The sequence below is a fragment of the Bufo bufo genome, chromosome 1 (genome assembly GCF_905171765.1).
Source record: "Bufo bufo chromosome 1, aBufBuf1.1, whole genome shotgun sequence".
NCBI lineage: Eukaryota > Metazoa > Chordata > Amphibia > Anura > Bufonidae > Bufo > Bufo bufo.
The window spans coordinates 703,241,192-703,313,280 of record NC_053389.1 but is presented as its reverse complement, the minus strand read 5'-3'; positions in this window follow the sequence as shown (position 1 = coordinate 703,313,280).

Below are 72,089 nucleotides of genomic sequence, written 5' to 3'. Positions count from 1 at the left end.
TCAGTGCCTGGCCTTTCAGTCTTAGTAGTGGGAGTGCTGCATAGGAGACAGGGAGAGGAGCCTCTAAATGCAACGGCACCACCCTCATTGCACCCTGGAGCTCATTTACATACCACAAACATTTCTACAGATTGAGGCCACCTAGAAAAATGGGAAATGGGACTGGGGCATTACATTCAGCTGACAAGTGCACATCTCGCATGTCATCTGCATTAATGCTCATAAATCTGGGTTTGATGCCTTTCAAAGTCTCTAGACACTTATGGGGGAATATTTTTTTACTGTTGCAGTCTACTTATTTGGGGCTAAAATTATTATTATTTTTAAATGGCCTTTATTAAAAATTTTCAACAGCTTTTCCTGTACAGCATTTAGTTTCTGTGCATTTGCAGACGGATGAGCTCTTCTTTCACAGTAAATCCCAGCAGCTATGATGAATCATTCATGCCTTTATCTCTGAACTCCCGACAGCTCATTTAAACTTTGTTCTTATCTGATGATAATATGGTTTATGTGACTGTTTATGAGCAGTCAGGTGTTTAAAGATAAGTGCTGCAGACTGAGGCATCAGAGCTGCTGTCTGACAAGATTCACTGTAAAGGGAGAGTCTGCCAGTCTGCAAATGCACAGAAACTGAAAGCTGTACAGGGAAAAGTGTTGAAAGTTTTTAATAAAGGCAAATAAAAAAAATATTTTTTTAGCCCAAAATGAGTAGAATGCAATAATAAAACAAAATTGTGTCCATAGCCTTTAAAGGTGTACATAGCCTTTAACCCCTTCGTGACCTTAAAGTTTGCAGTTTAAAGATTGTGCTCACTTGCATGCAGAGGATGCCATACCCACTTGGTTTTTGCTATTTCAAATACACATTTAACACCTCAGATGCCGTGGTAAAATGTGACCATGGCATCTGAGTGGTCCGATAACAGCGTTCCCCGGTTGAGATTGGGGAACCTGTTACATTAGTGTAATAGCTGGAAGCCTCAAGTAGGCTTTGGTAACTATTACTAAAATATACCAATACAGGATAGCAGGTGGCATCACTGTATTGTTAAATTGGAAATGAAGTGTTCAATAATGGCTATATAGCCATCACAGTATACAAAGTTAAAAAAAAAAAAAAAGTGTTTATATATATATATATATATATATATATATATATATATACACGGTATATATATATGTATATCTCCCGCCCAAATAAAAATACATAACCAATAAAAAAAATACACATCATGGGCATCACTGCATGCAAAAACATGCGTACTATTAAAATATATCAAAATGAATCCTATATGATGAATGGTGTAACCGGAAAAAAATTTGCCATTTATTTGTAACTTCAACTCCTAAAAGTGTCTTTATAAAAAATGATCAAAAAGTCACACAGACTTCAAAATTGTATCACTGAAAAAAAAACACAGATCACTCAGCAAAAAATTAGCCCTCACACAGCTTGCGTAACTACAAAAGAGTTATAGGTGTCAGAATATGGTCATGAAAAAAATATTTTTTTTAAAGTTTTTTTTTCAGTATTAAAATGCAATGTGTTATTGTTGTAATCATACTGACCTGGAGAATTAAGGTAACATGTCAATTTTACTGTATAGTGAAAATTTTTTTTTCCTGCTTCCCACTACATTGCATGCAACTGTAAATGATGCAATTAGAAAGTACAACTTGTCCGGCAAAAATAATCCCTCATAAGGCTACGTGATCATAAAAATTAAAAAGTTATGGCTTTGGGAAGGTGGGGAATAAACGATGAAAATGCAAAAACGAAAAATCACAAGGATTATAATACAAATCAGAGATGCGTAGTGAGGTCCACTTTCTAGAACATTAGGTGCAGAAATATACCTTGAATATGAGATGTTTTAGTTGTGAGAAGATTACAATTTTATTGGACATATCATATATAGTAATGAGCAAAGTATTCCAAAATGTAATTCGGCTGCTTTGCTGACACTTACAAAAAAATTTGCTTTGTAATAAATTGCAGTCACGAAGTGCATTTCTTTGTAAGGAGTGGGTGCAGTGACAGGGAGCGGCGACTGCATAGAATAAAACACTGTAAAAAAAAAAAAATCATACTTACCTCCTCTGTTTCACGGCGAAGAGCCGGCCAGCGCCAGCTTGATTTAAGATGTAGCGTGAAATCTTGCGCAGTCTATGATGACATCATCAATTAAAATGGCGGTGGCCAGCTCTTCGCCATCAGACGTGGGAGGTAAGTATGATTTTTTTTAATTTTTTACCACCATTCAGAAAATCAGTTCACTGCCACGAAGCATGAGGAAATTCGGCTTCACACCAAATGGAACTTTCCCTGAAATTCGGATCTAAGTCCATTTCGTGGACTTTGATTCGGTCAACACTAATTATATACAATAGAGCTGCAATATATGCAATATTTAACTTGGAGAAGAATGTGTATTTATAATACAGGGTTAGAATTATAACTTCTTGGCTCTCTCCATTGCAGGTCTTAAAAGCTGAAGCTACATGGATATCATGGCCATGACATTCAATTCAAGCCTATGACAAGATGAAGGATGAATGGCCCACTTGGGTCCCATCTTTGTTGTAAGCATTGTTATATAAACCTGCAATTAATTTAACAATAAATTTGCAATTGGGGCTCATTAGAAGACAAATCTTCTTCCTGGGCCATAGTGCATAATCTAAGCCGGGACCAACCTACCATCTGAAATGTATAATAATAATAGTGTGTTCCTATGTGCCCCGTGCCTTTGGCTACCTTATGGCACCAGGTCCTGGGTGCACAACTATATTAAAGCATTATGACTTTAGTTTGACATTCATCTCCAAATTAAATAGGAAAAATGGATCAAAGTTATGGCCTCCATAGTTATGCATCATTTTCTGTGTGTTTCTATGATATTTGACCCCATATATATATATATATATATATATATATATATATATATATATATGTATATATATATATATATATATATATATATGTATATATATATATATATATATATATATATATATAACACATCTATGCAGATCTTTTTAGATAAATGCATGCAAGTAATGCTGAGTTTGTAATATGTTATTCATGGAAGCAGTGCAGTCTGCAGGAGCCACATTTTAATTAAACAAATAATCAAATTCAGAATGTTATTTGAATAATCTTAGTTCTTAAATTAAGCATGCATTTTTGCAAGCAGGCTACAGTATAAATTACATTTTCCGCCACATTGACAGTGAACGCGTAATTAATATCTCAACTTTTCCTTTCTGATCCTCACTGCTAACGCACAAACAAGTTTTACTCAGTTAATATAGCTGCATAATTCTGAAAAATCTATTTCTTGCTCTAGCCTTACATTGCCCTTAAATCATTCTTTTGTTGTGCTACATTTGTAAAAATGGAGAAGGGCTAGGCCTGTCCCACCAGCAGGATATTTGGACAGTGTACAGTCGTGGCCAAAAGTTTTGAGAATTACATAAATATTGGAAATTGGAAAAGTTGCAGCTTAAGTTTTTAGAATAGCAATTTGCATATACTCCAGAATGTTATGAAGAGTCATCAGATGAATTGCATAGTCCTTCTTTGCCATGAAAATTAACTTAATCCCCAAAAAACCTTTCCACTGCATTTCATTGCTGTCATTAAAGGACCTGCTGAGATCATTTCAGTAATCGTCTTGTTAACTCAGGTGAGAATGTTGACGAGCACAAGGCTGGAGATCATTATGTGAGGCTGATTGGGTTAAAATGGCAGACTTGACATGTTAAAAGGAGGGTGATGCTTGAAATCATTGTTCTTCCATTGTTAACCATGGTGACCTGCAAATAAAAAAGGCGTGCAGCCATCATTGCGTTGTAGAAAAATGGCTTCACAGGCAAGGATATTGTGGCTACTAAGATTGCACCTCAATGAACAATTTATAGGATCATCAAGAACTTCAAGGAAAGAGGTTCAATTCTTGTTAAGAAGGCTTCAGGGCATCCAAGAAAGTCCAGCAAGCGCCAGGATCGTCTCCTAAAGAGGATTCAGCTGCGGGATCGGAGTGCCACCAGTGCAGAGCTTGCTCAGGAATGGCAGCAGGCAGGTGTGAGCGCATCTGCACGCACAGTGAGGCGAAGACTTTTGGAAGATGGCCTGGTGTCAAGAAGGGCAGCAAAGAAGCCACTTCTCTCCAAAAAAAACATCAGGGACAGATTGATCTTCTGCAGAAAGTATGGTGAATGGACTGCTGAGGACTGGGGCAAAGTCATATTCTCCGATTTTCCGATTGTTTGTGGCATCTGGAAAAAGGCTTTTCCGGAGAAGAAAAGGTGAGCGCTACCATCAGTCCTGTGTCATGCCAACAGTAAAGCATCCTGAGACCATTCATGTGTGGGGTTGCTTCTCATCCAAGGGAGTGGACTCACTCACAATTTTGCCCAAAAACACAGCCATGAATAAAGAATGGTACCAAAACACCCTCCAACAGCAACTTCTTCCAACAATCCAACAACAGTTTGGTGAAGAACAATGCATTTTCCAGCACGATGTAGCACCGTGCCATAAGGCAAAAGTGATAACTAAGTGGCTCGGGGACCAAAACGTTGACATTTTGGGTCCATGGCCTGGAAACTCCTCAGATCTTAATCCCATTGAGAACTTGTGGTCAATCCTCAAGAGGCGGGTGGATTTTGAGCAGAAGTTGATTGAGAGCATGCCCAGTTGAATTGCAGAGGTCCTGAAAAGAAGGGCCAACACTGCAAATACTGACGTTTTGCATAAATGTCATGTAATTGTCGATAAAAGCCTTTGAAACATATGAAGTGCGTGTAATTATATTTCACTACATCACAGAAACAACTGAAACAAAGATCTAAAAACAGTTTAGCAGCAAACTTTGTGAAAACTAATATTTGTGTCATTCTCAAAACTTTTGGCCACGACTGTAGAAATTATGGCATGATTGGGCAAATTTTGGGGCAGCAAACTCACAACTCTTACTGTATATATTTACACATTAATCTGAACAGGCGGCACATGTTGTATCCAAACATACTAACAGGCACACATGCTTAACGGTTGCATCAGTAGACATAAGGGTACGCAACTTGCATTCTTTAATGCACTACAACGATTTACAGTCCATACGTCCCAAGGCGGGACCACCCTAATCCAGGGTTATGTAACAGTCTTCCATACCCAAGGTCACACTCTACTTTGCAGCTTACTCCACTGTATATTCCTCTGATCCTTTTGCGGGGAGTTGCTATCCTCTCCTCTGAGTTAAGTTTTCTTAGAGGTCAATGCACCAGCCAGGTGTACGGGGCTCTTCATCCCAGCAGCACTGACCTTACTCTACCCAGTTTCCTCTTTTCCTAAACAGACCCAGTTTCTAACCTGTCACTCCAGATATCTCTTCTGCAGCTGTCTTCTGTCACCACCTCATATGCAGGTCATCTCATCTTCTACAGTAGGGAAAATCCCTCTACGGCACATGCAGTACTCTAGCAGCCTTCCTTGTCATGATTTGCAAAACAGCTTCAGCCCACCTCATCACAGGTTTGCACCGAGCATGGCTCCTTCTCCTTTCATACTCTGTGGGCCACTATTGCCTTATGCAACCGTATTCTGAACAGAGGACCTTGGTGACCACCATTCTATGCCCAAAATCCAGAGATTCTGGCCTTTACACTTAGGCCTCAAGGTCCCTTTAACTGTTCAGTCCTCTTCGTCATGCAACCCCCTGCCAGGAAATGCACTCTGCTTTGATGCACTGCATCCTTTTTGCTATACATGTGTTGGAGAGAAACTGCCTCATCCTGCTCTTTGTCTTTGTTGCTCTGGATGCAGCAGGTATAATCTGTGTTGTTTTGAAGGCTTCGTTTCTATAAATTTATTTTCTAGTTTTTGTGATTTTTTTTGGGGTGGGGGTTATTTTTTTATTACTTTTACTTAATATAATTTTTTTCAAAACCTAGTAATTAAAAGCTACAAAGTTTGTTGCTAAATGCCTTGGAATACTTAGAATTTTAATGCATTTTTTGTCTGCCAGTGTAAAAATTATCAGGATAGGCCAGGACTCTAGCTCTGCCTAAGGCCTCTTTCACACGACCATATGGCTTTTTCAGTATTTTGCGGTCTGTTTTTCACAAATCCGTTGTTCCGTTTTTTTTTTCGTTGTGTTTTGTTTCTGTTCAGTTTTTCCATTCCGTTTTTCCGAATGGCATATACAGTATACACTAATTACATAGAAAAATTTAGCTGGGCATAGCATTTTCAATTGATGGTTCCGCAAAAACGAAACATATACGGAAGACATACGGATGCATTTCCGTATGTGTTCTGTTTTTTTTGCGGACCCATTGACTTGAATGGAGCCACGGAACGTGATTTGCAGGTAATAATAGGACATGTTCAATCTTTCAACTGAATGAAAAAACGGAAATACGGAAACGGAATGCATACGAAGTACATTCCGTTTTTTTTTTTGCGGAACCATTGAAATGAATGAAAAAAGGTCCGTAAACGGACAAAAAATGGTCGTTTGAAAGAGGCCTAAGGTAGATGCCCAAGGCACATGATCATACCACAGGGTACCAATGAGTGACAGAGGCAGCCCCCTCCCTCTGTCAAACTAGTAAGATGTCTGATCAATAGGTTACTATTGATGATAATTTTCTCTACTATTAATTAATTACAATTGTTTACTGGTAGCCTTCAGGTTTGTTCCAGCTAGAGTGGTACTTTGATGGCAAGGACACAAGTCAAGGTTTCCACATGTGGCCCAAAATCTTGCTCACTTGCGGTGGAAACTGTTTTCAAATTAATAGTAAATCACGTAAAATTTTTCCAGTAATATGCCTGTTTAGCCTGCAAAGCCACACAGCCATTAGCAATCAGTAAAAAAAAACATGGCTACACAATTTGAGCATGGTTTTCATCTCCATTTTCCCACCACTATATGTGTCCCTACACTATTCAGATTAACTAATACCCTCCCTGACAAAATTGATACGGTTAAAATAGAAATCTAGTTGGTCAGCACTCTGGAGGATAGTGGTAAGGCAGCACTCCCTTCAATATCTAATTGAAAACCATGGCACTCAAAGATAATTCAATTAATGAAGATTTTTTTTATTAATCCAAGAAGAAGAAATATTTAACATAGTAATTAGAGATGAGCGAATTTCTCAAAAATTCGATTTGGCCAGTTCGCCGAATTTTCATAAAAAATTTGGTTCGATCCAAATTTATTTGTGGCGAATCGCGTTAAAAAAAATGGCTATTTCCGGGCTGCAGAGAGCCTTTATAGTGGTGCAGAACACTGTGCCTTGCAGTAACATGCATAGGGAGTCTGCTGTGGCAGTGAAATAATACTGTGAGTCAGTATGACATGCAGATGGCAGGCGTCGCTCTTAGAATCACTGCACACTTCACTTATCAAAACTGATCAAATAACACAAGTGTGAACTCAGCCTTACAGGTCAATGTTAGCACCAGGTATAAAGAACCGTGCAAAGACCCAAGATCCTACAATAGTGTGAAAGAGCGCACTTCTTTTACACTAATTCACTGATTCCACATATATTTCTACAGAACCTGTTCTATTAAATGCTCTATTAAATGCTTATACAAGTAGAGCCTAGACGTCACTGATGTTTTTGCCCTTCCTCTGATCCGTCAGAACAATAACCCCCAAAAAACGGATCCTGTCTGTAGAGCATCTGCCTTCACTCGGTCAGCATTTGGTCAGTAATTAGTGTTGATCGAGCATGCTCGGCCAAACACCAGTTCAACTCCAGCATCTCGATGCTCGGCACATGGCGGTATTCGGCCGAATACCACATGTGCTCGAGTGCAATGCTCGAGTCTCCTCCCCACACGTTTGTTGGCTGCTACGCAGCCAATAAACATGCAGGTAAGTGCTGCCCTTCACTGTAATGCTGTAGCCATGTTGGTTACTGGCAGTACAGTGATTGGCTGGCCGGAACGCATTATCAGGTGCTGTATAGCACCCGATGACACGTGTTCGGCTCAGTGTTAGTCAGGGAGAGCTGTGCTGAAGAAGGGAAAGATAGTGTAGGGAGTAAATTATTTTTTTTTCAGTAGAAAAACTTGTCAGAGACCCAAAAGTCCTTTTAAGGACTATTGTTGTGTGCGGCAGCAGCAATATATATTTTTAGCGCAACCTGTGCTAAATTGCTAAAACTTTACAGACCCAAAAGTCCTTTTAAGGACTATTTTGTGTGGCAGCGATATCTATTTTTAGCGCATCCTATGCTAAATAGCATGCAATAGTTAGGCCGCTGTAGACAGCGACATTATCTGCGCTACATCTCCTGTGTAACGTGTTCGCATCCCAAAAATATCAGTGACACCCAGTGTACTTTTTCCGTAGAGGGTGTCCGCTGCAGACAGTGACATTACCTGGGAAACATCTCCTATGTAACGTTTCCACATCCAAAATACCTGTGACATTCCCTGTAATTTTATATTAGTCGCTGCTGACATCAGTGACATTATCTGCGGTATCTCTCCTGTGTAACATGTGCGCATCCCAAATACCTTTTTAATTTTTTGCCACATAAACTTACAAATCCTATGCTACTGTACGTGTGACATACTTTCAAGCATATATAACATTTAATAGGAAGAAGGCGAGCAGCAAGGGACAGGGAAGTGGCCGTGATGCTGATGGTGCACACAGAGGCTGTTGCACTGGGCGCGTTGAAACTGTGCCTGCTGCCAGATCACAAGAAAAACAATCATCCACGATACCTAGCTTCATGTCCCAGTTTGTAGGGCGGCGCAGGACAACACTCTCGAAGTCAAACCAGTGCGACCATGTGGTCTGTTAGATTGCAGCAGATAATGCTTCCAGTTGGTTAAGCACCACCTGGTCTTTCACCAAGTCCAGTCTCTAAGAGTCTGGCCAACACAATCCTTACCCTGATCTTCCTTCCTCCTACCATGGAGAGTCTTGCCAAGCAAGTGATCCCACACTTGGATATTCCGAGGAGCTCTTTTCAGCGCCATTCCTTAATTTGGGCCTCTCGACTAGCCCGCTTGAAGAGGGACATGAGATCTTGTGCCCTGATTCCCAAACTCTTGAGGATCAACAGTCACAAGAAGATGACGGTGGGGAACAGCAATTAGTGTTTCACGAGGTGGATGATGATGATGATGAGACAAAGTTGCTAATAAGTCAACGGCAATTAATGTCTTAAGAGGTTTATGATGAGGATGAGGCACAGTTGTCAATAACTGAGGTTGTTGTTAGGTCAACAAGTCAGAAGGGTGAGCAGAGTGAGGAAGTGGAAAAGGAGGTGGTGGACGAAGAAGTCACTGACCCAACCTGGGAAGGTGGCAAGCCAAGCGAGGACAGCAGTACAGAAGGGGAGGGATCCGCAGCACCGCAACAGGCTGGAAGAGGCAGAGGGGTGTCAAAAGGGAGAAGGCGGGCCACACCAAACAGGCCCACAACTGTTCACCGGACCACACCCTTGTGGAAATCTCCCTTGCCAAGGGGTAGGTGTTCCGCAGTCTTTTTTGAGGAAAGTGCGGACGACAAAAGAATTGTAATTTGCAACCTGTTCCATACCAAAATGAGCAGGGACGTGAACACTAGCAACCTCACCACCACCAGCATGATCCACCACATGGCATAAAAGAACCGTAATAGGTGGGCCGAACACCTGGGTTCACAATTTGTGTCTACGGGTCACACCACTGCCTCCTTTTCCCCAGTGTTACGTACTGCTGGCCAATCCCCTGTCGAAGGCGCAGGCCCGGATGCCTCTCGCCCTGCACCTGGACCTTCGCATGAACCCTCAGCAACAACATCCACTTCCCTGTCCCAGAGCAGCGTCCAAATGTCCATAACACAGTCATTTGAACGCAAGCGCAAATACCCAACCACCCACCCAAAGGCCATAACACTAAATGCTCAACTTTCAAAATTACTGGCCCTTGAAATGTTGCAATTTAGGCTTGTGGACACTGAGGCCTTTCTGCAGCCTGATGTCGGCGGACGTCCCTCGGTACGCAGTCCCCAGCCGCCACTATTTTTCACGGTGTGCCGTGCCCGTCTTACACCAGCATGTGTCCCGTAAATCGACCGTGCCCTGACCAACACTGTTACTGGGAAGGTTGACTAAACCACTGAAAAATGGTTGTGGCCAGGGACGCTACATTTCCCTGATGGCACACTGGGTGAACATTGTGGAGGCCGGGAGCGAGTCGTACCCTGGGATGGCACAGGTGCTGCCGACGTCAAGGATTGTGGGCCCTAATTTCATCAGGGTTTCCGCCACCACCTACGTTAGTGGCACCAACCCCCACTTCTCCTCCTCCGCCTCCTCCTCCACTTCCACCTCAGAATTAACCTCTTGTAGCACCAGTCAGCCATCAGTTGGTAGCTGGAAGTAATGTAGCACTACAGTGGGGAAGCGTAAACAGGCCATGCTTAAGTAGTGATAAGCGGCAGGGGAAATATTCGAATTTGCGATATTTTGCGAATATTTTGTAAAATATTCATTGAATATTCGTGAATTCGAATATTCGTTATATTCTACATTCTTTTTTTTTACAAAAAAATCGGCAAGGTAATGATCGCGTAATATGCGAATATTACGCGATCGATACAGGCGTGGGTCAAAAACTAATATATAGCACTATAGAATATAGTGGTATATATTCGTTTTTAAAATATTCGTCTTTTTTTCCATCTGAACACATGATTGGCCCAAAAGCAATTTAAGCAGGGAGGAATCATGACTTCAGATGGAAATAAATGACGAATATTCTAAAAAACAAATATATAGCACTATATTCTAAATATTTGCGATTTCTCGAAGTTGCAATTTTTGAGATTAAAATTTGCTATCGTATATTCGCACTCAACACTATGCTTAAGCTGATCTGCTTAGGTGACAAACAGCACACTGCCGCAGAGCTGTGGCAGGGGATAAGTGACAAGACTGAGCTGTGGCTCTCGCCACTCAACCTAAAACCATGCATGGTTGTGTCTGATAATGGCCGTAACTTGGTGGTGGCTTTGGAGCTCGGGAAGCTCACACACATCCCATGCCTAGCCCATGTCTTCAACTAGTGGTTAATCGGTTTCTCAAAACCTACCCTAATTTTCCTGAGCTACTGGTGAAGGTGAGCTGCGTGTGTGCCCATTTACGCAAGTCATTGACAGCTTCCACTGGTCTGTCAACTATGCAGCAGCGCTTACAATTGCCAGCTCACCGACTGTTGTGCGACGTGAGCACGTGCTGGAGCTCAACGTTCCACATGTTGGCCAGGCTTTGAGAGCAGTAGTGGAATACCAGCTGCAACATGGTCGTCGCCATTCCAGTCAGCTTCCGCTCTTCACAAGCGAGGAGTGGGCATGGATGTCTGAGCTCTGTGAGGTTTAAAGAAAATTTAAGTAATCAACACAGATGGTGAGCGGCGATAACACTATTATCAGCATCACCATCCTACTTCTGTATCTACCCAAACACTCGCTGCTCACAATTAAAGCCGTAAAAAGTAAAAATTTCGGTCCCTCCCAGACCTTGATCATGGCCTGCAATAGCTATCATAACAATATACCATATGAGATAAAATACACAAATGTGCATTAAAGTTAGTTTGAAATATAGTGCAAAAGTAATACCTAATAAATATGCAATCAACAATATGTCAGTCTAGCATATTTATAAACCAGCAAATAATCCTAAAAGTGATGCAAAATAAGCATTGGATAAATTGCCCTACACAAACAAACAAACATTGTCTATGTTGTGGAGGCCAACAGTGTAAATGTATTTATAGCTAAATAAGCAGAACATGGGAATGGACTGATACAGAAGATGAAGGCTCTTAAAAAAACACAGTCATGTTGGAACTGCAGAGAGAGAAATATAACGAAACAGAAAAAAAAAAAAAAAAACTACTGAGTAATGAAAGAATGCATCAGAGTTAGTGGATTGTTAAAATGGAGATATAGTAGATGGCATCCTTAAATCCCTATTATGCATGTCCTACATGCATGTACAGGAGAGTACACATGTCCAGGGCCGGTACAAGGCAGGGGCCGAAGGAGCGGGTGCCCTGGGCGCTACCATTTGCGGACAGGAGGGGGGCGCAGGTGAAGTGCCAGCAGTGTACAGCTTCACTGTACCACATTAGCCAAGCGCCACTTGCTGTGCTTGCTGTGCTGAGTGCGCTCCTGCACCCGCCTACACCGTCCACACCAGCCATGTCAGCGCTGCTCCTTCTCTCCCCCTATGAATTTTGTGCCGACTGCGCTCCTGGCTCGGGCTCCCTTTCCTCCTCTGCGTTTCCTCGCCCCCCCCCCCATGGAGGATGATTCATTTGGTTGATACCACCGGCGTGCGCCGTGTGACGTCACGCGGCTCACGCCGGAGGCGAGGTGTGAGGTGAGAGAGGGAGGACTCGCGCAGCCTACAGGGAGCTGTGTCGGCGCGTGAAGAACAAGCCACGAGGAGCCTGCCTTAACTAGCTGCTACTCACACACAGACTGTAAAAAGTAAGAAAATAATGTAATACAAATAACAAACTAATTTTTTTATTAAAAAAATTATGGTCATCTCAGTCCAATCCCCCCCCCCGGGGGGGGGGGGGGATTGGACTGAGATGATCATAATTTTTTTAATAAAAAAAAGCAGTTTAAAGAAATGATTTTGTGTTATTTTAAGCTTGCCTTTTCTGTAAAAAAAAAAAACATTAATTGCAGCTTCACTGTGCCATCACATGCAGCCACTCTGTGCCCACCAACCGTAGCCACTGTGCCATCAATTGTCGCCACTATGCCCATCATGCAGCCACTGTGCCACCTAACGCAGCCACTGTGCCATCACATGCAGCCACTGTGCCAACACACTCAGCCACTGTGCCATCAATTGTCGCCACTGTGCCATCACATGCAGCCCCTGTGCCATCACATGCAGCCCCTGTGCCATCACATGCAGCCACTGTGCCATCACACACAGCCACTGTGCCAACACACGCAGCCACTGTGCCACTCGTCAATTTTCGCCACTTTGCCCATCAAACGCAGCCACTGTGCCGATCAAACGCAGCCACTCTGCTCATCAAACGCAGCCACTGTACCCATCAAACGCAGCCACTGTACCCATTAAACGCAGCCACTGTACCCATTAAACGCAGCCACTCTGCCCCTCAAACACAGCCACTGTGCCCATCAAACACAGCCACTGTGCCCATCAATTGTTGCCAGTTTGCCCCACTGTGCCCATCAATTGCCGCCAGCGTGCTGCCAGTTTGCCTGATCAATTGCCACCAGTATGCTGGTGGAGGAGGCTGACTGAGGTGACCAGCACTTTGTTAATAAAAAATGGCAAATAAAAAAAAAGTGTTTGTGTTATTTTGAGCCATGCTTGCAGCCTCACAGCCTCACTATGCCACCAAACCCAGCCACTGTGCCATCACATGCAGCCACTGTGCCATCAATTGTCGCCAATGTGCCCATCAAACGCAGCCACTGTGCCCATCACACGCAGCCACTGTGCCCAGGGGGGGGGGGGGGGCGCAGTTTGCCATCTTCGCCCTGGGCACCAAATGGCCTTGTCCCAGCCCTGCACATGTCTCAAAAGAAGGAACAAGAGAGGTGTTACTATGGTAGTGGCAGCTTGCACCACATGCAATGCATGCGTACAGAGATAATAACTATGGCAGTGGGAAGCCATGGTAAGCAGCACATGAGCTAAACCATATAGTTGCTATGGCGGTAAAACACCAATGTAATCCTGCTGCTATATAGAAATTTTTATGGTTGTGCTTTCACTAACCAATTCAAAATCAGGTCATTTATACACACACACCCCTTCAACCACATGCATTTTCTGTTTTGTTTTGTTTGTTTTTTTGTTGTTGTTTTTTAGTACCTTCATCTTTTTACAGATACAAGGGCCTTTATTTTTATGTCATTTTTTATTTTAGACTTGTCTCACACTTGAGTTGACAGATCCGGCAGGCTGTTGCGGAATGCCTTCTGGTCCCATTAAATATAGATCCGGCGAATATGCGCATAACATTTTTTGTCTGACCAATTCCTTACATTCAATGCTGGGACAGCCTGCCGGAATGCTGTACCGGTAGTGTGAAACAGGCCTTAGTAATAATTTTTTTTTTATACATGGGAAAATGCAAAAAAAGTTTTTTTTTTTCACATTTAAAAAAATATATAATATAGTTCTTTAAATTTAATTCCATTTCCATAATAGTCATTTTGATATAAGAAACATATGGTTTATGATCTCCATGTTCTGGGTTAGAAGCTGCAGTATGGTTTGTGGAAGCATTTTTTTTTATTATTATTTTTTTATTTTGCCTTTATTTTTGTAATTTTTATTGTACATTTTCTGCATTTTTCCCATACAAGACCTTTGGTAAGCATTTAACATTATTTTTTTTTGCTGATTTCTCCTGTAATTGGGTCTGAGATATTAGCCCCAGTCAGGGCCGGCGCTTCCATATAGGCAAGGGGGGCAATTTCCCCCAGGCCCCCAAGTCCTTAGGGGCCCCCAAGCCTGCCGGTCCCGAGCCTGGTGGGGGCCTTGCTCTGGCTCCGGGAAGGGGGCCCGCGGCAGGTCACAGGGAGATGAACGCTTCCATTGTGGAAGCGTTCAACTCCATATTCATCTGTATCGCCGTCCTCAGGACAGCGATACAGATGCCTGAGCTGTGGGGCAGGGGAGGGAGAGGCGTCTCCCTTCCCTGTTCCTCTGATAGGCTGCCGGCACAAGGCCCACAGCCTATCAGAGGCCGATGCAGGCGGCGCAATGACGTCATTGCGCTGCCTGAGTTGTACAGCGCGGGACACAGGCCAGAAGAGGCCTGCATCGCATCGCTGTGTGATGGAGGTAAGTATAAGTGTTTTTTTGTTTTTTTTAATACCAGACTTTTACTGCCACATGGGGGGAGCGGGAGGCACTTGATACTGGCACATGGGGGTGGGGGGGGTTTGGCACTTGATACTGGCACGAGGGGGGAGCGGGAGGCACTTGATACTGGCACATGGGGGGGTTGGCACTTGATACTGGCACATGGGGGGAGTGGGAGGCACTTGATACTGGCACATGGGGGTGGGGGGGTTTGGCACTTGATACTGACACATGGAGGGGTTTGGCACTTTATACGGGCACATGGGGGGTTGGCACTTGATACTGGCACATGGGGTGCTTAGGCACTTGATACTGGCACATGGAGGGTTGGCACTTGATACTGGCACATGGGGGGGTTGGCACTTGATACTGGCACATGGGGGGGGTTGGCACTTGATACTAGCACATGGGGGGGTTTGGCACTTGATACTGGCACATGGGGGGTTGGCACTTGATACTGGCACATGGGGGGGTTGGCACTTGATACTGTTACATGGGGGGTTGGCACTTGATACTGTCACATGGGGGAAGAGAGGCACTTGTTACTGGCACATGGGGGGGTTTGACACTTGTTACTGGCACATAGGGGGGCATGGAGAGGCACTTGTTACTGGCACATGGGGGGTGGAAGAGAGGCACTTGATACTGGCACATTATTATGGGGCACTCTGGGGGCTTCTACTGAGGCCACAAAGAAGGGGTATTTTTTGGGGGGGCTCTGTGTGGTACTAGTATTATCAGGGGTATTTTCTGTTTCTGCAGTATAGTATTGGGGATAGTAGGATGATTTGTCCAGAAGATGGGAGGAGGATGGAAAAGTAGTAAACTAAGATTTTGTTTTTGTTGTCAAACTGCAGGAGACGGAAAATGGTGACAAAATGGTGGTCTGGTCTGAAGATCTGAAAGGAGAAGATGAGGACAGAGAACATCTACATCAAAGGAGACGTCACTGGATGTAAGAGGTATGGGGCGCTGTATTTCTGTAGTGATGGGGGGGACGTTAAAGTCAGCAAGTGTTGTGTGGGGAGGGGGGAGCCCTTATTGTTTTTCGCCCCAGGGCCCCATTTCACCTAGAACCGGCCCTGGCCCAAGTTATAGGTGGAATACAGTCCCTGTTGAACCTTACTGCAGAGCTGATCTGAGTCTTCTAAACCTTCAGCTCATGCAGACATCCAGCGACCCAGAAATCACATGATCACTAGGACTGGAGCAGGAAGCGTCGCTTAGAAGGCAGGGATGTTTAAAAAACTGTCACTGCCTTCTCTATGGAGAACCCAAACGTCCCTGATAGTGGGGTTTCCTTTCTCGCAGTTGCTAACCCTGAAAGGACGTTTAAGAATGTCCTTGCAGGGTTATATGCTAGCCTCCCAGATGTTTGGACAGTCGGCAAGTGGTTAACTACCTTAACAAGTAGCTCCAATATTTTGCTGTAATAAACTCAGCATCCAGACAAATATCAGCTGATATCAGATGATCTTCACAGGAGTAAATTAAAATTGAACAATGCCAAGAAATGTGTATCCCACAAGTTCAGATGTAGTCTCTTCAAGGAAAGAGGTACATTATATCTTCAACATTTTCTTGTCTCCCATCCCCCTGGCTGATAACAGTATCTGCTTTAAAAGCTACTCACCTTTGACGGTTATCTTTCATACAATATCACAACTAAAGCGTTTTGTTACTCAGCCCGTAGACATTGTGCTATTTTGCGATTGGACAAAAGATAGAAAGAAAAAGTCTTCTGATAATGGTATCCTTCTATGAGTTTCCATTATCATTTCATAAAGCAAAACAGAAGGTGACATATGCCCACTGCCATTCCTTAGTTTTTGACGGAACATATTCATCAAAAAGCATGCAGTCCCCTGAGTTTCCAACCATATGCTACAGGAAAATGTCACCAGTTAAAGATGTATTCATTTGCTGTTTTGAAAACTCTGTTTGATATTCATGCATTCCAAGTGTTTTGACCTAGATTTTTGTAGCGGTATTAGATCCAGCTCTGAAGAGGAAGCTAGGCAGCTGTTGCTTATGTAGTCAAAGGAAGAATTTAAAGTAAGGCTAAAAAAAGGAATAAAAAATGAAAACATTTATTAATAGGTGCCAACATTTTGCTCAGGCAATATGTTTAATACTAGATTAGCTAATATAAGCATATGGGATTGTGTTTGTTGTTGAGCTTTAAAGAAAAGAACAAGGACTGAGTTGAAAGTGTCTGAGGTTCACAAAGAATCACATTTAGAACTTCCTCTAAGAAATTAAAGGTAGCACAGCAGTAACAGCTGAGTTATGGAACTGAGTTGAGCAAAATCACTGAATAGCAAATGAGTTTTTTTTAGTATTGGATGAGGTCATGGAAATGAAGGGGACCTTCACTCAAAAACTGGATTTTGGATTCCTAGAATGCACTCAGATGCAAGGAAACTATTCACAAGAAATTCACTGAAGGTTACTGCTCTGCATATTTCTAGTAGTCCATGTGAAAACAATACACAAATTAGTATGCGTCATTGCTTGCTTATACTGACAGTGGTGGTGATAAGACTATGGCTCAGGCTTTAATTATCAAACTGTGTGAACTGCATGTTGCTGATAGTGTTGCTGGTCTTTATTGCAACAAGTAGAGAAGCTCAACCTGTCATGGTGGAGTGTAGAGGTGTCACAAGGGATCAGAGGCGGCTCTAGACTTTGTGAGGCCTTAGGCAAAACTCGAACATGAGGCCCCCACGAAGATCGTTGGGATGCTCGTGATCTCCTGTCGGGCCCCCGCTCAGTCCTCAAGAAATAAGCTGTGTCAATCACAGCACGAAGCGGTGGTGTGGTCAACACTCCCCCTCCATTTATCTCTACGGAAGACTCGGAGATACACAAGTGCTGTATCTGCGACTCTCCCATAGATACATGGAGGGGGAGTGTTGACCACCGCTCCGGGCACAAAGAGATCCGGAGTACCATACAGGAGATCGTGGGTGATCCCAACGGCCAGACTCCCCCAATCAGACACTTATCTCCTATCCTTTGGATAGGGGATTTTTTTTCCTATCCAGGAGTACCCCTTTAATATGCAGTGACATCACAGTAAAGGGTTAATATGCACAGTGACAACACAGTACAGGGCTTATATTCACAGTGCATATTGCATATGACTCTCACCCACAGTGGAATCCTTCAAAAGAAACCTGAAAACCCACCTCTTCAGACAAGCCTACAACCAGTGACCCTGCTGCCTCCATACCGCCATGACCAACTTCACCAGCACCTACTGTGTCCTTCTCCCATACCATGTAGATTGTAAGCCCTCACGGACAGGGCCCTCTCTCCTTCTGTACCAGTTTGTAACTCATCTTGTTTATGATTAGTGCAATTGTCTGTATTATGTATGTATATGCCTTATCATATGTACAGCGCTATGGAATGAATGGCGCTACAATAATAAATAATAATAATAACACTTTGCATTAACCCTGGCCTAGTTCTCTAAATCGACCCTCCCACCGCACACCGCATTTTGCTGTATTTGCCATACAGCAGCACATACCTCTCACATCTAGGGCCTCCAGGTGACGTCTCCTCCGATGTAGATCTTCTCTGTCATCGTCTTCTCCATTCGGTCCGTACACTTCTCTCAGCCGCCTCATCTCTGCAGAGTGTGACACACAGACATCTTAGCTTCCTCACTTTTCTATCATCATCCCCCAAACTAGAGTCCCCACAGTGTTATCCTGCTGCTCGCTGTGCTCCCCAATACCCCCAAATACTAGCCTGAATAAATAATAGAGCCCCAATAGTAATAGTGCTCCTCATAGTCCCACCAATAGTAATTCCCTTCTAGAATGCTCTCAGTAATTGTAATGACCGACGTCACGCACAGGGAGGAAAACAGGGAAAGCCCTGCCCAAGGTAGAGGGAAAGGTGGTGACCCCTAACTCACCTTGCGGCTGGCACCTGACTGCCCTGACGTCCCTAGACGGGTTCCTCACCCGTGCCGCGATCACGTGCCTAAACCCTGGCTTTCCCTAATATGAGCCCTAGATAGTGAACAGGCCGGTGGGATCGCTAGTCCACACCACTATCACTAAGAGGGAAACACCAGGGAGAGGACAGACAAAACAGACAAACACATACACCCAGGTGGGCGACCACGATAAACCAAAAATGTCCAACAGGGATCCGGAGGGTAGCGTTCTGGACCAACTACCAGCGAACGCAGCAACACAGCTCCAGAAGGTCAGAATAGATGTCCAGGCAGGAAGCTCTATCTCTGGCAACCAGAGAAGTGTGAGAGAGGAATATAAGGAGGATTGGGAGTGCTGGACAAGGAACAGCTGAGGAGAAGGAGCTACGGATCCCTGAGTGAGCCAAAAGGGTTTGCAAAGAAAACCCAGAAAGCTACCATAAGGAAAACAGCCCTATCTTAAATAGAGCATGCAGCCAACCGCTGCGACTTCCTGACCCCGGGTATAACGGAGTCAGGCGTGGTTCTCGATACCCTCGTGACAGTACCCCCCTCTCTACGAGGGGCCTCCGGACACTCAGGACCAGGTCTCTCAGGATGAGAGGCATGAAAAACCCGAACTAACCTGTCGGCGTTTACCTCAGACGCAGGAACCCACATTCTTTCCTCGGGACCGTAACCTCTCCAATGCACCAGATATTGAAGAGAGCGGCGGACCCGACGAGAATTAACAATTTTGGATATCTGAAATTCTAGATTACCATCCACGACAACAGGAGGGGGTGGCAGCGGTGATGGTTCTAGAGGTGGAACATATTTTTTGAGTAACGACTTATGAAAAACATTATGAATTTTAAAAGTCTGAAGTAACTCCAGGCGAAAAGCCACGGGGTTGATGATGGCTACAATTTTGTAAGGGCCAATAAACCTAGGACCCAGTTTCCAAGAGGGAACCTTCAATTTAATATTCCTAGTAGACAACCACACATAGTCATTCACTCCTAGGTCCGGACCTGGCGACCGTCTCTTATCAGCCATGCATTTGTATTTACCTCCCATATTTTTCAAGTTAGCTTGCACCTTCTGCCATACCGATGAAAGAGATGACGAAAACCGTTCCTCTTTGGGAACCCCAGAAGACCCCCCCTCTTTGAAAGTACAGAATTGGGGATGAAAACCATATGCACCAAGAAATGGTGACTTGCCAGTGGATTCCTGAAAACTCAGCTAACGGTAAATATGATGACCACAACTCTTGGTTTTCAGACACAAAACATCTTAGATATGTCTCAAGGTTTTGGTTGGTACGCTCAGTCTGTCCATTCGACTGAGGATGGAAAGCTGAGGAAAAGGACAAGTGTACCCCCAAACGGGAACAAAAAGCTTTCCAAAATTTAGAAATAAACTGGGTACCCCGATCCGAAACAACATCGGAGGGGACCCCGTGAAGCTTCACGATTTCACTGACGAATACCTGAGCAAGAGTCTTAGCATTAGGTAGTGCGGGTAACGCAATGAAGTGTACCATTTTGCTAAACCTGTCCACTACTACCAAAATAACTGTTTTACCCGCAGACAAAGGTAAGTCAGTGATAAAATCCATTGACAGATGTGTCCACGGTCTATTGGGAATGACGAGTGGTAATAGAGACCCTGCAGGACGTGTATGTGAAACTTTTGCGCGCGCACAGGTAGAACAAGAAGACACAAAATCCAATACATCCTGACGCAACCTTGGCCACCAAAAACGACGAGACAATAGTTCCAAGGTTGCTTTACTACCCGGGTGCCCAGCAAGTGCCGAATTATGATGTTCCTTCCAGAATTTCTCTGAGGGGCAAGAGACCGGGGCGTCCCCCTGGGCCTCTAACACCTTCCCCTCCAAAACAGAGTGTACCGCAGAAACAACCACTCCTCTTTGAAGAATGGGTACCGGATCACTCACATTACCCCCTCCAGGGAAACAACGAGATAGTGCATCAGCCTTGGTGTTCTTTGCCCCAGGACGATAGGTAATCACAAAGTTAAACCTGGTAAAAAATAGCGACCACCTAGCTTGTCTAGGGGTGAGACGCTTAGCTGATTCGAGGTACAGAAGATTTTTGTGGTCCGTAATCACAGTGACGGGGTGGACTGCCCCCTCTAAGAAATGACGCCACTCCTCAAACGCAAGTTTAATAGCTAATAGTTCCCTATTGCCAATATCGTAGTTCTTTTCTGCTGCAGATAGTTTTTTAGAAAAGAAAGCACAAGGACGCCATTTGCCAGGAGACGGACCCTGAGACAGCACCGCCCCCACTCCCACCTCTGACGCATCGACTTCAACAATAAAAGGCTGAGAGACATCAGGTTGGACCAGTACAGGTGCTGAGGTAAACCTCTCTTTTAGAGAGGAAAAAGCAACTTTAGAGGCGTCAGACCATTTAGAAAAATCAGTCCCCTTCCTAGTCATGTCAGTAAGCGGTTTTACAATAAGTGAATAATTTTTAATGAATTTCCTATAGAAATTCGCGAAGCCCAAGAACCGTTGTAGTGCTTTGAGGTTCTCAGGAAGATCCCAATCTAAAATTGCCTGGACCTTCCTAGGATCCATACGGAAACTTGACGCAGATAAAAAATAACCCAGGAATTGTATCTCCTGAACGGCGAAGACACATTTTTCAATTTTAGCATATAATTCATTCGTCCGTAGGACCTGCAGTACTTGTCTGACATGCACCTCATGTGTTTTCAGATCAGACGAATAAATTAAAATATCATCTAGGTATATTACCACAAACCTGCCGATTAGATGACTAAAAATGTAATTAACGAAATGTTGAAAGACGGCAGGAGCATTGGTCAGACCGAAAGGCATAACTAGATTTTCATAATGCCCCTCAGGGGTGTTAAACGCTGTCTTCCACTCATCCCCCTCCTTAATACGAATCAGATTGTAGGCACCCCTAAGATCAAGTTTGGAGAACCACCTAGCACCCGCAATCTGATTAAACAGGTCAGGAATGAGAGTAAGAGGGTATGGGTCTCGGATGGTTATCTGATTTAATTCGCGAAAATCTAAGCAAGGACGCAGGCCCCCATCTTTCTTTTTAACGAAGAAAAACCCTGCAGCCACGGGTGAAGAAGAGGGTCTGATGTGTCCCTTAGCCAAGCTCTCGGAGATATAATCTTTCATGGCTTGTCTCTCTGGACCCGAAAGATTATATAACCTGGTCTTGGGTAATTTTGCGCCAGGAATAAGGTTAACCAGGCAATCATAAGGACGATGAGGTGGTAACTTCTGACAACCCTTTTCAGAAAAAACATCCTCAAAATCCGAAATAAATGTAGGTAGGGTAGTTATGGAGGCGACTAAGCAATTGCTATTTAAGCAACTCCACTCCAATATCTCCCTGGCCTGCCAATCCACCACTGGATTGTGCGCTACCAACCAGGGAAGACCCAGCACTACCGGAGTGGGAAGCCCCTCCAGAACATAACCTGAAAGCATCTCGTTATGGTGGTCCCCTACCCGAAGGTGTAAATTATGAACAATGTGCGTGAGGTTTCTCTGAGACAGGGGAGCTGAATCAATAGCGAATATGGGAATGGGTCTCTGTAAAGTACAGAGAGACAAACCCAAAGTGCGGGCAAAATGGGCATCTATCAAATTTACCCCTGCTCCACTGTCTAGAAAGAAAGAAATAGTCTCCGTCTTATCACCAAAAATAATAACCGCTGGCAACACAAATTGCGATGTACGTATGGAGGAAACGTATACCCCCCGGCTGACATCCTCCACACAGCCTGGGGTTAGTAGTTTTTCCGACGGTCTTTTGTTTCTGAGGAAAGAAGGACAGACATTAATGAAATGACCCCTCTCCCCACAAAAAAAACAAACCCCACGCCTACGGCGAGCCTCAGGAGGACGGACCTGACGAGTAGTTCCTCCTAGCTGCATAGGCTCGTCTAAGTCCGTACAGACTAACTGCTGCTTGGGAGGGGTTACCAATTGCTCCGGTTTTTTCAACCTGTCCCTAAGGCGTCTATCTATTCGGATAGAAAGGGACATAACCGCATCAAGGGAAAAGGGGGTCTCATATAATGCAAGCGCATCCTTAACCCTTTCGGATAACCCAGAGCAGAACTGACTCCTGAGAGCCGGGTCGTTCCATTGGGTATCCGTAGCCCACCTACGGAATTCAGAGCAATACTCCTCTACCGGCCGCTCTCCTTGTAAGAGTCTCCGTAATCTTGATTCAGCCAGGGCGACTCGGTCAGGGTCATCATATATGAGACCCAAGGCCCCGAAAAACTCATCCACTGACCGAAGAGCCTGGGAATCAGTAAGTAAAGAGAACGCCCAAGACTGCGGATCCCCCTGCAGCAGGGAAATAACAACCCCCACCCGCTGATCTTCATTACCAGAGGAGTAAGGGCGCAGTTTAAAATATAACTTACAGGCCTCACGGAATGTCAAATACTTGTCCCTTCCCCCAGAAAATCTGTCAGGGAGAGGGACCTTGGGTTCCGCAACAACCTGGTTACCAGTAGCAACCGCTGGGCTTGCAGTCAGTTGTAATTGCTGCTGTTGCTGGAGGACCGACGCCTTCAATCCTACCACCTCCAAAGACAGGCCATGAAATTGTTTGGACAAAGCAGCAATTTGATCCATACTGGATTCTAAGTAGGTAAAAAAAAAATTTTTTTTTTTTTTTTTTTTTTTTTTTTTTTTTACCTACACAAAATAAGGGCCAGAGATAATGTAATGACCGACGTCACGCACAGGGAGGAAAACAGGGAAAGCCCTGCCCAAGGGAGAGGGAAAGGTGGTGACCCCTAACTCACCTTGCGGCTGGCACCTGACTGCCCTGACGTCCCTAGACGGGTTCCTCACCCGTGCCGCGATCACGTGCCTAAACCCTGGCTTTCCCTAATATGAGCCCTAGATAGTGAACAGGCCGGTGGGATCGCTAGTCCACACCACTATCACTAAGAGGGAAACACCAGGGAGAGGACAGACAAAACAGACAAACACATACACCCAGGTGGGCGACCACAATAAACCAAAAAGGTCCAACAGGGATCCGGAGGGTAGCGTTCTGGACCAACTACCAGCGAACGCAGCAACACAGCTCCAGAAGGTCAGAATAGATGTCCAGGCAGGAAGCTCTATCTCTGGCAACCAGAGAAGTGTGAGAGAGGAATATAAGGAGGATTGGGAGTGCTGGACAAGGAACAGCTGAGGAGAAGGAGCTACGGATCCCTGAGTGAGCCAAAAGGGTTTGCAAAGCAAACCCAGAAAGCTACCATAAGGAAAACAGCCCTATCTTAAATAGAGCGTGCAGCCAACCGCTGCGACTTCCTGACCCCGGGTATAACGGAGTCAGGCGTGGTTCTCGATACCCTCGTGACAGTAATACTGCCCCCCACACTGCCCCCATTATGTAATTTGCCCCCCACACTGCCCCCATTAAGTAATTTGTCCGCCACACTGCCCTCCATTAGGTAATTTGCCCCCCACACTGCCCCATTAGGTAATTTGCCCCCCACACTGCCTCCATTAAGTAATTTGCCCCCACACTGCCCCATTAAGTAATTTGTCCCCCACACTGCCCCCATTAAGTAATTTGTCCCCCACACTGCCCCATTAAGTAATTTGTCCCCCACACTGCCTCACAAATTTGCCCACACACTGCTTCATATTATGAAATTTTCCCCCCATCTTGTACTTGTCCGCTGATCTGCTAAGCTGCTGCGCGGGTATGAGTTCAGTCACTTGAGAGCGCAACCCCATCCTGCGGCGCATAATCCCGCGAGACCCATGACCTCCCGTGGCGGGTCTCGCAGGATTACGCACCGCACGACTGGGTTGCGCTCTGACGTGACTGTATTCATGACCGCACGGTGCAGCAGCCTAGCAGATTAGTGGACAAGTACAAGGGGGGTGGGGAATAGCATTCAGGGCACTGGCTCAAGCCTGGAATGTTTTGACCTAAGGACGCTCCCACCCAGCGCGAGGCCTTAGGCAGCGGCCTAAGTGGCCTAATGGAAGAGCCGCCTCTGTAAGGGATGCATGTTCTACACAAGGGATCGAAGGTAGTGTATGGTATAACCTGTGTTCAGGGGATGAAAGCTATATTAGTAAAACCTTAATTTTTCATTTCTGCTATGCACTAGTCATATGTAAAAGGCAATGGTTGTGGAACCACAGTGCCAACTAAATGGTTTGACTTTGGGCTAGACCTAAGAGTATTATCCTGGAGGTCCCCTTTAACCTTTATACAGGGATCTGGACTTCGCTGTAGGGAAGTCACCAGGTTGCTACCTCTTGGAATAGTCCTAGTATGGTTGACTGCTGCCCCACAGGGATCAGAGACGCTAGTGCATTGCACAGAGGCAACAGGCAATAAATCTATTCGGGGAAAAAGTCATGGCTGGTAGAGTTTGTGTAAATCCGTGGAACAATCCAAAGGTCAAAGCAGGTGTCACAGGATCAGTATACTTAACAGGCATAGGTCAGAAACCCGGAATCAGGCAGACAAATGTCAAAAAACTCTTTTATAGGCTCCAGCTAGCTAGAGAGAGACCTAGCAAGACCATTGCTCAGGCAAGGACTGAAGTAAACAGCAGGTATATATTGGAGCAGCTGAAGACACAGCCATGTAGCAGCTCAAAGAGCAGGAGAAGATAAAAACTACGTAGCAGTTCTGAAGACAGAGTTACATTGAATACAAGCACAAAATCACACAAGGAAGCTGGCACCTGTGTGCATGGGCAAATGTGACCATGAACCACCATTGCAACAATATCTAATTTATACCAGAGGTTCTATTTTAGTTACAGGCCTTCTAGGAAAAACTGCTCCAAATCCTTTAAGGAGGAGCTTTCAGCAGTTTGTACTTTAGAAAAGTGATACCTCACACTGTAGACCATGTTCAGTAGATGTGATATCGCAAATTTTTTTCTTGATCTGCTCCTCTATTGCACCGATGTGCCCCTCGTTCTGTTTAGGCGCGCTGTATGCTAATTAATAGCGTCGGAACACCGGGGAGGAGACATCAGCTTTTCTCCGTGGGCGTTTCTTCTATCTGGCTGTGGTGCTGTCCAATTACAGCGGAGCCCGTCACAGCCATTGAGAAAAAACAGCTCACCTTCTCCCTGGCTGTGACGCGCTCAGCTGTGATTGGACAGCGCCACAGCCAGATAGAAGAAACACCCACGGAGAAAAGCTGATGTCTCCTCCCTGGTGTTCCGATGCTATTAATTAGCATACAGCGCTATATTTTAAATATTTCCTTTTTTTTTTTTTTTTTTGCTACGGTTTTATCTCTAGTGAAAAAAACTGAAGACTTGCCTGAATGCCCTAGGAATGTATTAGTGCCATTCAAAATACCGGAATGCTGGATCCAGAATCGTGAAAAAAATAAATGCCGGATCCGTTTTTCCGGATGAAACCGGAAAGACGGAATCCGAAATTTCAATGCATTTTTCCGACTGATCAGGCATTTTTAAGACTGATCAGGATCCTGATCAGTCTTACTAATGCCATCAGTTGGCATACGTTTTGCCGGAACTGCTTGCAGCCTAAACCTAGCTGACATAATCCCTTTAAGCACATGACTTACTTGCAGTAGAGAAGTATGTTGGTGAATAACTACATTATGTTAGGGCTACCAATGCTGTTAGCATCGATAACATCTTAGTTACAGTTAAAGCGATTGGCATCCATTACTTACAATTACAATGAAGACTTTTATTTTAATATTTGCTACCATATATTGTGTTGCAGCCGTTCAGTGGCATCAGGCGTGTTCATTTGACTTTTCAAGATTCCTTCCCGTATCAGATAGACTTCCACACAAAACCCAAGGAGACAATCCTTCAGACCACCTAGAAACAAAGTCTACTAGAATCTTTTGGTCAATAACCCAAGCTAAAGGTCTTGTGATATTTAATGTCATTCTGCCTGCATGAAGAGAGACAATATGGTCATAGGAAATGCTTAGTTGTCACCGACCCAAGTTAAAGGTTCTGTGATATTCAATGTCATTCTGCTTACATGGAGAAAGACAATAAAGTTTAGTGGACCACCGACTTTGGAGATGCTGAGAAGGATGTTTGAACAGCTTTAGTTAATCTGCCATTTCGGGCTGCTGAATGGAATTAGTTATTTGACACTATCTGTGAAGATCTAAATTCTACGCTGAAAAGATTAGGCCGATAACATGAAAGAACAAGTCTCTGTGAAATGATCCTTTATCAATGTTAATTGAAAAAAACAGAAACACTGTTTCTATCAGTCCGCTGGATTCTGTAGGTTGATCGGGAGTCACCTTTGTTGTATTATTGCTATCAGTAACTAGTGAAAGATATTTGTTCAGTTTTGGCCTGTAGAATACATTGTTAATAGCTACATTATAAGAATTTTATTGCAACAAGCCAATGTATATGTACATTTTATATAAGCATATAGGGGAGATTTATCAAACTGGTGTAAAATAGAACTCGCTTAGTTGCCCATAGCAACCAATCAGATTCCCCCTTTCATTTTTGACAGGTCCTTTGCAAAATTAAATGTAGAATCTAATTGGTTGCTATGGGCAACTAAGGCTACTTTCACACTGGCGTTTTGGTTTCCGTTTGTGAGATCCGTTCAGGGATCTCACAAGCGGTTACAAACGGATCAGTTTTGCCCCTAATGCATTCTGAAGTGATAAGGGTCTGCTCAGAATTCATCAGTTTGGCTCCGTTCTGCCTCCATTCTGCTTTGGAGGCGGACACCAAAACGCTGCTTGCACAATGTAAGTCAATGGGGATGGATCCGTTTTCACTGACACAATCTGGCACAATAGAAAACGGTTCTGTCCTCCATTGACTTTCAATTATGTTCAAGACAGATCCGTCTTGGCTATGTTAAATTTAACACAAACGGATCCGTTCTGAACGGATGCATGCGGTTATATTATCTGAATGGATCCGTCTGTGCAGATCCATGACGGATCCGCACCAAACCCGAGTGTGAAAGTATCTTAAGCCAGTTCTACTTTATACCAGTTTGATAATTCTCCCCCATAGTCTTAAAGAGGACCTGTCACCGCTCCTGACATGTCTGTTTTAATAGCTTCATACGTTCCCCATGTAATAACAATTCTGGGGCATCGAATCTTATGTCTCTATGTTGTGCCATTCCTGTATTATTTCTACTCAAAGTTATGAATGAATTGCTATTAGCCTTCAGTAAGGTGACAGAGGGGAGGTAACCAGTTGGGGGGGGGTGTACTGTGGGGATTCACTCTGGTAGGCAGATTAGCGGACGCAGTACAGAGGCAAAAACAAAAATGACAGTTTGTCGTCTTGGTGTTCATTCACACCATGGCAAGTCCACAGAACAAAAAGCATTCACCTTGTCACCGGTTTTGGCAGTAGAAGTCCCCAACAGACTTTAGGGCCTGCTTCCCAGCAATACGGCTCTCAGCCCTTTAGTACGGCACACAGGGGCGTCGTTAGGTCGAAACATTCGGGGCTTGAGCCCTGGATGTTTTGACCAGTGCCCCGAATGTTATGCTGGCAGGGCTGGCCGCTCTGACTCTCCTGCGCTGCGCTGCATAGCGTTACTCTACACCGGCACCGCCATCCTAATCCGTATTCTGCAGTAACTGAACTTTAAATCAGCGTTCATCTCATTACTATCTTACATACTCAGCTCCGGAAACATGCAGTGCGGGCGGTTCTAGCTCACTGATGTCACGCGCCTGGTCCTCCCACTAGGCGGCGCAGGCGCGTGACGTCAGTGAGTGAGCGCCGCCCGCACTGCCTGTTACTGGAGCTGAGTATGTAAGTCAAGATAGTAACCAGATGAGCGCTGATTTAAAGTTAAGTTACTGCAGGATACGGATTACTGAGGGGATGATCTGTGGGGTTGCCCAGACGGCTAGGCCCTTCACAGTAGTTATTAACCCCTTTCAGCAGTCCTCTATTAACTGAAGAGGGGACTGCTGAAAGCGGTTAATAACTACTGTGAAGGCGGGACTGCTGAAAGGGGTTAAAGTACAAGGGGGGTGGGGGGATATTCTGTGGGGTTGCCCAGACGGCTAGGCCCTTCACAGTAGTTATTAACCCCTTTCAGCAGTCCTCCATTCACTGAAGAGGGGACTACTAAAAGGGGTTAATAACTACTGTGAAGGGGGATTGCTGAAAGGGGTTCATAACTTCTGTGAAAGGGGGACTGCTGAAAGGGGTTAATAACTACTGTGAAGCCCCCCCAGGTGTTGGGTGTGTGGCTTCATGGGGTGGGGGCGTGGCTTCACTGGGGCGTGATACAGTGGGCTTGTGCCCCGGATGTTTTCAGACCCTAGCAACGCCCCTGACAGCACACATATATGCAGATCCCAAACCACAGAGACTTCACAGATATTCACTGTAAAATGGAGGATAATCCACACCCAGCTGAGACTGTTGGCTGGGTTTTATATCCCTAGCCAAAACCCGACCTGGAACGTGAAGAACAGCCAACCACCCTGCACTTTGGCTGCTCCCAGTAAGAGGCGGCCCGGATCGGTTTTACAGCCACACTAAATAACCGATAGTGTCAGTCAGCACTAGCTGCCACTGCCACTTAAAATTACCGGCTCTTACCTCACCGAGACCAGGAACCTCGGTGACACATATCTTTCTTCAATGACAGTACCTGCCAGTACCCTTTGGTGAGGTCAGCACAGAAAAATACCGGGCTTGGCCTAATTTCTCAATAAGCTCATCTACTCGGGGCATGGGATATGCATCAAACTTGGACACCTCATTCAGTTTGCGGAAGTCGTTACAGAAGTGCAATGTCCCATCCACTTGGGTATTAAGACTATCGGACTGGCCCATTCACTTTTTGACTCCTCGATGACACCTAGCGGTAGCATTAGCTGCACTTCCTCCGCGATGGCTTGTCGCTGAGCCTCAGGTACCCGGTATGTTTTTAACCGGACTTTTGCCTGAGGCTCAGTGATAATGTCATGTCGGATTATAGAAGTGCGTCCAGGAAGGTCCGAGAATACTTCTGTGTTCTGACTAACGAACTCCCTGGCTTCCTGAGCCTGTTTAGATGAGAGTCTGTCAGCAATTTTCACTGTGGCAGCCGCTTCCCTTGCTTCAGACAGAGGGACCAAATCTGCTTCCCCTAGAAACTCTGGATGTGGGCTGTCTTCCGTACAGGCTTCCCTATCTTTCCAGGGTTTGAGCAGATTCACATGATTCACCTGCTCCGGCTTTCGCCTCCCCAGCTGATGTACCTTGTAATCTACCTCTCCAATTTTTTCAAGTACCTCGTAGGACCCCTGCCACATAGCTAGGAACTTACTGTCTACAGTTGGTACCAGCACCAATACCCAATCACCCGAGTTAAAGTTCCGGACCCGAGCCTGCCGATTATAGACCCTACTCTGGGCTCACTGCACTGCCTACATATGCTCCCTAAGCAGAGGTAACACTGTTTCCATCTGTCCTTGCATCTGGGTGACATACTCAACACCACTTTTGTGCGGTGTGGGTTGTTGTTCCCACGCCTCTTTGGCCACGTCCAACAGACTGCGAGGGTGTCTGCCGTACAGCAGTTCAAAGGGCAAGAACCTAGTAGAGGCCTGGGGTACCTCTCGCACTGCAAACATGTGATAGGGCAGAAGAAGGTCCCAGTCCCTCCCATCCTTAGACCCACTCTTTTTAACATATTTTTTTATGTTTGATTAAACCTCTCCACCAGGCCGTCCATTTGCGGGTAATAGACAGACGTCCACAAGTGTTTTATGTGGAGCAACTTACAGAGTTCTCTCATGACCTTGGACATGAAAGGGGTCCCTTGGTCAGTCAGAACCTCTTTAGGCAGACCCACTCGAGAAAACATCTATATTAACTCCTTAGCTATGAGTTTGGCTGATGTATGACGCAGTGGCACCGCCTCCGGGTACCTTGTGGCGTGATCAAGGATGACCAAGATGTGTTGGTGCCCTCTAGCGGACTTCGGTACTGGGCCTATGAGATCCATAGCGATCTGCTCGAATGGAACCTCAAGAATCGGGAGAGGGACCAGGGGACTACGGAAATGTGGCTGGGGGCTGGTTATCTGGCAGGTTGGGCAAGACTTGCAATACTCTTCCACCTCTCTGAACACACTGGGCCAGTAGAACCACTGTAGAATCCGGTCCTGTGTTTTCTGCTGGCCCAGGTGTCCCCCAAGAACATGTTGGTGGACTAACTCCAACATGAGCTTGCGATACGCCTTAGGCACCACCAGCTGTTCAATATGTTCACAGCATCTCCCGTTGAACCACAAAACGGGTGAACATAGACTCGGCCCCCGGTTGCGGCTCACCCTCAACTATTACCACATTTTCCCAGGCTCGAGACAGAATCGGGTCCTGGTGCTGTGCTGTACCAAAATTATCCCCAGAGACATTGAGGTCTGCCAGATCAGGACCCGGCGCAAGTCCTCCACGTCTCCCACCATCACACTTAGCAGGGTTGTCTCCCCCTCTTCCACTGAAGTGGTGGTCACCCCTACTGCAGGCCCTTCTGACTCAGGTTCCCAAGGTTCTGGTCTCCCCCCTGAGCTGGGCCACTTTGCTAGGGTTACATCTGTCTCCCGGGTATCGGTAACTTTCGTATCCGCCCATAGTGCCGGGAAACTGGGGAAGTCTCTCCCAATTATTAACTCATACGGTAACTTTGTGCCGACGGCGACCTCATGCGTCCACCTGCCGGCCACCGTTGACAGAGACACCAGGGCGGTGGGATAGTCCTTTAAGCCCCTATGAATGCAGACAACACCGACTTTTCGGCCAGTATACTCGGAATGCCACACCAGGGCAGCTCCCTGAATCCAGCAGTGCCACCGCCAGAGTGTCCCCCACTTCCATCTGGCACAGGTGACTATTGTCTACAGTCTCGGAGATACCTGTGGCACACAGCTACCTGGCATACAATGAGTGGTGGTAGCCATAATTGGTATCCATGGGTTCACCCCATGGGGACAGTCGGCTCTTATGTGTCCAGGCTCGTGACACCGACAGCAGACCACCGGTGCTGGGTCTGCAGGGGGTACGTCCCGGGCGAGTTTGGCTGGCATCAGCCGCCGGGTTTGGAGTGAAGATTTCCGGGGTTTGACTGGCCCCCCCCCAATAGAACCCACCTGCAGATTTCTGGTGGCCTCGTAGCGCTCCACCAGGTCGACCATCTCCAACGCATTATCCAGAGACACCTGGCCGATCCAGTGCTGGAGAGGGTACAGCAAAGCCCTGCAAAACACTTCCGCCAACAGCCGATCCGACATAGGAGTGGGAGTCAACATGTCAGGCTGCAGCCATTTTTGCAGTCGGTGCAGCAGATCATTATTTTGTGGTCTGGCGGGTTCAGCCGAGTTAAATTCCCACTGATGCACCCACTGATGCACCCACTGGGCCCGGACCAATACATTCACCCCAAGTCTCGCCCGGATCTCACCTTTTATTGTCGGGTAGTCGGCCGCTTGTTCATCGGGGAGATCAAAAAATACTTGCTGGGGACCAGACGCCAGGAAAGGAGAGACGACCTCAGCCCACTGGTCTTGAGGTAACTTTTACCTTACAGCCACCTTTTCAAAGACCGCCAGATAGATCTCGAAGTCAACCGAGGGTGTCATCTTAGGAATTGCCGCGCTGACAGCTTTCCGGGCATCGTGGACGTTCTGGGACACTCCTGCCGCTTGCAATGCCACTACATGTTGTAATAGCAGCTGGTTAGTTTCTTGTTGCTGCTTGTTAGCCTCCCGCTGCTGCAAGTTAGCCTCCACGAGGGCTTTCACAACCGCCTCCATTTTTTCAGGGGCCTCGGGTTGCAACCTTGCCGGCTTAATATAAAGACATGCACTTGTGCACGGGAAAACAAAAACTTTTCGCCTTCAGACCTGCCTCACTGCGTTCGCTCTGGTAGGCAGATTAGCGGACGCAGTACAGAGGCAAAAACAAAGTCTTTAACTTAAACAGTGCAGTGTTTATTCGCACATAAACAAAAATGACAGTTCGTCGTCTTTGTGTTCATTCACACCATGGCAAGTCCACATAACAAAAAGCATTCACCTTGTCACTGGTTTTGGCATTAGCAGTCCCCAACAGGCTTAAAGGCCTGCCTCCCAGCAATACGGCTCTCAGCCCTTTAGTACAGCGCACAATATTCAGATCCCAAACCACAGAGACTCCACAGATATTCACTGTGAAATGGAGGATAATCCACACCCAGCTGAGACTGCTGGCTGGGTTTTATATCCCTAGCCAAAACCCGGCTGGAACGTGGGGAACGTGGGGAACAGCCACCCACCCTGCACCTTGGCTGCTCCCAGTAAGAGCCGTCCCGGAGCGGCTTTACAGCCACACTAAATAACCAATAGTGTCAGTCAGCACTAGCTGGCGCGGACACTTAAAATTACCGGCTCTTACCTCACCGAGGCCAGGAACCTCGGTGACACATATCTTCCGTCATTGACGACCCCTTGCACTTTCCTACAGAACCTGCACAGTCTGAACATGGCAGCACTGATTGGATAGAGTAAGTCTATGCAGGTACACACCCCCAAATTGTTACCACCCCTCTGTACCCTTACTGAAGGCTAATAGCAATTCAATTATAATTTGTAGTAGAAACAATAAAGGAATTGCACAGCATAGAGCCATAAGATTAGATGCCCCAGAATTGTTATTACATGGGGAACGTATGAAGCTATTAAAACAGACATGTCAGGAGCGGTGAAAGGTTCTCTTTAAATCTCTTGGATCCAGACGTGTCAGTTTCCAGTTGGGATTTTTTCAAAGTGACTGGAATGTGACTGGATAATCTAGGAATGGCACTGGTCATACACATTTAACCACACTGTTTGCAATATGAATAATGCCTCATTCACACGTCAGTCTTTCTGTCAGTGATTTCCATCAGTGATTGTGAGCCAAAACCAGGATTGGAGCCTCCACAGACATAAGGTACACGGTATAAAGATCTGCACCTGTTCTGTGTTTAGAACCCCACCTGGTTTTGTCTCAAAATCACTGATGGAAAATACTGACCGAAAACTGACTGTGTGAATGAAGCATAATGCAGATGTATTTCTCTGTAAAAACAGAATGCATCAACTGCTATGTAGCAGATATATACCAAGACTTGTGTTTTTACTGTATAGAAAAGAGAAATACATGATTTGGTGCAATAATCCAGTTTGAATTTAGCCTTAGGTGGACAAACCCAATAATTTCTGCATGATTGGACAAAAATCTAATATGCCTGGGGCCACCAGCAGTAGATGTTGCCCATATACTCCTTACCCAACACACAATAAGACAGTATTTTTTTCTTTCCCCCATTCAAATTCTAAAGGTGGATTTAAACAGGGAGATAATCAGACAGATTATCGGGAATGAATGTTCCTGCGAATGCTCATTCCCGACAATCTGCCCTTGTAAAGGTGTAACCGATCACCCGATAAATGAGCGAAATGCTCGTTCATCGTGTGAAATGATTGTTAGTGCAGACACCTAAATTATCATTTCTGGGCAGATTGTACTGTCTAAACAAAACTCTGCTGCCAAGAAACAATGCAGCTATATAAGGACGAGCGTTCGCAATAGCGACTGCTCGTCCTCATACTGTGGAGGTGATCACTGCATTTAAACACAGCACTTCAACTCCACTTCCCGACAATCGACCTTAGCTTGGATCCATCTAAATCCTCCTTAAAAGGGTTTTACGAGACATTAAGGCCGAATGCACACGGCCATGGAACAATGACTGGATTCCTGCTACATTGGTTGCTATGACGCCGTGCGCTTCGTGCCACCGCTGCACTACAGTAATACACAATACGAGTGTACTACTGTAGTACAGCGGCGGCATGACGCGCACGGCGTCATAGCAACCAATGACGCTGTGCGCTCCTGTTGTCAGCAGGAATCCAGGCCGTGTGCATTCGGCCTGATACTAATAATCTATCCACTGGATAGGTTATCAGTATCTGATCGGTGGGGTTCTGAGAGAGAGAGAGAGAGGGGCTCGCATAATAGAAACCACCCATAAGTGACACCATATTAGAAACTACACCCCTCAAGGATTATTCAAAACTAATTTTAAAAATGTTGTAAATTTTAATTTCTATGCAGATTTTCCATTTTAATCCAGTTGTTCCTGTAAAGCAGAAGTGGTTAACAGCAAAATAAACCTTATTATGGATTACCCTTATTCTGCAGTTTACACAACCACCCCACAAGTGGTCATAGACTGATGTTTGGGTAAACAGCAGGGCTCAGAAGGCGAGGAGTGCCTTATGGGTTTTGGAGAGCAAATTTTGTTGGAATGGCGATGCATTTTAAGAAACCCTGAGGTACCCCTACAGTGGAAAACCCCAAAAGTGACCCCATTTTGTAAACTACACCCCTCAAGGAATTTTTTAAGTGGAGTACACAGGAGAAACCACACCCCACAATGTGTTTCCTATTTTCTCTTACAGAAACACCCCATGTGTGCTCGTAAATAGTGATGAGCGGCAGGGGATATATTCGAATTTGCAATATTTCACTAATATTTGGGCGAATATTCGTCATATATTCGCGATTTCGAGATTATTTATTGATTGCGAAAAATCGGCAATGTAACATTCTCGTAATGCGTGCAAAATACAGGCGTGGGTCACTATTGTTATATTTTCAAAGTTACTAAAAGTTTCCTGAGACTGGAGAAATCAGTTGGCATGGCAGAACATTAAAAATGGCTTTATATGCAGTTAGAGTGCTCCAATATATTTGCGATTGAGCTAATCGGCAGTAATGATGCGAATATTTTGGCGCAATACGTGAAACTTCACATTTTAGCAGGTCTGCATGTACAGTACAGACCAAAAGTTTGGACACACCTTCTCATTCAAAGAGTTTTCTTTATTTTCATAACTATGAATGCATCAAAACTATGAATTAACACATGTGGAATTATATACATAACAAACAAGTGTGAAACAACTGAAAATATGTCATATTCTAGGTTCTTCAAAGTAGCCACCTTTTGCTTTGATTACTGCTTTGCACACTCTTGGCATTCTCTTGATGAGCTTCAAGAGGTAGTCCCCTGAAATGGTCTTCCAACAGTCTTGAAGGAGTTCCCAGACATGCTTAGCACTTGTTGGCCCTTTTGCCTTCACTCTGCGGTCCAGCTCACCCCAAACCATCTCAATTGGGTTCAGGTCCGGTGACTGTGGAGGCCAGGTCATCTGGCGCAGCACCCCATCACTCTCCTTCATGGTCAAATAGCCCTTACTTTCAAAGTTTTCCCAATTTTTCGGCTGACAGACTGACCTTCATTTCTTAAAGTAATGATGGCCACTCGTTTTTCTTTACTTAGCTGCTTTTTTCTTGCCATAATACAAATTCTAACAGTCTATTCAGTAGGACTATCAGCTGTGTATCCACCTGACTTCTCCTCAACACCACTGATGGTCCCAACCCCATTTATAAGGCAAGAAATCCCACTTATTAAATCTGACAGGGCACACCTGTGAAGTGAAAACCATTTCAGGGGACTACCTCTTGAAGCTCATCAAGAGAATGCCAAGAGTGTGCAAAGCAGTAATCAAAGCAAAAGGTGGCTACTTTGAAGAACCTAGAATATGACATATTTTCAGTTGTTTCACACTTGTTTGTTATGTATATAATTCCACATGTGTTAATTCATAGTTTTGATGCCTTCAGTGTGAATCTACAATTTTCATAGTCATGAAAATAAAGAAAACTCTTTGAATGAGAAGGTGTGTCCAAACTTTTGGTCTGTACTGTATGTATGGACAGAAGAACCTATCACACTACCTAACACCCTGCTACACAGCTACACTATATCACTATCTAACCTACACTGACTATCTCCCACTAACTATCTGTATTACATATATATAAGCTATCTAACTATCTATCTAATGTAGTGTGGAAAGCACAGAGCACATCAATGACACTGCTGTCTCTCTCAGAACTTTAAAAAACTGTATAAAATGGCTGCTGGGGAGGTTCTTATATAGTAAGGGGTAGGCAACTTTCCTATTGGTTGCTAGGGATGTTGCTAAGCTCAGACAAAGACATTGCAGCCTTCTCATTGGCCCAAAAGCAAGAAGCAGGAAGGGATCATGGGTTCAAAATACAAATATATATCACTATATTCTAAATATTTGCAAATTCTCGAAGTGCTGATATTCGCGATTAATATTCGCGATTCGAATATTCGCACCCAATACTGCTAGTAAACTGCTGTATGGGCACACTGCAGGGCTCAAAAGGTAAGAAGTAGATTTTAGAGATTTTGCTGAAATCTTTTTTGGATGCTATGTCCCATTTCAAGAGACCTTGAAGTACTCTTACAATGGAAGGCCCCAACAAGTGAACCCAGTTTGGAAACCACACCCCTCAAGGAATTTTCCAAAGGGTGTAGGGAGCATTCTGAACCTACATATGCTTTCCAGAAATTAATGTGTAGTAGTTTGTAAAAAGAGAATATGTAAGCTGTGAGGAATATATCTGAGTGTAATAAAGTAATAAAATGACATGTTACATAAGGGATACAATTAATATTGCATTTGAGTGCTACTGTTTGAAGCAATCCTTTATGCACAAGCGATGATTTGCAGGGCAGGTTTCACAGTGATAAATGGTGTCCCTTCATATCACCCTTGTAGAGCACACACTGCTTCCTTTTTTCCTTTCCTTCCTTGCTGTTTGGGGGACTTCCGCAGGGAAATGTTGCCTAGTACAACACGGGCACTATCACTTTTCAGAAGTACTGAGGCTCTCCCATTCCTCGTTTGGAAAAATTACGGTCACCCCTTGAAACTGAAAGAATTTTCCCGCCTGGCCTTCAGATCTAAATAACACTTAAACAGTATACAGTGCCATCTTGATCTGACAAAATTACTCCTCCCATGTTGGTATTGTGGTTCAGAATGCAGTCTAGCTTGGGGCTAGTGATATCTCTTATAATGGCAGGGAAGCTGATTTTACAGTGAATGGTGGTTAGTACAAGGACATCCCTCTTGTTCTTATACTTAAAGGGGTTGTACGATACAACCTGATCTGCACTCATTCATCATGAATGAGTGGAGCATCAGAGCTTTTTACTCTGTGATGCTCCACCTTGCCCAGGGCAAATGAATTTTCTTAAGATCCGGTGACGTACCAGGCTCTCCATGGGTAAGTTAGGCGGAGGTTAGGGCAGTGCTAAAGACCAACTATTAAAGCCAGTGACGTCACCGGGAACACTGCGAGAAAGCAGTGTCGAAATGTAAACAAAGAGCCCTTGCCCTGCGCAATTCAGTAAAAAGGTTAAAAGTGGTAAAAAGATCTGATGCTCCACTCTGAACCCAGACAACCCCTTTAACCACCAACATGTTCTCATTCAGGAGAACTTTGCTATTGCTCTGAGTGCTCGTCCGCATTCTTCTGTAAGTTTGTTGCTTGTTGTTTTCCCCTACCTCCTGATACAGTCCTGATCAAAAGTTTAAGAAATGGCAAAAAATCCTATTTAGCATGGCTGGATCTTAACAAGGTTCCAAGTAGAGCTTCAACATGCAACAAGAAGAAATGGGAGTGAGACAAAACATTTTTTGAGCATTCAATTTAATGAAAACAACGAATAAACTGAAACAGGCTGTTTTTCAGCTGATCAAAAGTTTAGGACCACACCTCCAAAAAAAAATGAAACCCCCCGAAAACAGAAATCCCACTTCCAAACATGAACTCAGTAATGAGTAGCTCTGCCGTTATTGTTTATCACTTCAAAAATTTGTTTCAGCATGCTTGATGCAAGCGTTTCCATGAGGTGAGTGGGAACATTTCTCCAAGTGGTGAAGACGGCCGCACGAAGGCCATCTACTGTCTGGAACTGTTGTCCATTTTTGTAAACTTCCCTTGCCATCCATCCCCAAAGATTCTCAATTGGATTTAGATCAGGGGAACATGCAGGATGGGCCAAAAGAGTGATGTTATTCTCCTGGAAGAAGTCCCTTGTCCTGCGGGCATTGTGTACTGTAGCGTTGTCCTGTTGAAAAACCCAGTCATTACCACACAGACGAGGGCCCTCAGTCATGAGGAATGCTCTCTGCAACATCTGGACATAGCCAGCGGCCGTTTGACGCCCCTGCACTTCCTGAAGCTCCATTGTTCCACTGAAGGAAAAAGCACCCCAGACCATTATGGCGCCCCTTCACTATGGCGCGTAGAAAACATCTCAGGTGGGATCTGCTTGTCATGCCAGTAACGTTGGAAACCATCAGGACCATCAAGGTTAAATTTTTTCTCATCAGAGAATAAAACTTTCTTCCACCTTTGAATGTCCCATGTTTGGTGCTTTCTTGTTTTTGAAGCCCTTCTGTCTCAGATGCCGTCTGATGGTTATGGGGCTGCAGTCAGCACCAGTAAGGGCCTTAATTTGGGTCGAGGATCGTCCAGTGTCTTGACCGACAGCCAATTGGTATCCTCTGGCTCAGTGCTGATGAAATTTTTTGGGGTCTTCCACTTGACTTTTTTGTTCCATAACCCTCAGGATCATTTAAGAAATTCCAAATTACTGTCTTACTGCGTCCCACCTTAGCAGTGATGGCGCGCTGTGACAGACCCTGCTTATGCAGTTCAACAACCCGACCACGTTCAAAAAGGGAGAGTTTTTTTGCCTTTGCCATCACAACGTGTGACTACCTGATAGAAAATGACAATGAATCCACATCTTTGCACAGATTTGGCCTTTTAAAGGCATGTGGTCTTAAAATTTGGATCAGCTGAAAAACAGCCTGTTTCAGTTTAATCGTTATTTTCAATAAGTGAATGCTCAAAAAATGTTTTGTCTCACTCTCATTTCTTCTTGTTGCATGTTGAAGCTCTACTTTGAACCTTGTTAAGATCCAACAATGTAAAAGATGATTTTTTGCCATTTTTCAAGTGGTCTTAAACATTTGATCAGGACTGTATTAGGCCTGAGGGGGTCTCCTATTCCTTCATCTGGGAAGGAATAGGCCATCTGTGTCCTGACACTATCTGCAGTTCCCTGTCAGGGTGAGATTGGGCTTAGGTTCCTGCGTATGAACATTCCTATCATCAAGGTCTGTTCATACTGATAGTCAGGGCTCGGCGTAGGGACTCACTAGGTGTGAACATTTCCCTAGGTTCCAGGCTTAATACCTTCCCCCTTCCCTTCTGTGTTAAGTGTGGAGTGACATATGGATACCCTGATCTAGTAGTGGGTGAACTAAGTACCACACTATTTTCCCAATAAGGGCTCATGCGGTCCGCAATGCATGGGCACTGACCGTGGGGCTTCCGCATGCAGATCGCGGACCCATTCGCTTGAATGTTGTCCCCAATGTGCATCCGACTGTCCACACCGCAAAAAGGTAGTGCATGCACTTCTTTTTTGAGGTGCGGAGTCACGGACAGAAAACCCACGGAAGTGCTTCAATGGGCTACCGATCCGTACCTCCGTTCCACACCGCATCTCCTGGATTGTGGACACATTCAAGTGAATAGGTCCGCATCCGTGATGAGGGATGCACACGGTCAGTGCCCGTGTATTCCGGACATGCTGGTTGCGGGCCGCAATACGGCCACAGCAGGGCAACGTGTGCAGGAGCCCTAACTCCTAGAATGGAAGGGGGCATTCTAGGAGTTTGATTTAGGTGTCCCTCCCTCCATAAACCCAGAACTAGTGTACCCAGAGGTACTCTTTCACAGCTGGTACATTTTAATTCCATACCTTACCCTCTTGCTAAGCAGTTATTGGTGGACATTTACACTACCTTTAAAATGTAATTGTCTATGCAAAAAAAAAAAGCCGGTAAACTGAGCACAGATGCAATCAGTAATGGGCGGTACTAATTGGCATTACTGATGCAGGACGCATGCAAGCAGATGTTCTCTCTATAGATATAGCTATTTATTACTACTTAGCGGCAGATATAGCTACAGTATCTACTACTAAATGAAACTTCCTTTTTTACAATTGAGGCTGCAGCAAAATAACTTGCAGTAGGGGATAGCCACTAGATTAGTCCAGTCACCGTACGATTAGGCAAGGAGACCAGTTTTAGTAGCGCCGTACATGTACTGCACTTTGCACAAAAAGTGGCTTTTAAAAGTTGAGTTTGCCACTTTTTTAATGCAACTTTAAAAAAAAAACAAATAAGTCGCAGAGGGCAGTAGCTAGCCACAGTGACAAATTTTTCTTTTTTATGTCGGTTGTCTGGCAAAAATGAAGCCAGAAAAGAGCAGGTCAGAGCTGCCTTAGATTTCTGATTAGGTGCACAGACCGCCAGAAGATGTGCCTCATCATGAATATGGCACATCATCCGGCAGTGCAGGAGATGTTAAGACCGGCACTGGAGTGACCAGTCTTGATCTTCCCCTTAGAGTCATACAAAAGACATCACTGGCATCAGAAATGATTGCCGATAACAGTTCACCTGGTTTCCACAGCATTTTACCGTTAAGCCCCAAGTGAACCTTTGTATGTTGCATTTACAGCGCCATTGTTCTTATATTGTCCTTATGTGACTTATACAGTGTATAAGCTCTGATGCATTTTACAGTACTGTATATAAAGTTTCAATGCTTGATATTAGCACAATAGAATAAAATCTAGACTCTAAATTGTGCTACAGGCGGCGTGGGAAGAGAAGGGTGGAACGTGCATTTAGCCTATCATTCCTGGAAAATGTTAGATAGAAAGTATTACCATATTCTTGTGCCAACAACTCATTTACCTCTGCTCTGCTGTGTATCAGTTCAGCCTGGCTATTACATACTGAATCTGTTTTTGGCAAAAGACCATCCAAATAAATATTTATCTCTACATGATTTATGTATAAGACGAACGTAATCCGAAAGGTCAATTGGCTAAACTGAGAAACACTTTTCCGATAACTTAGTGCATGGAGAGGGACCTAATTAGAGTTTAGATCACATCAGATTTGGAGCTTTTGCAAGCTGATGAAAGTTTCAAATGCTAATGAGTTCTGATGAGCATGCTGGGAGTTGCTCCATAGACTTGCTCTTTCTTAAGGAGCAGAGGAGCTGTCATTTTTCCTGACACCAAGTTCTAAGTGCAGTGTCAGCTAATCACTGTTCAACAAATTGATGAGCCCCTAATCAAAACCATAAAACTTGGAAAATCTGGATTTCCTTTAGTTTGGAGGATCCTGCCAAGTTGTGCATGTCCAATCTTTCAATGTAATGAAACGTGTCTATAGGCTATGAGCAATAATATGAGACACACGAGCAGTTTTCAATTAAGATAAAATGTTAAAGACAATGCTGCCTCTGTCTATATCATGGAGCAACGCAGTTTTCTGGGTGTAGACACAGAGTGGTCATGGATTGACTTATGAACTGTTTATACATAGATGAAACTATGTTTCCTACAAATTAATTTAAAAAAAATGATCTTCATCTACAACCATAACTCTACCTGCATTTGGCTGGAATGAGGTTTATCATGACTTCTGCTATGACTTTTGCGTTACAAAACACATGAACGCAATTGTGTTTACTTCTAAATAGTGATGAGCGGCAGAGGCAATATTCGAATTCGCAATATTTTGCGAATATTTTGTAGAATATTCGTTATATATTATTATTTTCTTGATTGCGAAAATCGGCAATGTAATATTAACGTAATTCGCGCATTACAGGCGTGGGTCACTTTTGCTACATTTTCCAAGCTGCTAGAAGTTTCCTGAGACTGGAGATAATGGTTGGCACGGCAGAACATTAAAAATGGCTTTATATGCAGATAGAGTGCTCCAATATATTCGCGATTGTGCTAATCGGCCCTAATGATGCTTCACATTTTAGCAGGTCTGAGTAGATATTACTGATTGGTACACTAAGTATTGTTGTGACATCACAGCACTATGTCTGTAGCATGTATGTATGGACAGCAGAGAAACAGTAATTCCTATCACACTACCTAACACCCTGCACTGGAACCTATCAGCTACACTATATCACTATCTAACCTACACTGACTATCTCCCACTAACTATCTGTAATATATATATATATATATATATATATATATGAGCTATCTAACTAACTATCTTATGTAGTGTGGAAAGCACAGAGCACATCAATGACACTGCTGTCTCTCTCAGAACTTTAAAAAACTGTAGAAAAGGGCTGCTAGGGAGGTTCTTATATAGTAAGGGGCAGGCTACTTTCCTAGTGATTGCTAGGGATGTTGCTAAGCTCAGACAAAAATATTGCAGCCTTCTCGTTGGCCCACAAGCAAGAAGCAGGAAGGGATCATGGGTTCAGATGAAAAAAAATCTAGAATATTCGAAATACGAATATATATCACTATATTCTAAATATTCGCGAATTCTCGAAGTGCCGATATTCGCGATTAATATTTGTGATTTGAATATTTGCGCCCAACACTACTCCTAAACCCACTTCTAACTCTCCACCCCCACCAGATCCAAACTCATAGTGAAGTTGGCTCAATAGAAATGGCATGGATGTGCAGGTAAGAGTAGATGTATTTCAGTGGGGCCTCTTAAGGTCTGTAGCAAAAGAGAAGATACATGGGCAGAATGGTGACTCAGTGATTAGCACTGTTATCTTGCAACGATGGGGTACTGGGTTCAAAATAGACCAAGAGCACCATCAGCACGTATTTGTACATTATGTTCATGGTTTCCTCCAACACAGTATAGTACACATACTGAATCTGATAGGTTAATTTGAAATTTAGATTATAAACCCCAGTGGGGACGAGGACCTATGTGAGTGATGGAAATCTCTGTACAATGCTGTGGAATATGTTGGTGCTATATAATATATTATAAAATATATTGGCAGGGTATAGAAGGAGAAACAAGTCAGCGCCTATCTTTCCTGCTCTATGACCTTACCCATCATTGTATACTAAGCATTTTGATTGAAGTATGTTTTCCACTTACTATTCACTGGATACAGATTTGTATTACTCCTTATATGTACGCAGACATGCCATAGACTTTAAAGGGGTTGGCCCATCTCGCCAGGATATGCCACCAATGTCCCATAGTTTCAGTTCCCAACTCTGAGATCCCCACCTATCTCTAGAAGGGGGCACCCAAATCCATGGAGTGTGCACACGCACGGTGTGTTTTCCATTCACTTCTATGGGAGTTCCAAAAAGAGCAAGTGAGCACACTCAACTATTTTTGGAACTCCAGTAGAAGCGAATGTAAAGCAAACCACGCAAGTGCGGCCACCCCTCCATTCACCTCTATGGGAGTTCTGGAAATAGCCGGGCCAGTACTCAGCCAATACCAGCACTCCCATAGAATGAATGGAGGGTGGGTGCACTTGTGCAGTGCACCCTCGTTCACTTTGGGGGCCCTGTTCGAGAGTTAGGTGTGGGTCTCAAAGGTGGGACTCACACCTATTGGTTATTGGAGGCGTATCCTATTAATATGTCATCAAAATACAAGATTGGCCAAACCCTTTAAGGGGGAATTCACACGCAGCAGATTTTTGCAGAAATTTCTGATCTGAGAATAAAATGCACATGGATTTCCGCATATTCTGTTCAGATGATTGGGACAGACACAGACATTTCTACAACAAATCTGCTAATGTCAATTCACTTAAACCTACTGTATGCCCAAAAGACATCCTCATTTGTAGAAAAACATAGTTATCTGTTCTTTTCAGTACAACAATATACAAAAACCTATGTGTGCAGCTGAATAGTATATTAATAGTAAATGATGTATTTTTTTGTAATGATCGCCAATGCTGATCTCTGATTTATGTATTAATAGTAAATATACAAATTCATTGAAACTGCAGATTTCTATTTCTTTAAGTTAATTGTTCTCTTAATATTGTCAGTGGCATTTTCCAGAAGTTGATAAAGCAATTGTGGTAAAAGTTACTGGGCAGCGACCAGCTCCATTCCTGCCCTTATAGCCCCGCATTTCACTACCACCTCCGTTCCATATTAATTAGAAGCCCTAAATAGCCAGGGGAGTATTTAGCTAGTTTTCCTAGCCTGACCACTGCCACTAATTGGATTTGACATATGTCTCCATGCCAAGTTGTCTATAAAATCAGCTCCTTGCTGTGCATGAATAAGATGTTTGTTTTTCTTGCTGATTTCTTGATACGAAACCTCAGGATGTGTTAATTTTTTTTTACTGTATTTACTTATTTTCCTCCTTTTTTAATGAACAATAGAGTAGAGAGAAAGCGCCTGCCTCGTCCTGCTGATCTCTAGTCCTCATGCTGCTTCATTTCCTGGTTTTTGATCCAGACATCCCGCTTTTGTTTTCCAAGTGCTTAAGCAGCACGTGTTGGTAATGTGGCCACCAACAAATATTTTAGCCAGGGCCCCCACGCCCCGGAGAACTGAAGCTGATGGACGACTGGCTTCCTGAGGCCTGGTGGCTGTTACTTTTCTGCTACCGCCCTTACAGGAAGAGATAGTGGGTCCGCGCCTGTGCTAGCGGAATCAATGGGATATCCCTGCAGCTGGTAGATTGTTCTACTCTGTTACAGCACTGAATGTCGGAGGTGTTTTATTGAGCTGTAATAGACCTTTCCTGTTAGGAGGATTTGCACGTGGACTCCTAAGCACACACTCAAGGGAAGTTCTGGGATCAAAAGATAAGCTCTTTCTTACTTGATCTGACACAGGGCTTTATTGTTTGAACTTCTTTGACATTTCAGTGAAAGTTTCAAATTGTGTGCTAAGTGAAACATCAGCATTGTCCATCAGCACTGGGAGAAGCCAAGCTTCACAACTCCACCTGCACACATCCCCATTTATATTCTTTAAAATTTATGACCCATCCCAAAGTTACAGGAAAGGTGGGAAACAATTAAAGGCCTTTACTGCCTTTTAAGTAGTTCTAAAGACTTAGGCAGCCTTGAAAATAATTGCTGTCAATCCAGCAAGAGGTCAACTTAGATAGATGCCTATTGATGTTTTGGGAAGACTTCAAGGGGAGGTTCTGCTGTGTGATGTCAAGGTAATAATAGAATCAATGGGATTACATTTGCCATAAAAGGAATACTGTAGATGTATAAATCTAGTTTTTACAGGGTATTTTTGCTATATTATGCTCATATTGGGAACATTTTAATTGACAAGGAAGTAAAAAATTATAAAGAATAATAAGTACATGAGAAGATGTATAAATAATAAAATGATTGTACAAAAAGTTACACAAAGTAGTAATGTCGCCAAAAAATGAGCCATAATCTTCACAAAGTGAAAATCGAAAAGCTTTATTGATAATATATAATAAATACATACATAATAATAAAAGGCAGCACAAAGGTGGAACACAAAGATGAGGAACAGGACCCAAGGAGGGGCCAAGAGGTCAGCTCACCAAAAAACAGGGAAAAGAATATAAGATGAAAAAAACACCAAGGCACCTCTACGCCTCAAACAGGCTGCAATGGAGGCAAATGTGAGGATAACAAGACTTGGTGAATGAACAGAATAAGCATACCCTAAATGGTGGGTTGATCTCTCAGCCGCCTCCTGACCCAACGCTGTTTCGCCAGTAACCTGGCTTCTTCCGGGGAAGCCAGGTTACTGGCGAAACGGCGTTGGGTCAGAAGGCGGCTGAGAGATCGACACACCACTCAGGGTATGCTTATTCTGTTCATTCACCAAGTCTTGTTATCCTCACATTTGCCTCCATTGCAGCCTGTTTGAGGCCTATTGTCTAGAGCAGTGTGGGAAACACTGGTCTAGAGGTGCCTTGGTGTTTTTTTCATTTTATATTCTTTTCCCTGTTTTTTGGTGTGCTGACCTCTCGGCCCCTCCTTGGGTCCTGTTCCTCATCTTTGTGTTCCACCTTTGTGCTGCCTTTTATTATTATGCATGTATTTATTATATATTATCAATAAAGCTTATCGATTTTCACTTTGTGAAGATTATGGTTCATTTTTTGGCGACATCTATGACTCTGTGTGGGTCGATTTTTTTCGAGATTATCTCTGTCCGGCAACAATTGGGTGACCCTGTAGTAATGGTTGTTAGTGCTCCTTCCCCCTGTACGTGCTTTCCTGTATGTGTCAATATGTTATGTATATGTATCCTCCCAATAATCAATTACAGTATATATCCATACTCTTGGAGTTTTGTCCTCCCCGCCTGCATTTGTCAGTGTTTCTGGTAAAGGGCTGCAGCCCAGGATCATCTTATGGACCAGCGGCTACCAGCATTGTTTTGCCTTAGAGAATATTCTTCATGACTGCAGAGCATCCAACTGCTCGTTGACCATGGCTCCATATTAAGACAAGGGTCAAGGATGGAAGTAGAGCTGCCCAACTGGTGCATTACTGATTGAGTGGGACAGAGGATTTAGGTGAAGGCAAAAAGGAAGGGCAGACAGAGGGAGCAAGTCGGCTCACGTGTAGTCATAGTGAGACTGCTGTGCAGTGCGTCGGCCCAGAAGTAAGATATGAGGTGGAAAGGATACGAGTGGTGGCTATGGTGAGAATGGTGGTAGTAGTACTACTCCAGCACTCCGATGGCCGTGCACTCAATGAAGGGAGGAGCACACCTTTTTTTCCCCTCAGGGCATACCCTGGTTTGGGACTTTCTTGTCTGATGTTGGTTGGGGTGCCATTGGTGTTGGTGGTGGTGGTTGTGAGTTGTAAGGCAGGGAAACCTTGAGATAAAGCCAAACACACATAAAACTGTGCAGTGGTTATTCCAATGATAAGGCCAGTTTTGGTATAACAAGCAAACAGTTCTTTAGTGAAAATGGTGGCAAAGTGCAAATACACATATTTTTAGCAGCAGGAACGATACTTAAATGTTGCTTCAACAGTTTTTGACAGTTCCCGAGGCTGCAAATATGGGGTTGGCCATTGCGTGTACCTTTTCCTATATTTATGTACTTCCTTTGTAACCTAGCAAAGGGGTGCAATTCTCTCTCTTTCTCATCTTCTCAAAAATGTAGCACTACAATGCCTAGCTGTGGAGGGTAGTCCTCTACCAGACCTGCAATCTGTTTCTTCAATATACCTAGGTGTCTGAAGTTCATAAACCAAACAAAAATACTGTGGAGCCCAAAGCCCTAAATGTGCATCATCTACACAATCTTGCACTTTTTACTTAATGGCCACTCTACAATCCAGAATTAGTCTCTTTTGCTTCCTCAGAGGCAGGTGTTAAGCCCAGTCTCCAGTGTACCCAGGTGGCTATTTCAATCATTCCAAGTGCTGCTTTGTGTCTATCTCTCTCTCTACTGACTAACTAAGGCAGCAACCCATCTGGTGGGAGTGGGTGGCGGAGCCCCACCAAGCTACTGTTCCCATGGGCCTGTTAACCCTATTTACCGCCTTCAAGAAGGAAAATGCATATCCCAGTGCAAAATATACATTCTCAGACATTATTAACACCTTATGCAGTGGAGACTGGCACACCGCAGCTGCTGGTAGGGAGAGAACAGGAAATAAGAGTTCAACAGCAGAAGAGTTCCGCACGCAGTACATGGTTACAACCACCCTGTAATCCATCAGTGGTGCTCGTTCTTGCACACTATAGGAAAAAATGGGACCATAGGAACTCACATAGGCTGATACTTTTTTATAGTATGCAAGTACAGCCATGTTAATGGATTGCGGAGTGGTCATAACCATGGAAACGAGAAGCGTATAATGGGATGGAAAAATTAGTCCAGCCAGCAAAGGAGGCAATATGGACAATCACAATACATTAGTAAGTGCCTTGTATTAACTTTCTCTACATGATAAATGCTATCTGCTGAAGTGAGACAACCCCTTTAAGTGAGAACGTTCTCTGATCAGAACAATGGATATCGGTGCACCATGCTTATCTTTGTAATGTTACATTACTAGTCTAACAGGTCACAGTGGGGGACATTACTAGTCTAACAAGGTACAGTGGGGTACAGTACTAGTCTAAAAGGACAGAGTGGCGGACATTACTGTACAGTAGAAGATATTACTAGTTTTAGGAGGTACAACGGGGACATTGTTGTTTACAATAGAAGGTGAGCAGCTTTCTGAAGAGCACAGTTGCATCCTATGTGTTTTAACTGTACTATCCAATGATGTGGTCTGGCCTTTTAATTCTTGATACATTCCTACTATATTGGGACACAGAGGAGTAGAAACGTGGAAATTACTATTGTATGGGAGCACAAACGTGAACATTTACTGTTGGAAGGGGCACAAAAGGGAACATTACTAATGTTTAGGACATAACTACTGAGGTGCAAGAAAAGAAGGGATCCAAAGATGTATTTGCATTACACTGCAGAGTCTTGGCAGGAGGAAGTCTTTATGGCAGTCTGGGCTTAAAAAAAAAGGACAGAACAATTCAAATCAGAGATTACGTCACCTATACGTTGCTGGTTTGGCAGTGGAGCTGCCTGAGAACTGCTGGGGAAATTGGGTTTTCCCTCTGCACCAGCTAGGCTGGCAATGAAAAGTAATTAGCAGCCATCTGAAGAGCTCAGGTAAATGTGGACTGGGCTCCTCAATCAGGGCTTCCAGTCAGGGGAAGGAGCAGGCTGTGCCAAGGCCAGCGGGAGCCGGGACCCTCTAACCTTGTGTGGGGTAAGCACCGAGTTTTGTATTGTGGAGCTGGGTGGTAGACCCAGATCCTGATAGAGAGGGAAAACTACTGTGTAGTTAGTGGCCAGACGGCCTAGGACTTGTGTTTATGATTTATGTTTGGACTGTTGTAAAAGTGACAATAAAGCTTGTTGTGGCCAGTTTGCACCCAAATCTGCAGTGTTGGAATGGATTTTTGAGGTGTGTCAACCATTTAGACTGAGAAGACAGAGATCCTGGAGAGCTAAGTGACCCCGAGTTGTGACACTGGATATAGCTATATTGTATTCACTTTTAAAGCCTGCAGAGCACCTATATAGAGCTGTTACCCACCACTATATGGTCACTGTTAGATGCTAATTTTGGCCTTACTACATTGTTTTTTAATCAGTTTCAGTATGGAGGTATTCAGTCACTCAATGGTGGTAATTTGTGTAAATGTGGCATCTGAGGGTTTCAATGGTGAAGGTGGCGCAATCGCTGTTCCCTGTCATTGCTCCTGCCACTTACAAAGAAATGCGCTTTGTGACCAAGTAATTGATCACGAAGCAAATTTCTCTGTGAAATTCAGAGAAGTAGCAGAATTGAAGTTTTCATATCTTCGCTCAACACTAGTCCTAATATTTGTTACTTGTGTAGTGGTATTACTAATTACCGGTATGACTGATATATATATTTATATATATATATATTCTAATATAGCTGAGTGTATGTGTATGTCCGCTAAAGGAATCCGTACCGTCGCATTTACAATCACGAAATTTGGCACACAGGTACATCAGGTCTGGGAATGTTTTAGAACAGGTCTCAGCTCTCTAGGACGTACCGTTCCTGAGATATTCTCAAAAAATGCAGTAGCCAATAGCAGCTTGGTCACATTATCCTTATCAGCCAATAGAAGCTCGCAGGTCCTCCAGCCTCCAAATACACAGCTTTAAACCAGGTTTCCATAACAACCCAGCCATTTATCTTCACTGCTGTAGGAGAGCTTTAAAGGAAATCTGCCACCAGGGTAATCACTATTAAAGTAAAGCCATGGCCTAATACCACTTAGTACCTGATTTCAAGATGTGCCTTTGTTCCAGCAATAGATGTTTTTATCCTCTGAAAATCCAGTTTATTTGGTATGCAAATGACCCAGTAAGGTGCCCAGAGGGGCGTTACTCTTGCAGAAAGGAGCTCAGACACGCCCCTTGCCACAATGTGTCCACCCTCAAAAGACTTAAAACCCCGCCCCAGGCTCCACCTAGCCACGCCCCTTATCTGAGCCAACAGTGATTGAAAAAAATGAAGGTAACAAAGCAACTTCTGTCAGCTGCAGGGGTGGAAGGAAGGGTGACTTTCCATACCAAATAAAATCCAGTTTATTTGGTATGCAAATGAGCCAGTAAGGTGCCCAGAGGGGCGTCACTCTTGCAGGAAGGAGCCCAGACACGCCCCCTGCAGGAAGGAGCCCAGACACGCCCCTTGCCATAATGTGTCCACCCTCAAAAGACTTAAAGCCCTGCCCCCAGGTCCCGCTAAGCCATGCCCCTGATCTGGTAAGGCCATGCCGCCTCCCACTTCCTAGCCGACGGGGATTGAAAAAAATGAAGGTAAATATCAACTTCTGTCAGCCGTGCCCCCTGCCACGCCCCCTGCAGAAAGGAGCCCAGACACGCCCCCTGCCATAATGTGTCTACCCTCAAAAGACTTAAAACCCCGCCCCCAGATACCACTAAGCCATGTTCCTGATCTGGTTAGGCCATGCCCCCTCCTACTCCTGAGCCGACGGTGCTCAGAGGGGTGTCACTTTTGCAGGAAGGAGCCCAGACACGCCCCCTGCCACAATGTGTCCACCCATAAAAGACTTAAAACCCCGCCCCCAGATACCGCTAAGCCATGTTCCTGATCTGGTTAGGCCATGCCCCCTCCTACTCCTGAGCCGACGGTGCTCAGAGGGGTGTCACTTTTGCAGGAAGGAGCCCAGACACGCCCCCTGCCACAATGTGTCCACCCATAAAAGACTTAAAACCACACCTCCAGATCCCGCTAAGCCACGACCCTGATCTGGTTAGGCCATGCCCCCTCCCACTCCTGAGCCGACTGGGATTGAAAAAATGAAGATAAAAATCAACTTCTAGATGTGGGGGGCACTCGGTATCCGGGTTAAATGTGTGTGGTTTGTAGAAATGTTGGGTGGTTGGTGGTGAGATTGTGTTATAGGTGTGGGTTGTGCTCTTGAAGTAGTATATAATGATCACACCATAATTGTTGCTAATAAAAAAAAAATTGTTGATAAAGATATATAAATAACAAAAAAATTTGAAAAAAATGAAAAAAATTGAGAAATATATATATAAAAAAATCGAAAAATATATAAAAAGAGGAGAAAATTATCTTCGGTCCACTTAATATAAAGTGAGAAATAAGAATGTATTAGGACAAAGTTTGCATATTCAAAGATCCTAAAGTCTTTGATTTAACATTTGTGTCCAGTAGGGGGAGCTGTTGCAGCTAGAGATGGTTATAGCTGAGGGTGATTGTAGCCGGGAACGATGGATGTGCCGGATTAGCTGGGAGTAAAATGTAAGTACACATGTAGCAGGATCGACATATGAATAGCCCCTATATTCGTAACTTTGTGGCGATACAGGTTAGGTATGCCGATAAAATAGAATGAAATACAATGATAACTAACAGCCCTGGGCCATTCATATTAAGAGTAAAACCACTTTTATCAAGCTGTAAAAATACGTCTATTTTTGCAAATCCTGACAAAAGTTCACGAATTTGAGTAATGGCTTTCCATGAATATTTGAGGACATGTCCAACAAAGAAAAGTTGGACAAAACAAGGAAACCTTTCACACATCTCTATCATTTGTATGAACTTTTTTCTGCTTCTATTAAACATTATTGTTCAGATGAGTTGAACAAAATATATAAAGCAAACCCTACAGAAATGTCATCTCTGCGAAGCCAGCATATCCCTAATGCCAGAATATTACATCAAAACACCTCCACAAATCAAAAGTGCACTCCTGAACACCTTCTTTAAAGGTTACAGTCCATCTGTATGGAGAATTCACAATATAACTTTATTCTTTTCAGTTCTTTCTGCTGCTGCTCAATAAACATGTCTCATAACTTTAGGAATTCTGCTGTGGTTAGTTTTCTAGCAAATAAAGTCCAGATTCATTGTAAATGGCTCTTTTCGAGAATTAAAAATACATTATACAATAAAGGGGCCATCTGTCAATGTAAAAACTGCATGCTTTATAAAATATTGTGCACCAATTTTCAGTTAAAAGCAGGCAATTTTCTTCTGTTTGCTTTGTACACATAGTATTATGATTGACCATGGAACTCCAGTATCTGCAGTGAAAGCAATCCGGTATTACATAGACATGCAGGGAACCAGCTGGCTGTCATGCAGCATAATTAATAGGACGCCATCCATGTTGACTGGAACCAGGAAGTCCTGCTTTCAAGCAGAAGTTGAGTGACTACCGCAGTTCCATTTGATACTGATCTCTATGCAGTAGGACCAGCTGACTGCCCAATGGAAAGCAATATGCTGAACATATATTTATCCACAATACAAATAATTCACAGCCAGCCATATTCCCATGCAGCGGAAAATTCCACTTTAATGATGTCCAAAAACTGTATTACATGCAGTTTTCAAATATAGATTTTGCAGCTGATTTCACCAGATACATAACAATGGGTGAAATTCACAACAAAATTCAGGAGTATGTTCCCAATTCCAAGCAGCCTTTTCCTGTTGCATGTGAATGTAATATTTTTTAGATCTCATTAATATACATTATTCCTTTTTAGTGTTGATCGAGCATCGTGTGTGCTCGAGCCAGTGTATTTAAATGCAATTTAGCAACTATTTCTGAAAAGTTTCTGTTGGGATTTGAACTCCCAAACCCCTTAGAGGTAAAAACCTTATCCACTCAGCTATAAAGCTGAATGCTGAACTGTGTCAGAAAAACCTCATAGAAGTTTCTGGTGTAGTGAGTATTCCTATTCAGCAGAAGACTTATTTTGTATTTCTGTGTATGTTAACATGTAGCTCTATAGTATAGTGGTTAAAGTCCTTGCCTCTAATGTACAAGGTTGGCAGTTTGAATCCTGGCAGAAACATTTATATATATAGAAGAAAAATGGCGGCACTGGCTATAAATGAAAAAGTTGGGTGCACGTTCCTAGGGAATCGACTTCTTACCCCACGAATAAATCCAGAAAATGGACGGCACTCCGGTCAGATGAAAAAATAATGATTCCTTTATTCAACCATCCAAATATATCTAAGTTTTTTGCCATAATATATGTAAATATATGTAAATATATTATGGCTAAAAACATCAGTAGTAGTTTCCCACATATTATGCATTCATATATATCAGAAGTATGATATATATATATATATATATATATATATATATATATATATTTAGTAATTACATATTTATTTTGTGCAATGCATTTTTTACAATTACTGAAAAAAATATAAAATATTAAAATTGAATCTCTATTTCTGAAATGTTTCTGCCAGGAATCAAACTCCCAACCTTGTACATTAGCGGCAAGGATGTTAACCACTACACTATAGAGCTACATGTTAACCTGCACAGAAATATAAAATAAGTCTTCTGCTGAATAGGAATACTCACTACATCATAAACTACTATGAGGTTTTTCTGACACAGTTTAGCATTCAGCTTTATAGCTGAGTGGATAAGGTCCTTGGGGTTGGGAGTTGGGATTGGGAGTTCAAATCCTGGCAGAAACTTTTCAGAAATAAATGCTAAATTACATTTAAATACACTGACTTAAGCATCGCGCTTGAGCACACGTGGTGTTTGGCTGAGCATAGCGATGCTCTAGTTGAACTGGTGTTTTGCTAAGCATGCTCGATTAACACTAGTCCTTGCCACTAATGTACAACATTGGGAGTTCATAAACTTTTCAGAAATTAGATTTAAATATACTGGGGTTTCCCCAAGCACTGACTCCATATATGGATATGACTATATATGGAGTCAGAGCAGGGACTCCTAAGCCAGACTAGAGTCCCGAAACACTCCCCTCTTCAGAGCAGGGGGTACCTGTGGTTCTCCCATTGACTTTCATTGTGCTCGGGCAGAACACTCGAACATTGCAAAGTGTTCTACTCGAGCACACGAGCACTTTGGTGCTCGATGAACACTATTCCTTATGTTGTAGAAAACCACAAAAGATATGCCAACTAATAGCCCCAATAAATGTTTCCTAAATGGGTAAAGTGGTGCTGCCACATGTTCAGGCTTTTTGATGATGTTTATGAAAGTAAAACCAGGAGTAGATAAAAAAAAGACAAAAATTGTCTGTCCTTAAGCTGCCTCTCCTTTTATGATTCTCACTTTATTTTGGCTTCAATACCTGAATGTGTGGCAACACGATTGATTTGTAAGAATTGATTTGTCCCATCAAGTAGAGTTCTGTATCTAAGGACGCTCCCCCTGATGCTTGATTGACATATCCAGACATCTTGGCTGGCCCTGACAATCTCACACGTGCACTGCTGCTCAAAGTAGTGGTGCAACCGCAGATGCTCTGCTTCCACCACTTGTGCAGAGACTGGGCATGCTCCACTACTCTTATGGGTAGAAGCACATGAGCATTCACTGCACTGGAAGTAGAAGTGGAGCCTCTGCGCTTGCACTGCTACTCGGAGCAGCATCTCAGGTGCAAGATAGAGCAGCTTTGGGGACAATCCATCACAGGTGCAGAACTCTGCTTAATGAGAAAAATCAATTCTTATGAAATCAGTCACTGATCTCTAGCAGAACCCTAAGGATTTGCAACTAGTTATCAACCAATTAAACTAGTTATATCCACTAACATAATTGTCTGTGTGTGTGCTGTTCTACAGTTAGGGACAATTTCAACATGTATTTAAAGCACAACAAATCTGCTGCCTATGCATTCTAACAGGCACAAAATTGTTGTATCAATCCTCCATGCCAGATGCCATCCTGCTATCTGGAGTGGACACGGGCATGCTCCCATGACCTAGTTTCTGCCCAGGGATGACCAACAGACTTCTGTGTCCTATGCTGTAGGTTGCAGCCTGGTTGCTAGGTCTTTTTTTTTTTTACATGTCTGTATTAGCATCTATACATTGAATCTCTCCCTGCAACACTGTAAGGGTTAATTCCCCATTTGCTCTATGTTTAGCTGTTTGGCTAATGAGCTCATCAGTCCTCTTATATATGCTTGGGTGTGTGTTCCACTTGCTTGCTAGGCCTGCAAAAGAGCTATGATCCATTTTTCTGCTTGTGTACCGACTTCTGCCTGTTTCCTACATCTTGACTCTCTGCCACCTGACCTGACTTTGTGTATTGCCAGATCCCTCAGTGCTTTGTACCAATTTCTCTGGACCCCAATGGATCAGCAGCCAACTACATTGGCACTATTCCAAGAGGTTGCAGTCTCTTGGCTCCCCTGCAGCGAAGGCCAGATCCCTGTATAGGGATCAAAGGGTGAAAAACCGGGAGATGCCAGGATAATGCCCTCTGGACTAGCCCAAAATCAAACCGGCTGCTTGGCACAGTGGGTCCACACTCACTGGCCGGAACACCTACAAATGGAGGCTTTGACTTTAGGATGAACTTATGAATTAATAATAATTTGTGTGTTCAGAATTTGCTGATTTAAAAGCTTGTATATTTAATGAAATTTCAAGAAATATGTTTCATGACTGATTATGTGCAAAATTCTGAAGAATATACAATTTATTGGATTAGAAGTTGTATATTTAAAGAATGGAATGTTCAAACTATGTCCATTTATTTTTCATTTATTGAGGTCAGTGTTGCAATATAGAATTAATCTGCAAGAATCAATTCAACATCAATTGAAAACATACAAATCCAACCAAAAATGTAGCTCACCTATTTATACCTATTTATAAAGCAGATGATTTAAACCTCATTCACACATCAGTGTTTTGGTCAGTGATTTCCAGCAGTGATTGTGAGCCAAAACCAGGATTGGAGCCTCCACAGACATCAGGTATAAATAAGGGAAAGATCTGCGCCTGTTCTATGTAGCCTCCACTCCTGGTTTTGGCTCAGAATCACTGATGGAAATCACTGACTAAAACACTGACACGTGAATAAAGCATTATAATGACATCAGTGTAAGAATCAGGCAATGTTAAAGCAGTTGTATGCAGTTAGTACAAATTACCTGTGTTTTCCCCAGAAGCAGAAGCAGTCTTGTTCATGGACTGTGATGGTACTGCAAGTCAGCCTTATCGAAATGAATGGGGAATCAGCCCATGGAGTGGCACTATTTCTGGTAATAAAGTTATCTCATAGAACGTCTGCTATTTAGTTTCTATTTTTGTCTCTGGTACTCTGTAAAGCCACAGAATTATGGTGAAGGATAGTTCTCCACGGGTTAATTCCCTGGCTAAATAAGTAGGTCTAAAGGCCTCTTTATATAGTCTAATAATTTGGGAAATTATTGGAAAGGATCATTCCTGCAAATCATTCCTACAACTGTTTGTTCCCAATTTGTTCCTAATGTATAGGTGCCACTGAACACCCTCGTTCATCAGGAGAGAGCATTGTTGATGCGGACCCCAATGTCTTCATTTCTGGACAACAGATCATCCAGTGCAAACAGAGTTCTGCTGCCGAGAGGCAATGAATCTCTATGAGGACAAGCTGTAGTATGGAGATGGATAGCATGGAGCCCTTCCATGTGCTTCCAAGTCTGTTGGGCCATAACGCAAAAGATAAGACATGTCCTATTTTGCCACATGTTGCAGATTGAGGACCCATTGAAGTTGATGCAGGGTGCACGCGGCGGATGTCCCTGTTTTGCGAGCACACGTTCATGTGAATGGACCCTTAATCTGAGACGGAAACCCCTACTAAAGAATGCATGGTGAAAATATGATTGGAAGAGGCAAATCATAGCTAGGAGTCGACTTACAATGGCAGGATCATGCTTAACGGAAGCACAGAGAGGAAACTGGAAGCTGCTCCTCATATCATGGACCAATGATTTGCTATAAAGATAACTGGTAAGTATTACACTCACTGGCATTGCAGCTATGAGAGTCACAGCAGCTATCTGCACATACAGTCCTGATCAAAAGTTTAAGACCACTTGAAAAATAACAAAAAATCATATTTTACATTGTTGGATCTTAACAAGGTTCCAAGTAGAGCTTCAGCATGCAACAAGAAGAAATGGGAGTGAGACAAAACATTTTTTGAGCATTCAATTTAATGAAAACAACGAATAAACTGAAACAGGCTGTTTTTCAGCTGATCAAAAGTTAAGGACCACATGCCTTTAAAAGGCCAAATCTGTGGAAAGATGTGGATTCATTGTCATTTTCTGTCAGGTAGTCACACGTTGTGATGGCAAAGGCAAAAAAACTCTCCCTTTTTGAACATGGTCGGCACAGTAAATTGCAAACAATAATGCAGGTTACACGTCCCTACAGTGCCTATACCCCAGCACATCTTCAGAAGTTCCACTAATGTCTAGCTCGCCCTGCACATGCTACACATCTAAAGACCTAACACTTCACCTTTACGCATTTCTGCATCGAATAAATGCCTCATCAGGAGCAACTAATGTGAGCATGGAAAGGAGCGGCAATACACTGCGATTAGCCACAAAAGGATGCGCTATTCTGCACACATAGGGGCAGCGCTCCAACGCAATCCTAAATATGTCACCACAGAGCCTCATAATAGACTGACACTTCTCAGCAGTCATGTCATTATCATAACAGGCAAGATGGCCAAAAAAAGGTAACACCTTCAAATGTGGCAAATCTATCTAAGCATTGTGCAATGGCATGTTATACTATTTGTGAAGCACCCTGTTGTAACACTAACTGAATTAGAAATAGTGTATACTCAAATGGAGATAGCATGCAATCTATTGGATGTAGATGGCCCTTGATTTGCCTGTATATAGATAGTATGATCAAAATCAACACAAGCTGCTCTCCTCCCCCTCCCTGCAGAATGACCTCTGCACAGATTGCAGAGCAGTCTAGTTTTTAAGGCAGCAGCAATTCTGCCAATTGCCTACTGAGAAAAATAACGACACAATGTTTTAAAAAATGACTCAAAATAACTTTGCTTTTTAGATAACATTAGAGGGTGCCAAATATGCGCAAGTCCTGAGAAACCTTGCTCTGCTCTTTTACACATGTCATGCCTTTTGCCACCCTTTCATCTAGCATGATATACTCTATCACAGATTTATACCACTCTGTATGTAATAATAGAACTGCCTGTCAAAGTGTCAGAGATTTCACAGCTTTATATAACATTTCATTCACATTTCCAGTTTTCTTGCAGATTTCTACTATATCACCTGCTTTAATATTCACAAAGGTGAAAATAATAACAGGCAAATTCCTAATGATAAAGGTAAGAAAGCAGGTTCATCTTCAAGTTGTCAGTAAAACACAGGCATGATTTAGATTGAGACATCTGCGGCACGTGCTTCTTTTCATTTCCCAGTAAAGCTTGACTTCTATGTGGGCGCACCGCAGGCGCAGGCAGCAATGTCTGCCAGATCTGAAGCTCCATCTCCATAGTACGTGTAACTTTATCTTATTATCTCCCTGGTTCTAGCATTCCTCTAAAGTGATCTCTCAACTGTCCAAAATCATTAGACATTTTCCCTTTTACATTATACCTCGGTAAATGTCAGGCATAACTGCATTTTTATTTGCCATGGTACCACCGCTGACTTGAATGAGTATAACAGAATTCCGGCTTTCCATCTCGCTTTCCTTCTCCTGTATGCTTTGTACTAATATGATTTGTTGAACAAATTGTTCCATTAATCTAGGGCTGTTTGACAGAGTGAGAAAATAAGTGCCAAAGTGAGAAGATTCACAAGAATCGGAAATCTCAGCCGCTCTTTCTCAAGGTAAATAGTTATTATATCAGAGTGTCAGACTGGCGAAATGGATGTGCTTTCATTCTGGGTTTGTAAATGTCAGTTCTCGTCAGGCCATCGCGGTGACAAATGGGCTGAGGGTTACAGGGAGAGTTCATTGCCTTAGCAAGTTTCTCTTTGACTTATCTCAAAGGTAAGTGCAGGTTTAGAACGGAAAAAAGAAAAAAAACTTAGACTCGGTGCCTCAAACAAAGTGTTTTCGCTGTTGACAAAGCAAAGGCATTTAGCATACTGTATGGCGCTGTGATAGTCTCAGGGTCTTTTACATTAGAAGGCCAGCTTTGTATTGTCAGTTTGAGCTTTTAAGGCTGTTTTAGCCTGCTAGAACATTCCATTCCATTGACAGTGTTAAAGTGTGTTTAGATATCTGTCAGTAAAAAAGGGATTCTACATTTAAAAACATTTATCACCTATCCACAGGATAAATTTGATGATTACTTAGGACACCATGACCCAGATCCCTACCAATCACTAGAGTGGAGTTGATGTCACCCGTTCATCCTCACCATACTCTGGGGAGGAAGAGTTTGAATGGAACACCTCTAGAGCATGCACGCTGGCAATTCATTTACAGATCATGTTACAGATCATGGGGTTGATGATCAGGGCTGTGTTAACACATTGGTGGAACCAATGAGTAGGCCCCCACCCCAAACACTTTCATTATCTTTCGCTATTTTCATTGTCTCCCAAGCATTATAAAGACAATTCTATTCAGGAACAATTTTATAGATACATTGATATGAAAAGTTTTGACTCATTCTTGATGTCATCTTTGATTAGAGATGTTCACTAGTGTTGAGCGCATTAAGGCATCCAAAGTGGAATTTTATCCGAAGTTTAGGAAAAATTTCGATTTGCCCCGAATCTGAATTTTCTTGCGCTTCATGGTAGCGAGTCTTTATTTTTTTTTAAATGGCTGCTGCACATGTTATAAAGGGAAAGTAAGAAGCCCAGGAAAGTAATATGACCCATAATGTTGTGCAGCCAGCCAATCTGCAGCTAGCCATCCCCTTTGATGTCACAGCCCTATAAAACCCTCATCCAGCACGGTCTCTGCCATTTATCCGTTGGCTGAACTTAGAGAGAGATGTGACAGGCACTTATGCGCTAGGTACAGTGTTACAGAAAGCTATTAATTGAAAAATATTGGATAGGGAGACTGCAGGGACAGTGCAGGGCCAGTGTAGAGAGATCATAGGAAAAGTTTTTAGAGACTTTAGGGAGAGCATAGGGAGACTGCAGGTCCAGTGTAGGTTGAGTGTAACTGTCATGTGCATCTTGTTGAACTACTGCCACAATCCCAGTTACTTTGTTAGTTTATACATAGAACTAATGTGCCTCAGTATTAAAGTACTGTGCAATATATTGCCGTCTGCATCTTGTTGAACTGCTGCCACATTCCCAGTTAATTTGCTAGTTCATATATAGAATTACTGTGGCTCAGTATTAAAGGGTAGTTTAATATCTGTTACATTACAGATACAGTTACTGTACACTATGGCTAACAGACAGTTGTCTGGCCCATCCAAAGGAACAGGCAGTGGCAAAAATGTTGCTGTAGCCAACACAAGCAGCAGAAGGACAGGTGGTGGTAGCAGTAGCCAGCGGTCGTGTTTTGACCAACAATTCAGCTGTACTGGATTGGTTGACTCGCTGTTCACAATCATCTCCAGTTATAACAGATACACACAGCCAGGAATTGGTGGGTTCCTCTGACAACACGCTAAGTTGTCATGGCTCAGGAACTGCCTCTCTGTCCTGAACCTATCTCTTGCTTTTGCTGCTCCTTCTGCTAGCCAAGCAGATGTTGGATGAGGACATGGACGTGCGCAAGAGACAGGTGGGAGTGACACAGATGATGACCAAACAGATATAAATGATGATGTAGTCGATCGCATGTGGTAGCCTAGTGAAGAGGGGGCATCATCATCATTAGGGGGAGAGGGTGGCAGCATAAGAAACTTTGAGGAATCAACACAGATGGTGAGCGGCAATAACGCTATTATCAACGTCACCATCCCAATTCTGTGTCTACTGAAATGCTCGCTGCTCACAATTAAGATGGACGCTTTGCATGTGGAAGAGGTCGAAATGGGGGAAGACAGTACACAGGCTGATAGCCAGACCACCCTCAGTTCGTCTTCTCAGCGCGAATTGGACAATGAAGAGGAGGAGCAGGAGACGGTTGCCTCCGCTACAGAGGGTGGTACCCATGGATGTTAAATTCCATCTGTTCTGCGTGGGTGGGCAGAGAGGAGGAAGAGTATGAGGAGATTGAGAGTCATCCTCCTGATGACGACAGCGAAGTCTTGCCCGTTGCTGACTTCATGTTAGGCTGACTTCATGTTAGGCTGCCTTTCCAGTGGCCCGCGCGCTATACGCATTTTAGACAACACCAATTACTGGTGGTTCACCCTTCTTGAACCCCACTACAAAGAAAACTTCTCATCTCTCATTCCTCTGGTGGAGAGAACGAGCAAAACGGTGCATTACCAGAAGGCCCTTGTTGAAAAATTGCTCCAAAAGTTTCCATCTGACAACGCTGGCGGCAGAGTCTGTAGTTACTTGGGCAACCGAGAAGGGGAGACAAGGGGAACACACAGCAGTTCCAACAGAGGCAGGGCAACAGTCTCTAAAGCCTAGGACAGATTCATGACACCCTTCCAGCCCCCTCACCCTGATGCGCGGCCTAATGTAATAAGGAGAGAAAAATTTTGGAAGATGGTGAAGGAGTAGATAGCAGACCGTGTCAGCATCCTCAATGTTCCCTCAGTGCCTTTCAACTACTGGGTGTCCAAGCTGGACACGTGGCACTAACTGGCGCTCTACGCCTTGGAGGTGCTGGCCTGCCCTGCCACCAGCGTTTTGTCTGAGCGGGTATTTAATGCTGCTGGTGGCATTATAACAGATAAGCGTTGCCGCCTGTCAACTGAAAATGCTGATAGGTTGCCTGAACAAGGCCTGGATTGATCATGACTTATCTACTCCATCAGAGGAAAGCGGCTGAACATAAAGGCACTTTAAATGTGTTGTTTATAATGTACTGAATACACCGTATTCCCATGCACCCCTTCCACCACAAACAAGGGTATATGGCTGAATCTTCCTTTTCTCATCCTCCTCCTCCTCTTCCATCATATCAACATGCTTATTTGTCACATATAATGACCTCGCATATATGCCCTTGCATATAATGTTTTACAGGGTCAGCTGCCCAGCAGGCCCTCGCATAAAATTTTTTAGAGGGTCAGCTCAGCTGCAGACGCTCGCATATCATTTATTAGAGGGTCAGCTCCCCAGCAGGCCCTCACCTACAATCTTTTACAGGGTCAGCTCACCTGCAGGCCCTCGCATATAATTTTTTAGAGGGTCAGCTCACCAGCAGGCCCTCACCTACAATCAATTACAGAGACAGCTCACCTGCAGGCCCTCGCATATAATGTTTTACAGGGTCAGTTCACCAGTATGCCTGTACCTAAAATCTTTTACAGGGTCAGCTCACCAGCAGGCCCGCACCTAAAATCTTCTGCAGGGTCAGCTCACCTGCAGGTCCTTGCATATCATTTTTTTGAAGGTCAGCTCAGCTGCAGGCCCTCGCATATCATTTTTAAGAGGGTCAGCTCACCAGCAGGCCTTAACCTACAATCTTTTACAGGGTCAGCTCAGCTGCAGGCGCTCGCATATAATTTTTTAGATGGTCAGCTCACCAGCAGGCCCTCACCTACAATCTTTTACAGGGACAGCTCACCTGCAGGCCCTCGCATATAATGTTTTACAGGGTCAGCTTACCAGTAGGCATTCACCTACAATCTTTTAGAGGGTCAGCTGAGCTGCAGGCCCTCACATATAATGTATTACAGGGTCAGCTCACCAGCAGGCCCTAAACTAAAATCTATTACAGGGACAGCTCACCTGCAGGCCCTCGCATATAATGTTTTACAGGGTCAGCTTACCAGTAGGCCTGTACCTAAAATCTTTTACAGGGTCAGCTCACCAGCAGGCCCGCGCCTAAAATCCTCTACAGGGTCAGCTCACCTGCAGTCCCTCGCATATAATTTTTTAGAGGGTCAGCTAAACAGCAGGCATTCACCTACAATCTTTTAGAGGGTCAGCTGAGCTGCAGGCCCTCACATATAATGTTTTACAGGGTCAGCTCACCAGCAGGCCCTAAACTAAAATCTATTACAGGGACAGCTCACCTGTAGGCCCTCGCATATAATGTTTTACAGGGTCAGCACACCAGTAGGCCTGTACCTAAAATCTTTTACAGGGTCAGCTCACCAGCAGGCCCGCGCCTAAAATCCTCTACAGGGTCAGCTCACCTGCAGGCCCTCGCATATAATTTTTTTGAGGGTCAGCTCAACTGCAGGCCCTCGCATATAATTTTTTAGAGGGTCAGCTAAACAGCAGGCATTCACCTACAATCTTTTAGAGGGTCAGCTGAGCTGCAGGCCCTCGCATATAATGTTTTACAGTGCCGGCTCACCAGCAGGCCCGCACCTAAAATCTTTTACAGGGTTAGCTCACCAGCAGGCCCTCGCATATAAATTTTTAGAGGGTCAGCTCACCAGCAGGCCCTCGCATATAAATTTTTAGAGGGTCAGCTCACCATCAGGTCTTCACCTACAATCTTTTACAGGGTCAGCTCAGCTGCAGGCCTGCACCTAAAATCTTTTACAGCATCAGCTCACATTCAGGCCCTTGCATATAATTTTTTAGAGGGTCAGCTCACTAGCAGACCATCAATCATAATTTTTCAAGGGTGTATGATGCCCTCCTCTATGTGTAATAAAGGGTGTATTGGAGCGCCAGTTCCTTGTAATTTTTGGCAGCCCTTTCACTTGCATAGGCTTTATGAGTGTAGGAGTCCCACTACCTGAACAATTGTTCCACAATGTGAATGAGGCTCTACTTTATGTGATATACAGGTTGTATCAGAGTTCCTCTTCCTTGTAATTTTTGGCAGAACTTGCACTTTATATACAATGAAATATACAGGAAGGAATGTTTCCTAACAATTTTTCCTCCGTCTAAAATCGGTTTGGTGCGTATTATTGTCTGTAAAAGTGGCGTACTACTTGGACAACATCATTCCCAGCAGCGACCTGGGAGTCCAAGATGCATCCAGACATCCACCCCATGCTGTTCCCGAACCATTTCAGTGGTGTTTCCATCAATTTAGGAATTTTTCGTATGAACCAGACACCCTCCCCTCTTCAGAGCAGGGGGTGCCTGTTTTAATGCTCGGATTCTCCCATTGACTTCCAATGTGTTCTGGTGGCTGGTAGAGCACCCAAGCATCCCGAGGTGTTCGGCCCGAGCACTATGGTGCTCGATCAACATTAGTGGGCAGCTCATGAATATTGATGCTAAACCTGATTCAACTAAATTATAAACTGCACAAAAACTACACAGCCTTAAGATATCAGAGATAGGTCGAACATCGTCCATAATGGTACGTGAACGCGCGTTCGCGGCGGGCCCCGTTGACTTTAATGGCAGGCGAAACTGAAAAACCATCAGGTCATATTTGCAGCCACCAAATACTTACTAGAAGTGCACAAATAGTCCCACAACATGGACAGTGACATACCAGAGTGGGATCATTGGCAAAAACTCCCACAAAAAATATTTATTTTATTCAGAGGCTATTTTTATGCGTCTTAAAAGGAAACTCTCAAAAATGTGCCCTGCTGGAGCCTAGAAATGTTTTACTTTAGGCCATGGGAGTACAGGCCCCAAAAATTAGGCATTCAGACAGAAAAGAACTTGTGATTATGTGGCTAGAGGTACATTAGGCGGTCCCCGCATAAAAATTTAACTGTAGGCCACTGGAGTAGAGGCCCCAAAAATTAGACATTCACCAGACAGAAAAGAACTTGTGATGATGTGGCTGCAGGTACATTAGGCGATCACTGGATAAAAATTTTACTGTAGGCCAGTACAGGCCCCAAAAATTAGGTATTCACCTGACAGAAAAGAACATGTGATTATGCATACACTGTGGAAGCATACAAATTTTACTGTAGGCCAAAAATTAGGCATTGACCTGACAGAAAAGGCATTTTATGCCGCTGTAAATACATAAGATAAGGACTATTCTTTGTTCTCTGTGGTGGCGAATATGTGTGGGCTGGCATGAGGAAATTCATTCGTTCATTTTTAGAAATGTGAGGTAGACCAAACAGTCGTGAGCTAGGCGTGTGCGCTTATCGGTCACGATCCCCCCTGCTGCGCTGAACGTCCTTTCGGACAGGACACTCGGCGAGTGGCAAGCCAGGAGTTTCATAGAAAATTGTGCCAGCTCTGGCCACAGGTCAAGCCTGCACACCCAGTAGTCCAGGGGTTCCTTGCTTCTCAGAGCGTCCACATTGGCCGTTAACGCAATATAGTCCAACAACTGTCGGTCTAGGCGTTCCTCGAGGCTGAATCCGGAGGGCTGCTGACGATGGGTTGGCTGCAAGAATGATCTTATATCCGAAGTGACCAACACATCTTCAAATCACCCTCTTCTTGCAGGCGTGGTAGGATTGGTACCAGCACCTGTTTTGCTGTGGGTGGAAATTCCTCTGCCAGTGCCCGCCACAGCAGAATGCAGCATCTCTTGCAGCAAGGCCTAGAAATGCTTCATTCTGACAGCCCTCTGTGATGCTGGCAACATGTCCGCCATTTTGTGTTTGTACCGGGTGTCTAAGTACATTGCCCCCCAGTACTGGTCATTGCCCTTTATTCTTTTTATATGGTGGTCCCTCTTCAAACACAGGATCATGAAGGCTCCCAATTGGAAATGGTGGAGCGCCCTGACTCCTGCTCATCGCCCAGGAGAATGTCGTCCTCGGTCTCCTCCCCCCAGCCACGGACAACACCAGGGATCCCTGAAAAGTTTAGTCCCCCTCAAAGCCTGCTCTTCTTGATCCTCCTCCTCCTCCCCCCAGCCGCCATCCTCCTCCTTCTCTTCAGACTCCTGCTGACTTGTCTCAGATGGAGTAGCCCCCCCTGGGAATTCATTCATCATCGCGACTTCCTCATCTTCCAGCTCCTGCTCCTTGACGGCTTGATCAATGACACGACACAATGCACGCTCCAGAAAGAAGGCATAAGGTACGATGTCACTGATGGTGCCCTGGCTGGGACTGACCAGTTTGGTGATCTTATCAAATGGCCGCAGAAGTCTGCATGCGTCGCGCATAAGCAGCCACTGGCGCGGTGAAAAGAAAACAAGCTACACAGAACCTGTCCTGCTGCAGAGTTCGTACAGGTAGTCATTAACAGCACGTTGCTGCTGGAGCAGCCTATCAAGCATATACAAGGTGGAGTTCCAGCGCGTCAGGCTGTCACAAATCAGACGTCTGATGGGCAGGTGGTGTTGCCGCTAAATGTCAGCAAGGCGAGCCATGGCTGTGCAAGATCTTCTAAAATGGCCAGAGATTTTCCTGGCCTGCCGCAAGACGTCCTGGACCCCGGGGTATTTGGCAACAAATCGCTGCATGACTAAGTTCAGGACGTGTGCCATGCAAGGCACGTGTGTCATTTTCCCCTGTTTCACCGCGCTCAGCAGATTGGCACCGTTGTCGAACACCTCTTTACCGACTGTCAAATTAAGCGGGTTAGCCACTGATCTGCCTGTGAACGCAAAGCTGAAAGGAGTGCAGGACCAGAGTGGCTCTTGGCTTCCAGGCCACAGCACAGCACAGCATGGCAACGTCTCACCTGGCACTTCGAATAGGTTCTGGGGAGCTTGGGGGATGCAGCGAAAGAGGCGGTAGCAGTGGAAAAGGAGGAGTCAGCCGAGGAGGAGACGGAGGATGGAGTAGGAGGAGGAGAAGAAGAGGTAGGCCTGCATGCAATCCGTGGCGGTAACACCAAATCCACACGGGATCCACGGGTTGCATGTTGACGGCCGTCAGAAGGTTCACCCAGGGGGCAGTAAAAGTTATGTACCTTCCCTGCCCGTGTTTGCTAGACCACGTGTCTGTGGTCAGATGTATCTTGGCACTGACACTGTGTGTCAGAGATATATTCACTTGCCGCTGAGCGTGGCAATATAGCTCTGGGATGCCCTTCTCGGAGAAATATTTCCTTCCCAGGATCTTACATTGCAGTGTGCCAATGGCCAGAAATTTTCTAAAGGCCTCTGAGTCCACCAATTTAAATGGCAGTGGTTGGCGTGCTGGCGTGCTAGAAGTTCCGAAAAGCCAGCGGTCAGCCTTTGGGCAAGAGGGTTATCCGGCATCATCAACTATTTACGCTCGAACATTTGGGCCACAGAAGCCTGCCTCCTGCCAGATGAACGCGACGACTGCACGGTGGAAGGTGGAGTGGTGGACAAATGGGAGGAGAAGGAGAAGAGGCAGGACGTGGAGTGCTGGGAGTGTGGCTTTGTGGGTTCTGACTGCGTTTCTCCCACTGGGCTCGGTGATGGGAGGCCAGGTGCCTTCTTAAGGAAGTCGTCCCTAGGTGAGTGTTGGGCTTACTGCGACTTATGCGTTGACAGCACAGGCTGCAGATGGCAAAAGTATTGTCAGCAGCTGACATGTTAAAAAAAAGCCTACACTGCGGAGCCATGTGCCGGCGTCCTGGGAGCGCCAGAAGTGACCGTGCATGGTGGATGGCTCACTCCAGATACATTTGCAGTCTGTTTTTTGCCTCCTGTGCCCTGCTTCTCCTCCCTCTCTGCTGCTCCGTCTCTCCCTCTCTACTCCCCTCCTCTTCCTCTCTTGTGGGCACCCATGTGACGTCCATCGACACGTCATCATCGTCACCTTCACCACCACTGACACTTGAGATCTCGGAGTAGGCAGCAAGAGCGGGGACCTCCCTACTTGCGCTAATCTGGGTACTGTCGTCAGACCGCTGGGTGGCGGCCGTTGCTACCGCCTCTTCCTCATCCGATGTCAAGAATAGCTGTGCATCGGTATGGTCTTAGAATGGATGGGAAAATAATTCCTCTGACTCGAGTGGAGGGGCTATAGTGGTTGTGTCTTTGAGGTGCACACAGCAGAGAGTGAGGAGGGTGCAGATACAGAGGATGCGGAGGGTGCAGAAGCGGATGGCTGAATGAGCCACTCAACCAACTCTGGTGCGTCCTTTTGAATCACACGCACCTTCTCCAACTTCCTACTTAGGCTTTGGCCTGGTGCGTCCTGCCCGACCCTTACCACCCATGTGGAACGGCCTGCCTTTTCCTCTGCCTGTCATTTTCAAAATGACCCTGTGCCTAAGTCCCTAGAGAAAAGCAATATTTGTGGAAGCAGGTATATCGAACCCCTTAAATCGGTATTTTGTGGAAGAAGGTATATCGCAGGTCTCAATCAATATTTTGTGGTAGCAGGTATATCAAACCCCTTAATCAGTATTTTGTGGAAGCAGGTATCTCGCAGGCCTCAATTAATATTTGGTGGAAGCAGGAATTTCAATCCCCTTGATCAGTATTTTGTGGAAGTAGGTATATCAAACCTCTTAATCAGTATTTTGCGGAAGCAGGTATATCGTAGGCCTCAATCAATATTTAGTGGAAACAGGTATATGGAACCCCTTAATCAGTATTTTGTGGAAGCAGGTATAACAAACCCCTTAATCAGTATTTTGTGGAAGCAGGTATATCAAACCCCTTAATCAGTATTTTGTGGAAGCAGGTATATCGCAGCCCTCAATCAGTATTTTGTGGAAGCAGGTATATCAAACCCCTCAATCAGTCTTTTGTGGAAGCAGGTATATCAAACCCCTTAATCAATATTTGGTGGAAGCAGGAATATCAATCCCCTTGATCAGTATTTTGTGGAAGTAGGTATATCAAACCTCTTAATCAGTATTTTGTGGAAGCAGGTATATCGTAGGCCTCAATCAATATTTGGTGGAAACAGGTATATGGAACCCCCTAATCAGTATTTTTTGGACGCAGGTATATTGCAGCCCTCAATCAGTATTTTGTGGAAGCAGGTATATCGTAGGCCTCAATCAATATTTGGTGGAAACAGGTATATGGAACCCCTTAATCAGTATTTTGTGGAAGCAGATATATTGCAGCCCTCAGTCAGTATTTTGTGGAAGCAGGTATATCAAACCCCTTAATCAGTATTTTGTAGAAGCAGGTATATCACAGGCCTCGATCAATATTTTGTGGAAGCAGGTATATCAAACCCCTTAATCAGTATTTTGTGGAAGCAGGTATCTCGCAGGCCTCAATCAATATTTGGTGGAAGCAGGAATATCAGTCCCCTGAATCAGTATTTTGTGGAAGCAGGTATATCGTAGGCCTCAATCAATATTTGGTGGAAGCAAGTATATTGAACCCCTTAATCAGTATTTTGTGGAAGCAGGTATATCACAGCCCTCAATCAGTATTTTGTCAAAGCAGGTATAAATCCCTCAATCATTTTTTTGGGGGGCAATAGGTATATCACACCCGTTGCAAATAGTTGTTCCAATAGCGCTTGTCCCTCTATATAGCTGCGGTACCACACCCAACTGCTGCACAATACAAATGCACTATAATATATCTATGTTAGAAAGTATATTATAAATATATCACACCCCTCAGTATATCACACCTATCAATAGCACACCTATACCAGTCCTTAAAATAACTTTTGTGGCAAACCGCAAGGTCATCTTTAATATCAGATACATTGCTGAAATCCCTTTAAACATATGTTAAAAACTGTGTCAGTAAGGAAGACTTCATTTCACTATATACAATTTCTATTCGGATATTTAGTATATTGTTCATTAACAGTGTTGGATAACCACACTGGAGCCTCATTTTTGTAAGAAGCTGTCTATATTGAATGGTCATCTTCAGTAGTTTAGCCCTTCCTGTCACTAGTAGCTAATAAATTTCAAGTTAATGGATATTGTTGGGAAATTCTGTCCCCGAAGCCAAATAACAACCAATCACAAATTATCTGCAAAATGTTGTCTGATAGAAAGTACTAATGTGCAAGCATTAAACATGCATTATAAGCAATAAAACAGCAAACCACAAAAGTTGAACAAATGATTATTCATATTGTAGGTTTTTCAGTTGTACTGCAGCTTCTCACAACTTCTTGAGGTCTTTTATACAAGAAAATGAATCAAGTACAATAGATTCCAGCAAGTCACTTTCTTCATTGAATTACTTCATTCAACTCCCAAAGATAATGGGTCCTCAAGTACATTGGTCGCTCAGTCAAATATATATATATATATATATATATATATATATATACAGTACAGACCAAAAGTTTGGACACACCTTCTCATTCAAAGAGTTTTCTTTATTTTCATGACTATGAAGGCATCAAAACTATGAATTAACACATGTGGAATTAAATACATAACAAACAAGTGTGAAACAACTGAAAATATGTCGTATTCTAGGTTCTTCAAAGTAGCCACATTTTGCTTTGATTACTGCTTTGTACACTCTTGGCATTCTCTTGATGAGCTTCAAGAGGTAGTCCCCTGAAATGGTCTTCCAACAGTCTTGAAGGAGTTCCCAGAGATGCTTAGCACTTGTTGGCCCTTTTGCCTTCACTCTGCGGTCCAGCTCACCCCAAACCATCTCGATTGGGTTCAGGTCCGGTGACTGTGGAGGTCAGGTCATCTGGCGCAGCACCCCATCACTCTCCTGATATATTTTTTAATGCGTGGAACATACCTACAGAGTGAGGCTAGGTGGATACACAGGCTGGACACAATGAGTCCACAAGGATTAAATGAAGGGTTCTCATTTACGGCTTTTATTTAATGATTAAAATATAAAGATCAGTTCAAAATAGGGAATATCCTCTTTCCTATTTTTGTTGAAACTGAAAAAATGGAAAAATAATACCAACGTGTGACCTCTTAGTAATCCCTTAACTAACATAATAATGCTATTCGCTAATGAAACTAAAGGGTTGACCTACCTGTAGAATATAGAAATATTAGAGTGAATAACAATAATAAAAAATATATATATATTAATAATATGAAAAATAAAAATAAAAGGTTAACTTACCTGCAGAAAGGGAAGGAGGAAACCAATCCTTTCTGGTATCTTGTAAAAACGTCCCCCCTAATAAAAAAGAGGAAGAATAGAGAGATATAAAATAAAAACAAAAATATAGACAGAACAACCAAGGACCCGCAATAGAACAACCAAGCCCCTACATTTATAGCCAGCAGACATATTACAAGACTAAGTCCCCTTAGAAGCATTATCACATATAACTTGAGACCAATAATGGGTCTTTAAACATACACAATGGTGCTTACTAAATGTGACCTAATTGAGCTCTATTATTTGGATACTGGAACATTGGAGTACTCATATCATCAAAAAACAACCCACACATATGTGAATTGATATATGCGAAAAATATCAGAGGGTAGCCAAATATTAATAGGATGCATATAAAGGTTTATGCACCTTTTAAAATAGATGGGGACCAAAAAAATCGCTAGGTATATGCTGCTGAAGAAAGATAGGTAAGATTTCAAAGTGCCTACGCATGCGTGGAGATGTACCCCGATCGTAAAGGGAGAGAGGAATCTTATAAGTATCAGAGCATGCGCACCTTCATACTATGGAGAGCGGACACTAAGTAGTCACGCATGCGCAGACAGGGCCGATCCTACACGGGGTGCAGTGGGTGCCCCGCACCCCAGCGCTGCGGCCCTGGTGACAAGTGG